Here is a 72089-nt window from a genome sequence, read left to right as displayed (position 1 = left end):
AGTGACTCAGTTTCAATAGGCTAGGTTGGCAGTCAACCCAATAAAATTTCTCCACATAGGCCTTTTCTTCCACTGTTGGAAAGTTATACTAGACCCACTGGCACTCCTAGACACATGTCACACTCTCGCTATGTCGCTATGCATAAACATTGAGCAACTCCTCATAGCAACATAGCAACTATCATTGACGAAAACTTGATTGGATGATGAACATCTCATAGTTAATTCATTATAACTGTGGAAGGACCCTCTTATTTTCCTTTGGATGCCACGTCACGTGCACTAAAGATCAAGCAAGTTTTTGTATTGACATGGCACCCACTATTGATCTAGGAGATATCTGACGGCACTAATCAACTGATATTTTTCTCTAAGTGTGAATCCATGGTGGAACATGACATCACACCATCCTGACATGTTGGCAGGGCTCTTTATGACAAGTAATCTTTATGAAAACACTTTTTGAAACCAGGTCCCACTGCCTTCTCTTTTCACAGGAGGTCACCATGTCACGACTGATGAAAATCTTATAAGTTATGATGGTGACATAGTGACCACTGTATATTTCAAAGAAATTTGGCATCGTGAAGACAACAAATTCTTGTTATGACATATATTTATTTTTCCTGGCACTTCTAACATTCCATCATGCTAACGAGGCTTATTTTTTGGTTTGGTCTCGTTGTGTTTCTCTTTTGTAGGAGGTTACCATGTCGCAACCAATAAAGACATTATGATTTCTGGTGGCAACATAGCAACCACTATTGATGATAAAAAAAATTGACAGCGTGAGCAATGCACTTTAAAACCATGCTCATATTAACTGGGTCCATGTGTAGTAATGCTTTGTCACCATGTTGCATCAATAAAATGAACACAAGTTTCTATAATAAAAAGGCAACCACCATAGATCTTAAAAAGATCTGACGATGAAGATTATTTGAGGAGATTATAGAATAAAATAGAAGTCTCATTAAAAGGTTCTCGAAAAAGGTATTTATTATTTCAAAATGATTTTCCCACTCAATTTATAAGGTGAAAAAATATGACCTAAAGGGCTTTCTTAGGGCACAATTTTCTTTTAATTAGGGTTTTGCATAGGCTTAACTAATTTTAAAAGAAACCAAACACTAATTTGTAGATAAAGAACTAGGGACATTCATAGAAAGGCATACCTAGAAAGACATGAGGTAAAACATGTCCAACAATGGCTCTATCTAGGGATGTTGAATATGCAAAATTCATTCGAGTGCTCAAAATCCCTGGGAAAAGTAGAACACAAACTTGACCAAACTCTTTCTTGACAACTCAGAGAGAGCAACAACATAAGAAAATTAATATACAAGGGCTATAGAAAAGACACAAATAATTCATAGAATGTACAAAAAAACCCTAAACTACTATTCATGTAAGAAACAAGTATTTTAGAAAAAAATCCTCTTCAAGAATTGTCCATGAATTGGCAATTCAAGAATATTGCATGATAGATCCTTTAGAATATAAGAGTCTTCTCCCCAAGTGGCCTCTATGAGATAGGGACCTAACCATATAGGATCAAATTTTCCATGCTTTCCCTTATCCTCAATCATGGAATTCCACATAAGGACTAAATCTTCAATTTCAAATTTCTTTCTCACTATTCTTCTATCATAAAGTGTTTTGACTTTTAATTGTAACTTCACATTTCTAAGAGGGGCCTCCTTTCTATCTTTAGTTAACCCGGCCAACTCATCCATCCTCTCTTGCATATCATTAATGAAATGTTCATTATACATCTAGATATAATTGTACAAGTTTGCCTGATTGTTCTGAGACATTCTTTCCTAGATCCCATATATAATATCAAAGCGTGCTACACCTATAGCTTTCTTCTTAGTCACCCTATCAACCTAGATTGCTAACTTCAATTTGGAATTCCAGGCCTTCTTATTATCATCCAAAGTCCTTTTAATGACTTTTAACAAGCTTTTGTTTTTGGATTTAGCTTGTCCATTTCCTTATGGATGACAAGGGGAAGATGTTGACCTTATTATACCATATTTATGATAGAACTTTATGAATTCATCTGACCTAAAATATAGTACATTATCATTCAAAATTTTCTATGGGCATCCAAATCTTGAAATGATGTTGTTTAGAAGAAAACTATTCAAAGCTTTACTGGTGGCATTCCTTGTAGGAATAGCCTCTACCCATTTTGTAAAATATTCAGTAGCTACTAGAATCCATGAATAAATAGTGTTAGACTTAGGGGAAATTTCACCTATAAAATCCATCCCCCATTGCTAGAAAGGTGCTTGGACCTCAACTGATTTTAATGGAGTTTCCCTAAAATTTCAATTTACCTATAAATCTTTGAGACACTTCACACTTTCTAACCATTACCTAAGCATCTTTGAAAAGAGAAGGCCACTAGAATCTAGATCTCATTATTTTGTGGGTAGTAGTTTTGGCCATATAGTGTACTCCATAGACTCTAGCATGCATTTCTTTCAATATTTCTTTGGATTTATCTTGATCAATATATTTAAGTAAAACACCTTCAAAATTTGTCCATCACAAAGTGTTCTTTACAATTATATACCTGATGGCCTGTAATTTTGTACTTCTTTTCTCATTTTCTATCAAATGGGAAGGAGTTTCTCATTTTCTATCATTAGCATCCAAGTTGGACTGATCCATAAGCTTTGCTAGCCCTTGACCTCTTACTAATTTTGTGAGGTAGATATCAATGTCAAATTCTTGGATCATGTTGATACATCTGCATCTTCTACCTAGCACTTCTTGCTAAGAAAATATATCCTTGACAGTTACACTAGGTACAAATGCAATGACAATGGTACCTACTAGATAACATCTAATGTCTTTGATAGCTTTTACCAAGGCATAAGCCTATTTTTCAAATATTTCATATTTCAACTTAGTAGGTTGAAGGAATTTTCTAAAAAGTGTAATAGGTTGTTCATACCCTTCTTCATTTTTTTGTAATAAGACTGCTGCCACAGTATGGAAAGATGCAAAAGAAAATATGTGCATAGGCTTTGCATAGTCAGGGATTCTAAGTTTTGGAGTATTTTTTTATAGTTTTTTGATTTCTTGAAAGGCTTGGAAAGGTTCACCATCCCAACTAATAGTAGCTCCCTTTTTGAGCATTTTAGATATGGGTCTACTAATTTCAGCAAAAATTGTAACAAATCTCCTCAAAAATTTTACTTTCCCAAAGAATGATTGTATTCCTTCTACATTCTTTTGTTTAGGAAACTTATCAATGGTAGCTACTCTTTCAAGATCTATTTTGACTGCATCCTTCAACACTATATGTCCCAACAATCTTCCTTTTGTCAACCCAAATATACACTTATTTGGGTTTAAGGACACTTCATATTCTAAGGCTTTAATAAAAATCTTCTTTAGATGTCTATAATGGTCCTCAACCTTCTTGGAATATCTTGTGCAGTCATCTTGGTATACTACCAGAAACTTTTTAATGTAATCATGGAAAGCTACATCCATAACCCTCTAAAAAGTTGCCCCAACATTAATTAAGCCAAATGACATTCTCACATACACATAAGTATCCCATGGAGTTGTACATGTTGTCTTAAGTTGTTTATTTTCTTTCACAAGAACCTATTTATATCTTGATAATCCATCCATCATAGACATAAATTCAGAACTAGTCACTTGTTACAGCTTGGCTTCCATGTTTGGTATCCCATAGTTGTCTTTCAAGGAAGCAATATTCAAGTTCCTGAAGTCTACACATAGCTTTGTGTCTCTATTCTTCATTTTGATAGGCACCAATTTTGAAACCCAAGTGGAATGCCTAATTGGTTTAATTATTCCTCCATCCCTCAATTTCATTAACTCTTCTCACATTTTAAGGGCTAAGGTAGGATTCACTGGTATGACATGTTGGAATAAATCTTCTCTATAGGCCTTAAGGTCATCATAAGACTATGAAAAAACATGCCTATACTTTCTTAGCAAATCAATCAAAAGCTTCCTAATTTCATTAGATAAGTTTTGACTAATGTAAAATTTCTTTGGGACTTTAGAAATACCAAGATTTATCTTTTCTAGCTCTTGGGGCTTATGATCTCTAACTCTAGACTTCACCCTATCTTGGTTGTCAAACATGTTCTCTAAAACCACTAAGCCTTTGGGTACCTTGTTGGTTTTTAGTTGTATAATATCCCCACCAAAAATTGTCTCCTTACCATTTTTGGTTTCAATTAAGGCATTAAAATCTAATTCTTGGCCATGGTATTTATCTTCATTTGACAAAAAATTTAAAATATCTGTATCATCCTCAAAGACTTTCCAATGTTCTATGTTGTTAAGTATTGAAGGCCAATTTTGTACCTCTATTTGGGAAATTCAAACAAATGACACCTCCTTAGGCTTGATAGCTACATTTTTCCAATAGATCAACCATCTTATTCTAACTCCTTTCCATCCAAGAGATACCAAATGAATCAAATAAATCAATCTGATCCCATACGAAATTTCTATATTGTTTCAATCTTTTGTTCTTGGAAGCATAAGTTTCCCTAACTTGAGAATCCACTAATTTAGAATCATGTATGACATGCAATTTGTTGATTCCATGATGGATTGCTACTCTTTATCCGAATAAGAGTGCTTCATATTTTTCTATGTTATTCGTGCATGGAAGGTTCAGGGTGAAAGAATATCTAAAAGTGTTCTTCTTAGGAGAAATAAAAACTACTCCTTCCCTTGAACCTTCTACATTGGTGAATCCATACAAAATCCAACCTCATGTGCAATAATAGTAGGGAGTTTTTCAACTTCTTGAACAATTAGTTCAGCCCTGAATGCATTTAAACTAGTGTCTAGGAAATAAGTGGAATCTTTATCAATGTCATCTCCCAAAATATGATTTACCCTTGGCTTCATGTCTACCCTAACAACCTTGTCACCTATGTGAAAATCTTCATAGGACAAGTTACATTGTAGGCTACCTCCCATAGAAGCACTCCACTTTATAGAGAGAAACATTCCATAATGTGAAGGAAAATCAACTATGAGGACTAACATAGTCAATCCCACATTAGGGCATGTAGCTAGCTTGAATAGTAATGCATTAATAGTACCTTGATAGGTACTTCCCTAGTATCCATACCTCTATATCTTCCTTGCCTAGTATCCACTTTTAGACCTAAGGCTTCCATGATTTTGAAAGGCATAATGGTGTTAGAGGCTCCTGAGTCTATCATGCAATTCTTAAGAGTTTTTCCCTTTATAATCAAACTAAGAAAACATGGGTCAATATCTTATAAATATGCCATAGATGAATCATTTAAGCACATTTGGGGAATTTGAGAGATAATGTCATTATCTTCAGTCACCACTAAGGTTTATTGTGTGATACTTTGTCCTATAGTATCTCTACCATTACCTATTGCACCTAACCATGACAAGGCATTACTATTATGTTCATCAATTCTAAACAATTTAGACAAAGGCACTTTGATATTTATTTGGGACAACATGGATATCATATCAATGGGTTTAGACATAGTAGGTTTTACAAGTATACCCAGAGGTGTGGCCTTTTGAATTGTAGGCACTATTATTTGCTTAGGAAAATCAGATCCTAACTTCTTCTCTTGCACCATTTCTCTAGGTGTCTCATTTGTTTGAAATTGTACCTTCTTTTTGGGTTCCCATTTCTTGACCTTGCTATCTTTGACCTTTTCTATATCCACATTATTTTTCTTATTTTCATCCTTCATCTTATGAGTAATGTCCTTTATGAATATACCAAAAGGCTTACCAATTTCATTACCAACTATCCTACTTCTCAAATTATAATTACTATAAACTTGAGAAATCATTTCTCTAGTGATTCTGAAAAATCTCCTCTTTAGAAGGCATCCTCAGATTTATATGATCAACAACTAAGGATGTAACACATACCTTGTTTTCATCATAGTTCTCATCCTCTCAAAATACTTGTTGGTGATGTAAATGGTAGACAATTCTCTAACTAGCAATATCATTTTCATGTTCTTATAAGTAAGAATCTACATATTCATCACACATACTAACCATGTTATGAATTATGTCATCATGGCTTCATTCCTCTTCTTCCTCCTCATTATATTCATTTTGATCTACAACACATGACTAAGCAACTGCATACTAGTCTAATGAGTAAGGTGATTGACATATGATGCACCATCGAACATCATCATTCATGTTAATAGAAATCCTTTGTAGAGGGTCAGGGGTACCCTTCTCTTTCACATTTTGGGTCCGATTTGAAATTGGTTTACCATCTATCCATTGAGTAGTATAGGGGTAATTCTGCATTCTTGGTTGTCTATTGAAATGGTTGTTGTTTATTGGGGCCTTCTCACCAACAATAGGTTTGTGTGTGTTGAAATTTGGTGGGTTCATCTTCTTCAATAAGTCCAACATTTGACATATCGTGGCTTCCTCGAGCTTCTTATTTATAGGAGATTTATCATTTTTCCTTCTATTGCTCTTAGGATTGAACAATGTTGGATCATCTCTCCTACCTAGATTACTGGATGCTTTTCTATTGTTTTCAATATTTATTACAGCCTTGTAAGCCTCCCTCAAAGTTTTGGGTTCTTTATCTCTCAATTGATAAGACATTTTACTATCAAAAGCATTGAAATATGTGGTAAGGAACACAACCTAAAATAATTCTTACATCCCCTTTTGAAACCTTATATTGAAATCAAATGCAGATTCATTTGGACTCTTTTTAATATTATTGAAATCATTCAACATAAAATTGAGATTAGTATTATCTCCATACTATTCTTTGAAAAAAAATTCCAAATCACTCTAGGAACTAATGCTATCATCTGGTAGTCTCCTAAACCAATCCCTTGCATCTTCAATTAATGAATGCACAAATAGTTTCATCACTACATCCTCATGCTCAACTTCAAAATCATTCAACATATCGATAAAAATCCTCAGGTGTTCCTCACTAGTAACAACATTATTTCCAAAAAACTTGACAACTCTGCCTCTTAAATCAAATGATATTGGATGTGGGAAATTGTGAATTCCTACAAATGATATCTATCTATATTTTTCCATGTATATAGGCCTTCTCTAAAAACCAGCAACATTGGATGTGCTTGCTATATTGGCCTGATTAAAACTAACATTTTGAGACTGTTGTATTTGGGAAATAGGGATCTGAATACTAGTGGTAGATAATGAATCAAGCATAGATTGAGATATGTTTTGGTTAGAGACTACTAGTTGACAAGAAAGTACAAAAGTTGTAGCTTGGGTGGAAAAATCAGGCCATGAGGCTAAGGTAGAATTGGACTTGATAAATTAATTTTTTCTCCTAGTTTCTGCTACTTGAGCTTCATTCTCAATCATCTCAAGTTCTTTTGCAAGATCCTCCTTCTCTTTTCTAGCCTTGTCTAGATCCAGATCTAATTTAGACATGGGAGGGTTCAAAAATTTACTTTGTATTACTTGAGGATAATTTATTTGGATTCCTATTGCCTTGCCTTTTCATTTATCTATGGGTTTCTAAATATGCTCTATGTGGTTTATATAGACAAGCTTGTAGGGTTGAACTTGAGAAATGACAGGTTCTTGCCTTTGGCTTATGAGATTTTCTTTTTCTAGAACCATCAATCTAAAACTATCTATATCCCCAAAAAAATCAACATGAAGGATTGAAATTCTTTCCTCCAATTTCTTATTTTGATCTTTTAGGGCAACCATTCTTCTGAGAAAATTATCTCTCTCAATGAGAGCATTCATTGTGGCTTCTCCTTTTTTTTTCCAAATGGGCATGTTTGGCTTCTTCTTTTGCAACCCATTTTTTCAAGAGTCCTATTTTTTAGTACACTTCCTTTGGATCTATAGAAGTTTCTTCTAAATCAGCAGGATCATCAAGATCTATAACATTTGTCTCCTCATATGGAACTATTCTAGGATTATAAGGATCTTTGATGATATTCCCATATCCTAGCCTATGATTCAATTCACATATCACATCTAGTCTATGTAGTGCTTCTCCCATTGAGGAAAAATTCTTGTCATGGCAAGCTTAATCTTCTTGTAATGGAGTACTAAACATCCCTCCTAAGAGCCTTGTCCTCTCTAATTCAAAATTGGATGATGAGGACTCCCTACCCACCATTGGTTGGTATTTAGAATTTACTAATGTACTACCCCTTAGTTTCGAAGTAGGATTTATATCTGCTTTCTTTTTGTTTTGGTTCTTCCTACAACCCCAGGGTAAATTAGTATACAATGGTATATCAAGATTGGCTCTTGGATAGGCTCATGTACTTTTCCTCTTATTAGCCATTTGTGGGGAATATTTGTCAGTAAGAACTAGCTTCAACACCTTGATTGAGTCGCCACCCTATTCTAGTGAAAATATACAATGCAATAACTTGTTGACTTAAGGAAAATATCATGAGACAATATGAATGAATTTGACATATTAAAAGACCAATCATAATAAATCTGGGACTGCAACTCTTGCTTGATAGATAAGACACTTTGTAAGGACTCTATACATTAGTGTATATCTATGGTACTTAGAGTTTTTTCTCTCTTCTTTGAATTTCTCAAGGTTTGTCACTAGAAAAGTCCAATATAACCATAGGTAGTTGCTAAGGAATCTGAAAAAAATGTATACTGACACAACCAAAGAAAGTGTGTTAAATTTCACACATAAACATGTGTTGTACAACTCCCCAACAAAGTCACCATTTTGTTGGTGATTTTCACACTATTAAGCAAAAAAATACTTAATACCAAGATAATAAAGATCACAACAACCTAAGGATTAGCTAATTCCCATAAATAGTCATATGTGCTTTAGATCTAGACACAACTTCAAGACAATCTGGAAAGATTTTCTACTCTTTTGGCTTTGCAAAATGAAGATGGGAGCACCTAAGCGATAAATGATTCACAACCTGATATCACATTCATAATTCATTCATTGCATAACATTTACAATAATAATCACCCCTCTATAGAAGATTGGTTACAACTCTTCTTAGATCTACAAATAATTATGGGCAATAACAACAAACTAAGACTCAGAGATCAAATGTAAACAAGTGTTGACCAACATTGACACTCTTCAAACAATAAAATAAATTAAATTAAATTCGAAGCTTGATGCTTATTCATTGTTTCTCCATATGTAGACTAAAATATTTGATCAGTGCCTCATCCATTGGGATTTAGAATACATCCAAATTCTTGACCTACTTGACTACATTAAAATTAGTTCTATCAGTAAGTCTTACTGAAACTCATTCTTACACATATCCTCCCTATTACCATGGAAATCCTATTATGTTCACTAAAGCATTTACCTAATTAATTTAATTAAAAGAAATATAGAAAATGAGATACAACTTAGCCTATTTTTATTCAATTGAACAAGCTTTGCTCATGCAATCTCAAGATAACTAGATAATAAGAATGGAGATAAGATTCAGGAAGAAAAGATATGGGGATAGTTCATCTTTGAATTAAATTATATAACAACTAGAATAGAACTCAAAATGACTCAAGATAAGACATTAAAATCATATAACATCATTGTATTCTCAGATACTTGTAGAGAAAATACTTCATAAGGTTTGCATTAAGGACTGGACTGAACAAAGCTTAGTAAGACTAAAATTGTACAATGACTCATACCCTTTTTCTAGCCTTGGAATCTAACTTATATAGAGTGAGATGCAAAAAACTTTAGGCATAGAGAAATTGATAGTTTTCCTTAAGACAAAAAAGATTTTTACATTGTTACTATCATAAAAGACAAAAATTTTGTGCAACAAAATGTTTTTCATCATGAATATTCTTTGGTGGGACCATTTTCTGCTATGTCCTTTGTTGCTAGGAAGATTTCATGATTGGCGTTGTTGTTATGGCTCCTTGAAAGATGTAGCTAATGGAATGTATTGTGACATATTTGGTTTTACTTGTTGGGCCTTACTTTGACTTGAGGCTCTCCATTTATATCATCATGAATTGATAAGACAACAATTATATCTAATTCTTCTTTTGCAAAGTCACTAGTTTTGATTTCTGTGCTTGCAACTACAATTGGTTGCTCACCTTTTTCCTCTTCTTCTCTTACTGATGTATCAATAACTTGTACTTCATCCTATTACATATCTTATTCATCAATTTTAGCACATTCCAACTACTTTGCATGAACATATTCTGCCATCCACTTTTCAAAAAGTGTGTCATCTAGCCAATTAAAATTTAGAAGATCATGTTGTTTCTTCATCACAAATTCTCCTAATTTATCAATCTCAATAAAGTTTGACCTCAAAGAATCAAAGAATAACTAAACTTTTACAACTTCCTTACTTGTAGCTTCCCACCATGCATTTCCCTTTTCACTCACTACCTTATTCATTAAAAGGCACAATAAATCATTTAGTTCTTAGGCCCAGTCACGTTTATTCTTCAACTTATCCTTTTTGTCTATGGCATGTGGAAATAGTTCAAAACTGACACTCTTATACTTGTCAAGATAACTTATGATTCTTCTTTGCAATATAACTCTATTATCATCAAGTTTTGATATATCATTGGTTAGATCATAAGTTTTCTCAATATACTCATAACATATATTAATAACAAAAAAGCACAAAAGAGTAACATCCTTATTTCTTCTAGTCCATTTTACTGTCAAAAGCATTGAAATACATGGTAAGACATACATCCTAAATCAATCTCATATGCTGAAATAATTTGTACATCCCCTTCTGAAAGCTTACATTGAAATCAAATGTAGATTCATTTGGGCTCTTTTTAATATTGTTGAAATCATTCAACATAAAACCAGCATTAGTATTATCTCCATACTTTTTTTTAAAACAATTTTTCCAAATCACTCTAGGAATTAATGCTATCATCTAGGAGTCTCCTAAACCAATCCCTTCCATCTTCAAGTAATGAATGCACAAACAGTTTCATCACTACATCCTCATGCTCAACTTCAAAATCATTTAGCATTATATAAAATTCCTCAAGCATTCCTCACCAGTGATAGCACTATTTCCAAAAAACTTGACAAACTTGTCTCTTAAATCAAATGATATTGGATGTGGAAAATCATGAATTCCTACAAATGATATATGTCTAATTGTTTTCCATGTGTATAGGCCTTTTTTAAAAACTAGTAGCATTGGATGTGCTTGCTATATTGGCCTGATTAGGAATAACATTTGGAGACTGTTACATTTGGACAATAGGGATCTAAGAACTAGTGGTAGATGATGAAGTAGGGGTAGATTGAGATTTTTTTGGGTAGAGACCACTGGTCCACAAGTAGGTATAGAAGTTGTAGCTTGGGTGGACAAATTAGGCCATGAGGCTAAGGCAAAGTTGGACTTGATAAATTGAATTTTTCTCCTAGTTTCTGCTACCTGAGATTCATTCTCAATATTTTCAAGTTCTTTTGCAAGATCCTCCTTCTCTTTTATGGCCTTTTCTAGATCCAGATCTAGATCTAATTTAGACATGGGAGAGTTCACAAATTTACTTGGTATTACTTGAGGTTCATTTATTTAGATTTCTACAGCCTTACCTTTTCCTTTATCTGTGGATTTTACAATAAGTTCTATGTGGTCTATTTTGAGAGGCTTGTAGGGTTGAACTTGAGAAATGATAGGTTCTTGCCTCTAGCTTATGATCTTTTCTTGTTCTAAAACATTGGATCTCAAACTATCTATATCCCCAAAAACATTAACATGAAGGATTTAAGTTATTTCCTCCAATTTCTTATTCTGATCTTTTAGGGCAGCCATTCTTCTGAGAAAATTAAGTCTCTCAAAGAGAGCATTCATTGTGGCTTGTTCTCTTTCTTTTTCCAAATAGGCATGTTTGGCTTCTTCTTCTGCAACCCATTTTTTCAAGAGTCCTATTTATGAGTACACTTCATTTGGATCTATAGAAGTTGCTTCTAAATCAACAGGATCATCAAGATCTATGAGGTTTTTCTCATCATATGGAATTTTTCTAGGACTAAAATGATCTTTCATGACATTCCCATATCCTATCCTATGATTCATTTCATATATCACATCTGGTCTATGTAGTGCTTCTCCCATTGAGGAAAAATTATTGTCATGGTAAGCTTGATCTTCTTGTAATATAGTACTAATCATCCCTCCTAATAACCTTGTGGTCTCTGATTCAGAACTTAATCATGAGGATTCTCTACCCACCACCGATTGGTATTGAGAATTTATTGATGTACTACCCCTTGGTTTCCAAGTAGGATTTATATCTGCTTTCTTTTTGTTTTGGTTCTTCCTACCACCCTGGGGTAAATCAATATACAATTGTATATTAGGATTGGCTCTTGCATAGGCTCATATACCTTTCCTCTTATCATCCATTTATGGGGAATATTTGTCAGTAACCACTAGCTTCAAAACCTTTATTGAGTCGCCACCCTATTCTATGGAAAATATACAATGAAATAACTTGTTGGCTTAAGGAAAATATCATGAGATTATATGAATGAATTTTACATATAAAAAGACTAGTCATAATAAATCTAGGATTGTAACTCTTGCTTGATAGATAAGACACATTGTAAGGACTACATATGTTAGTGTACACCTATGGTACTTAGGCTTTTTCTCTCTTATTTTAAATTCTCAAGGTTTGTCACTAGAAAATTCCAACATAACCATGGGTAGTTGCTAAGAAATCTAACAAAAATGTATACTATCATGATCAAAGAAAGTGTAGTAAATTTCACACATAAGCATGTGTTCTACAACTCCCCAGTAGAGTTGCCATTTTGTTTGTGTTTTTACACTATTAAGCAAACAAATACTTAATACCAAGATAATAAAGATCACAACAACCTAAGGATTAGGTACTTCCCATAAATAGTCAGATGTGCTTCAGATGAGGACCCAACTTCAACAAAATCTATAAAAAATTTCTACTCCATTGGCTTTGCAAAACCAAGGTGGGTGAACCTAAGAGATAAAGGATTAACAACCTAATATCACATTCATAATTCATTCATTCCATAACATTTACAATAATAATCACCCCTCTATAGCAGATTGGTCACAAGTCTTCTTATATCTACAAATAATTTTGGGCAATAGCAACTAACTAAGACTTAGAGATCAAATGTAAACAAGTGTTGACTAGCATTGAAACTCTTCAAACAATAAAGTAAAATTGATTGAATTTGAAGCTTGATGCTTATTCATGGTTTCTCCATATGTAGACTAAAATAGTTGATCAGTGCCTCATCCATTGGGATTTAGAGTACATCCAATTTCTTGACCTACTTGACTGCATTACAATCAATTCTATCAACAAGTCTTACTAAAACTCATTCTTACACATTTCCTCCCTATTACCATCAAAATCCTATCATTTTCACTAAAGAATTTGCCTAATTCATTGAATTAAAAGAAATAGTGAAAATGATATACAACTTAGCCTAATTGCATTCTATTGAACAAGCTTTGCTCATGTAATCTCAAGGTAACCAGATAATAAGAATGGAGACAAGATTTAGGAAGAAAAGATATGGAGATAGTTTATCTTTGCATCAAGGACTGGACTGAACAAAGCTTAGTAAGACTAAAAGTGTACAATGACTCAGACCCTTTTCCTAAACTTGGAATCTCACTTATATAGAGTAAGATGCAAAAAGCTTTAGGCATAGAAAAATTGATAGCCTTCCTTTAGATAGAAAATATTTTTACATTGTTACTATCAAGAAAGATAAAAAATTTCTACAACTAAATGTCTTTCATCATTAATATTCTTTGGTTAGACCACTTTTTGCTACATCCTTTGTTCATAGGAAATTTTCATGAATGGCTTTGTTGTTGTTGCTCCTTAGAAGATGTAGCCAATGGAATTGATTGTGATGTATCTAGTTTTACTCATTGCAGGTTGACTTTGACTCGAAGCTCTCCATTTATATTAGCATGAACTAATAAGAAAACAATTATATCTGATTCTTTTTCTACCATGTCACCAATTTGAATTTCTATGCTTGCAACTTCAATTCATTGCTCACATTTGTCCTCTTCTTATCTAATTGATGTTTCAATAACTTGTACTTCATCTTGTTACATATCTTCATCGTTAGTTTCAGCACATTCCAACTACTTTGCATGAATGAATTCTGTCGTCCACTTGTCAAACAATGTGTCATCTAGCCAATGAAAATTTAGAAGATGATGTTGTTTCTTCATCACAAATTCTCCTAATTTATAATCTCAATAAATTCTTGCCTCAAAGAATGAAATAATAACTAAACTATTACAACTTCCTAATTTGTGGTTTTCCACTATGCATTTTTCTTTTCATTTATTACCTTATTCATTCAAAGGTAGAATAAATCATTTAGTTCGTAGGACCATTAATTTTTATTCTTCAACTTATCCTTTTTGTCTATAGCATGCGGAAACAATTCAAAATCGACACTCTTATACTTGTTCAACCCATGCTATATTATGTGCATTCTTCTCATTCACTTGCAAGAAAAAAATGACAAAAACAAGAAAGCTCACTAGTCCATATAGTCCAAGTGTTAGAACCCAATCTCATAAATTAATTTCATTTAGCTAACCCACTAATTTTTTCACAATCATATCTTGAAAGTACATTCTTCTTTTCAACTAGGCAGAAGAAATATCTGATTATAGAGTCCTAACTTGATCCTGTGTATAAATATTTGTTATACTATTCCACAATCTCATGTGAATTTTTGAATTTCTCTTTTTCCTCAAATTATAATTGCTCTCTACAAAGGGCTTTCTTTACACATGCACCAACACCATCATGTTCTCCTTTACCATGTCCAGCCTCAAAAAAACTCCACATAAGTTGGATATTAGTTTTCCTATGTGTCCTACTCAACTAATAGAATATTCTAGATTTCGTGAATTGTCATGTACAATTATTTGACCATATCCAATATTATGTCATTTGAATTTATCTCTCTCTTAAATTATCATTAAAGACCTTGAAGCAATATTCGATAAATGCAGATGATTGAAGTTTATTATCACTCATATAGAAATGGTACTCTCTCAATACTTTTTGATCCCCCTCTACACTATCAAGTGCATGTTTATAAACTATACAAAAAAAAATTGCTACTTGCATTGAATTGTAATATTTTGCTTGTACCTCATTTTGGGGTGCATGTGTGTAGTTCTCTACAATGTCAACAACATAGAGTATAGTATCAATTGGAAACATATTCCTACATATGTGAAATTGTCCATCAATCCATCTAGCATATTCAAAGTGTTTAACATATTTTGGTATGATCACACTCTTAAACTCATCCATAAATTCATGAAAACTAACTTTATATGTAACTAGATCATGCCTTCTTCTAATCTTCCCATCCTTTAATGCATATTCAATAGTTTTGAATCTTTTTATATCAACTAATTGTTATCCAAAAGTAGTCAAAGAAAATATTGGTCATTAGGTGGTTTACAAAACATACCTGACATGAAATCCTTTATAGTTTGAGGTGTTAATTTTATACCACATTCTTTAAAAAATTCTCTACTATGCATGGTATTGCATATAAATCAAAATATATCATAATGGTAACAAAATTGAACATGAGTTTTAAAACATGTGATGCTTTCCTTGTTAATCCTTACATCCCATGGTTTACACTTTTCAAAAGATCTTTAACTAATGGTAATAGTTAACACCTTATCATCTAAATTTTTCTAAAAAATTTAGTTTGAGTCATGTCCAAAAGGTTTTTAGGATGTGGATCACATATTTTTGAGCCAACTCTCAATTTAAGAACATCTCTTCAATTAGGTGATACTCTTGTATTATCATGCCAAAAAAATTCAACCAAACTTTTGACTTCACTAGTAAGCTTCATATCAGATCTCAAGAGTCTACCACTAGAAGTCCACAAACTATATGTTGGATCACATTCAAAGTTAACACTTCTCTTTACAACTCTTTCTAAATTTTTACAACTCGCATTAAGATATCCACTTATGTTATTAATCAATCTTTTTCTAGTACTTGATTTGTTAGCTAAAGTTATTGTTATTGCTCATCGTGCTACATTCTTATCTTTAGAGAAACTTGTCTTTTTGATTACATTAAAGGCACTAGCAACATTTTATACAACTTGTTTTAAAGACGTATTTTATTTTTGGGTTTTTCATACATTCCTAACCTTTTCATCACTTTTTTCATTTTAGGCATTTTAATTAGTTGCAACATCAACTGGCATTGATACCCAAATTTCTTATTATAAAAAAAGTCTATAGAATCTATTAGCATGTGTCCTAATTGATCTCCATGAAACCAATCCATAAAGATTATCTAGCTCATCATTAGAAAAATTAAAATTATGTTCATGCCCTTCAATATCATTCAAACATGTTTGTTCAATACTTGGTGTTTCCATGTCTACATTCATATAATTGTTATTTTCAATTGGCATTTCATTTTCAATTTTATTTGGAATTTGAATCTCATTTTCATGTTTTCTTGGTAATTCATTTAGGGCTTGCATTTCCATTGGATTTTTTTGTGCATGATATTTTGACAATATATTCTCATGAAGAAAACCTAAATCATTTAATTTGTAACCTTCTTCTACAAAATCGCCAATTTCATCATGAGAAAAGACTTGAGGGTTTTGAGATGTGCCTATATTGAATGTTTGATTAGAATGTGTACCAAAATCTCCTTGCATTTGGTTCTCTTCTTCAGCCTATTCATCTATTGTGATATCCTCAATGTCTTTCCCTAATGAAACAATATTTGAAATTGAAGACCCAACATTGCTCAACTCTCTAATTCTTTGTCTTCTCTCTTGTTGGTGTTGTGCTTCCTTCTCTTTGTTTGTTGCAATCTCCTCATTTGTTAGAACTTTTATTATTGACAATTGGCTAATGAAGATATGTAATTGTTGTCATTTATGGCAACACGTGATGTACATTCTTACAGGAAACCTCAGCAATCAAGATACTTAGCTTTTGGTACTTAAAAAATTGTCTAAGTATGAATTTGGTATACAGTATATTATTTGTATGTAACTTCTTACTAATGTCATATTATGACTAGAAAAGTTAGATGAAGATTGTATACCTATTGATGATGACATTTATAACCTCAAAAGTTAGTATAGACTATATAGGAAAGATATATTCATGTTTTAGCCATAAAATATGACTACATAATTGAAGGAAAGGAATTATATTATTTACGAAATAATTACTTGACCAATTCGGGTTGACATCCTAGATGTTTACTCTAAGTTGGAAAAGTGTATTATGGTCTTAGCCAACATAGCAGCAATTTGTGAAAAGGCATGGTATTTGCACAAAATACATCTTGCTATGAGAAGAGTAACTTTTGTGAAAGTGGTATGTGTGAAACTTTGTAAAGCTATTTTGTGATTTGAGATCAAGCTAAAGATCAAAGATCAAACATGAAAGAAGTTTCAAAATCTATATTCTAGAAGTTTGATTGCTTGTTTGGGCAGTGAACTCTTCTTGTAATTGGAAGTGCATGTTTGGGAGGTGGGCTCATCTTGCATCTATTATATTAGAACTCCTAACATGTTTGGGACAACTCCTCACAGTGATTCAAATTCTCCTAATAGGGGCTCTCTATATTGACCTTTCTCATTTACTCCTAATAGGGTCCATCCTCTAACAAGGAACTTATATATCAATATTATCTAGTGGGAATTATCCCCACTAGGGTTTTCCTTGGCTAGGGTTTCCTTAATTAACAAACTATGGTGTCATGAGTTATTTTTGTGCATGGTTTTTGTTATTGTTCAGCATTACTTTATTACTTTTTAATGTATGGTTTAAAGTAACAAATAATATCTAGTTGGTGACTAAAGTTTGTAGATTACTGATTCAACCCCCCTTTGATTAATTCCTATTTCTAACAATTGGTATCAAAGAATAATTAATCTAAAGAGGATTAATAACCTGAGCAAGATCCATATGGATATGAAATAGTTGATGAAGAACCTTGAAGAGGAACTTGAACAAATTGATCTCCTTACTAAAGAAAGAGATAAGCTGAAGGATAGATATGAAGACTCTGGTTTGTCTCAAAATAGGTGTGTGATAATCATGCCCAAAGCCTTACTTAGGAATAGTTTCTTCAATATAAGGATTGCTTCTCCCAACATGAAGTGCATTTAATTTGTCAATCTAGGGATGTATACTTGAAATTTTCGGCATGGTATGTGTACTAGCTTCCTTGAAGAGTCATTATACTTATGCTGTAGGAAAGTAATTTGCATATAAAGAATCTACATTAGTGTTGTAGGAAAGTAACACACTTAACTCCTTACGAAAATGAATGCTAGAAATACAACTCTATGCTAACATATATTTCAACCAAGACCATCCACTACAACTATTCTTGCAAATGTTGCAGGAACATTCACAAAGTACAATGCTGTAGGAAAAAAATGTAACTTCTATATGAAATATTAGAAATATTGGAAGTAAATCTACACTACTCTAATCTAATCGATCTCCCATTTGGGCCCCCTTGGTTGGCTTCTTCCAATCTACTAACATAGAGTGTAAACCAATAATTACTTCATTACATTTCAAAAACTCCTTATTGCATAAAATTTTAGATAACTTGCTACAAGAGTCAATAATATTTCTTTTCCATAAAATTTTCCCAATCTTTTGCAAAACTATTGATCCAATCCCTATAAATACAAGATCAATACTTATTCTAAAATAGAAAGGAAAACAAATTGACTAAAGATCCACTAGAGAAGAAGAGGGAAATATAATAGCTCACGACATAAGCAATAAAGTTTGGGCAACCAATTCAACACAATAGTAAATGTAGAGGGAATATAGAAACACTTCATCCCTACATTCCTATAATAATAGCTCCTCCTTTGTAGTAGCCATGTCTTCTAGTGCCATAATGATTTCTCCACCATAGCTGGACCTTAATGCTCCTTGAATGTTTTCAACCACTCTCTAGCTTTTTCCTTTCCTAGCAAGTTAGTTGCAATGCAAAAATATTTATACAAATAAGCATAATCAAATTAAATATAAATATTAGAACACACATTCTGATGGTTATATGAAATACTACATTATATGTATAATATTGGCAAAATATGACATAACTTTCTAAAAAATGGTTTAACAGCTCTATCTAGACTTTATCATAAGTTCAACAAGTTATGAGTTCAAAAATGTCCTGGTAATATTAAAAATAGAGTATTAAAATTAACATAAAATAGAGGTAATAATTGGCCTCATCATCTAACCCCTAGTAAATTTAATGCTTGTCCTCAAGCATTGCATCTTTTGACAATTGATTGAAAGTCTGAAACTTCAGTCTTCCCTCACATGTTACTCTTGAAAGTGTAGTAGAATCCTCTTGTTCTTTCCCAGAATTCCCTTCTGTGATCCTCTTGCAACTTGTCAAGTTATTTAGAGTTGATGTCATACAGGGGCCAAAGGAGCATGGGTGATTGCATCATTAATGGACACCAAAATTCTAGTCTAATTTTCCTTCCCAGTTGCATGTATTTTGGTGCACAATGAAGGGTTGCCTCTAGGTTGATAGGGATGTGTGGTTCTGACCTTCTGACTCCCTCGGGTAATCTACTCCATTTTCTTTTGACACTACCCATGGCTCTTTGAAAGAAAAATTAAGGTATGCTATCATTCTCTACATAAACTTTTGTTCTAGCCTTGAAGATTTATTTTATTATTTCCTTGTGAAGGTCTTCATAGGTTAGCCTGAACCAATACCTAAGGATTTCTGTTAGTGTATTACTCTCTACTCTTAATGGTAGGGGTTATATTCTCTCCTATTCTCTATAATTTTTCAGTTGTATATCACAATTGGCCTCATTATATATCCAAGACTTTAAAGCCCTAAGGTACATATGCCCTATATAAAGTAGAGGGTTCCAGAGTTTATGTAAGGATAGTGAAATTATGCACATATAATTCATAGAGTAAATTTTTCTACCATGATGGAAGGGTCTGGTACAAACCATAAAATTCTTAAGCTGACTTGAATTTTGTATCTATATCTTTGAGGGTCATCATCATCTGAAATAAGAGGAATTTTTCTTTTAAATAGATGTCATAGATCCTAGGTGGCAGCCTACAAGTAATTGTTTAGTCAACCAACTTAAGGGTATGATCCATCTTTTGCTTCTATCTCACCAATTGCTCTTTTAATTCTACAATTTCTTCACCTTGGTCTATTATTACCTTCTTCATTTTATTTTTCTCTGTTTCCCATAGGGTTGTTGTTAACACATGTTTATTAAATAGATGAAAAAGAAGCATTTGTAAGGTAACTAGGAAAATTTCTTCATCCTGGTTATTCTTCTTCCTCTATTCCCTCCATCACCCTTCCAAGAAGCTTCTAAACCATGTTTCTTATAGGAAACTAGGGTAGTTTCTGAACAAGCTAGATGGTGTGTTATTGGGTCTTCTTCTTCTTCATGGCTTGGGGTATCCTATTGGCTTACTTCGGAATCATTTTGGCATTGATTCATATCAGCTTTACATTTCTCATCAGGATTCTAAGGAATGTCTAGAATTTTAGGTTGATTAGGGGAATCATCTAGGATAACTTGTACTAGGTTCTTCATTAGATTGTTTAGGTAAAGTGGACTAGGTTTTTGAGGGCACTTTAGGAATTTGTCCTCTCATTCCAAGGCTTTTTTCATAGGGGTTTCTTCAAGAACCAAAGCCTTTTTCTTGTTAACTCTCTTCAGTGTCTCTATTGTAGGAGTAGCTACTATAGGAATCAACTTTATTTTCTTCCATTTTGAGATTGTATGGTTTCATTTTTCTGCTACCAGAATCAAAGTTTCTTCTTGTAACTTATGTTTTCTGTTTTCTCGAGTAGAAGTAGGTACATTTCTCATTTGAGTGGGTAAAGGCACATTTTCTTTCACATTTTTAGTTTTCGCACCTTGGGTGCCTTGCTCAATAGCTATGTCAGTGGAGATTGCATTATCTTGGCTATGCTACACATTAGGGGCAATCTGAGGCTACATATTTTTATGCTGGACAAATTTTTCCAATGACATAAGAGAGAAATCCATAAGAGATCTTTCTATGATCAATTTAATTAGGGCATGGTGAGTGATAGAATTATCCTTTCCTTTTTGGGTTTCCTCAACACTAATGCATAACATATTGAACAAGAAATTAGGGATATTTACTAGAAAATTATGCCTTACATAACTGAGTAACTTAAAATGATGTGCATGAAAATTAGAAAATCTTCCTTCATAGGTAAAATACTTGATAATATGCATGGCCAACTCATTGTATGGCAGAGGAACAGACACTCTTTTGCACCCCTGCTTCATAATCTCTAATAGAGGGTCACTTGGTAGGGAAAACTGGGCCCTAGCTAATCAAGTATCATGCTTATTGTGGTAATGTTCCCTTGTTTCTGGTGGCCTAGTTGCTTCCACTATTTATTCCTCTATGGAAATGACTATAAATCCCCATACTATTGCTCCACCTTCCGCAAATGTATTTGTAAATTCAATAGCTGCTTCTTTATCAAACTCCATTAATTTCAAGAAATATCATAGCCAACCACATGCATTGAATCTTCTTACTACTTCTACATCAGAAGCTAAAGCACTGTGATCTATTGGTTCATGTCATTGCAATTGACCTCCCATTTGTACTTACTAATCTCAACCTTTGCTCTACTTTCAACAATTACCCTCTTCCCTTCTATGAATTTTAGACTTCTTCTTTATAAAACTATGGACCCTTTTCACATTCTTTTCTATGAATTTCTATCATGAACAATAATAATTTGGTTTTAACAAAATAAATCATAAAAATGTGAGAATTTCTTCAAAATTTAATTTAGATCACATCTAATATCATTCAAGCCATATCTTAGTCTAATAATGAGGGATTACCTAGGAATAAAGGTATGCCACTTGACACTTGCATACTATGGCAAATGAATGTTAATCAAACAAAGAGAGAGTACAAATTTGAGGATCTTTAATGCGTAAATTGAAATCTCTTTAGGAATTAGTAACCTTTGCTAACCCCTATGAAACATGGAGAAGAATCCTCACTTGTCATATTTGGCATGAGATATAGAACTGGCATAATGATGCAATGATATATTTAATGTAGTAGTAGATATAACCAACTAAATCTATGTGTTAAAAATGAAAAAAAATTGTAAAGCTTATACCTATCAATTTGATCATTGCACATGCCAGATAAAGGTGGTGATAGTGGAAGAATAGTAGCAACAACATACATAAGTAGACTTGTCATATTATTGAAAAATGATTACGTGGAAGGTCGGTGGGTGGTAGAGAAAGAAATGAGATGAGTTGAAAAAGAAGAATTTAGAAAGTGAATGGAGAATTGTACTTTATGTAAACATAAACTTTTTATTATGGGCATGCTTGAAGGAATTCTTATTGAAGAGCTATAGGAAGAAGGTTGGCACCTTCTACCATAGGAAGTGTTACCTATTGTGCATTTGAAATTGGCTATTGAAATTGTTGTAGGAAGTCTTCTTTCATTTGGGGCTGGTGATACAACTTTAGCCAATGTCCATTGACTAATAACTTAAAGTGTACTATATCAATTGTAGTTAACTAGATTGCTCCATTTGCAAATAAATAGCTTATTTCATAGTGACCCAACCATCATGTCTGTAGCTTGCCTGGCATGTCTTTGAATATGGAATCATAAAGTAATGCCCAATCTCCAATTTCAAATTACTTACTCTTAATGTGGGAGTCATGTCATTGCTTCCTTTTCTTCTATATGATTTTTGTACATTCCAGGGAGGACTTGCACATTTCATCCAAAGAATTAAGATGCAATAAGTGCTCTCTCTATGTTGTAGGAAGATCAATGTTTAACTCTAGTGTTGTTCTTAAATTTTTGTGTTCAAATTCAATAGGTAGTATTGATGCTTTTCCATACAACAATTCAAATGGTGTAAACCGTATGGTCGTCTTCCATGTTGTTTGATATGCCCAGACAACTTCTAGTAGTCTATTGTTCCAATCTTTGTGGTGCAAATGAACTATCTTTGTCAAGATGGCTTCTATCTCTTGATTTATAACTTCTACTTGTCCATTAGTTTGAGGATGATAGGGGCTTCATTTCTAATGTCTAGTATTATATTCCTTCATGAGTTTTTTTATCAAATTGGAAGTCAGCTGAGCACCCTAGTCAGTAAAAAGTTTTATGGGTATGCGATATTGAGTAAATATTTCTTCATACAAAAATTTGGCAACTTTATGGTCATAGGCATGCTTCATGGCTTTGACTTCAACCCATTTTGTTAAGTAGTCAGTGCATATGAGGATGTAGGATTTCCCATTGGATGGAGGATCTATTGGACCAATGAAGTCCATGCCCCATTTGTAAAATTATGTTAGCACCACCTATGGATTGAGAGACATTTCTTCTATTCTTGTTGGTCGGCCCATCCTCTAACATTTATTTCACTTTCATGTATAACTGGTTGCATCTTTATGAGGTATAGGCCAATAGTAACCAGTTGTTAAAATCTTCAATGTTGTTCTTTTTATTGCAAAGTTCCCCCCACATGGTTCATTATGACATGCACATAGAATGTCATATGTCTCATCTACTTCTACACATCTCCTCATAACTTGATAGGTCTAGTGTAAACTAATGTGTTAGTACTCCAAGAGAAATAAAAGATTTTTCTCTACAAGAAGCCTCTTATCATTGTAAAAGACATGTACAGGCATTTTGTTAGTCGTAATGTAATTAGCTATGTCTACATAGCATGGGGTTTGGGTAGCAATGTGAAATAAATTTTCATCTAGAAATGTATCATCTATCAAACTAGTATCTTCTTCATCACGATGGATTCTAGATAGATAATTAGGTACCAGATTTTCTTTCCCAGGTTTGTTAATGATTGTGATATCAAATTCCTGTAAAAGAAGTAGGCATCTTGCTAACCTCCCTATGATGGTAGGTTTGTTCATGAGATATTTAATTGCTACATGGTCAATATGAACAAATATTGGATAGCCAGTTACATGATGCTAGAATTTTTTCAGAGAATAAACTACTGCTAATAGTTCTTTTTCAGTCATTGTATAGTTTAACTCTAGTCCATGAAGGCTCTTTTTGATATACTAGATTGGATTTTCAAGGTTTTGAGATTTTTTCCCTAGGACTGCACCTATGACATAGTCAGAAGCATCTATATATATTTGAAAAGGAAAAGTCCAATTAGGACCCCTAAGTATTGGTATAGTTGTGAACAGTGACTTGAGCTACCAGAAGGAGTCATCACATTCCTTTGTCCAAGAAAATTCAACCTCTTTGGTAAGAAAAGTATATAGAGGACTAGCTATCTAACTAATATTTTTTATAAATATCCTATAATAGCCCACTTGTCCTAGGAAAGATTTGGCTTCTTTTTTCTTTGTGGGAATAGGGAGTGTGAGATTGACCTCTATTTTTGTAGGTTCTACCTAGATTCTAGCTTCAAAGATAAAATTTCCAAAGACCATGCCTTCATGTATCATCAAAAAGAATTTCTCACTATTGAGATATAGGATGTGCCCAAGTTCTTCAGGGCTTCCTCAAATGTGACACCAAATGTAATGAAGTCATACATGTATATTTCTATTCAATCATGTGATATGTCAGCAAAGATTTTGATTATAGCTCTCTAAAAAGTAGTAGGTGCATTGCATAAGCCAAATTGTAATAATAAATTAACATAGGTACCCCAAGGACATGTAAATGTGGTCTTCTCTCGATCTTTTGGAGCAATACTTATCTGATTGTAACCACTATATCCATCTAGAAATTATAAGTATTTCTTTCCAACTAAAGTATCTATAACATGGTTAATAAAGGGAAAAGGAAAGTGATCCTTCTTTGTGGTATTATTTAACTCTCTATAATCTACACATATCTACCACTTACCTCCTTTCTTAGGTACGATAAGTAATTCTGATACCCATTTTCTATTAGAGATTGGATAGATGGATCCAACATCCAACAAACTCTACAACTTGGTCTTAACTATCTTGTGCAATATTGGATTTATTCTCCTTTGAGGCTGACAAAGTGGAAAGCTTCCATCACTGATGTAGATCCTATGGGTGTAGAGTTTAGGGTTTAGTCCTACCATACCCCATAATCCCAAGAAAAGGCTTTTTTATACTAATTGAGGAGCTTGGTTAACAATCCCAATTATGATTGGGACAACTTGTTGTTTACATGGAGATTATGACTAGGAGAAAGTTCCACAGTAGTTTTTGACTCTACCATTGATACTTCTAGTACTAGACTTGTGGCTACTTCACTTGGCAGTAATTGATCAATTATCTCAGGGTTTTTTGGGTAGACACAATCTTCATAGGTACATAGCTTTAAGATAGAACTCTCAACAATATCTCTAGATACTATACATTCATTGGTAAGAATGTTCTATATTAGATCATCTTCCTCTTGGATTTTCAAAAAAGAGTGCTTATGTAGTATCATGAGTTGGGCTAAAAAATTCAGCTCTTCCTCTTTGTCCCCTAAATCTAGCCAAATAGGTTCTCCCAATTTTGGTTGGGGTTAAGTAGGTGGATATTGCGCTAGCTTCCTTATGGTTTGACCTTTTGAAATTGTCATACTACTTAATCTCCAACTAATTTTAGCATCAATGGTGGCCAGCTAGGGTCTCCCTAATATGATAGGATAGCCAGAAAGTTTTACTTTAGGTGATAGGATAAGAAAATTAGTAGGGTATTCCCATGAATCTAAAGTCACTATCACATCTTCTATAAGACCATCTCGAGTGATAATTGAACCATCAGCAAGTCATAACATTATGGGTGTTTTCCTTAAGCTTTTTATGTGTAACCTATGTATCGCATCTTTACTCATTATATTTATTATTTCTCCCAAATCAAATAATGCATTTTTGGCAGCCTATCCATTTATGATCAGATTAACAACTGGACTACTAGGATCTGACCACTTTGGTATCACTACCTTCCTTAATATGATAACTGCTAATTGCCCAAAAACATGGAGTATTTGAGGATCTTTCTTCTTCCACCCTGTCTTCTTAAGGCATGCTTCCTTAATAGCCTTTCCAGAAAGAGGGACATCCTTGATATCTTGGAATAGAGGGATTTGGATGTGCATAATTTTTAGCTGCTAAACAATATCAAATGTCTCTTCCTCTTGGGATATATATTTCTCATTATTTAGCCTATGTGGAAAGGGAGGATTCACTAAGGTGTGATTAGTAGTCATGGTGGGTACATTAGTTGGCGGGTTGGTATTTGGCAATTTAGCTTCTAGAAGTTTACTGTAGGAGTGTCTACAACATCCATGATAATAAGTTATTCTAGTGTAGGTAGAGTTGTACTAGATCTCAAATGGATATTAGATATCTCTAGTGAATAAGTAGGCCACTGCTAAGTATCAATAGTGTAAATTGGTTGTTGTTGTTTCTTGTTGTTTGGATTTGGCTAAGATTGAGTAGGTAATTGGGTTAGCTTAGGATTAGCATTATTTACTAGAGGAAATGGCATTATTGTATGTTGTTGGACTGGAGGTGGTAGTTGTGGGTTACTAGGATTTTGGTTAGGCCACTGTGGAGGCCCCCTCCATTGGTTATTTCATTGCCAATTTCCTTGCAATGGTTTCCATTCACATTGGTCTTAGAATGGTCTAGACATTTGAGTGTCAACACACTCAACCAATTCCAGCATATATGTCAAGTACACTATGTATGCTGAGTGAGTTATAGTAGCTACTGAGTCAAAATCTTAATAGTTTCTGAGTGACTTCATGTGTTGAGTAGTATTCAGGTGTTGAGCAAAGATAGAGTGTAGTATGTGCTGAGAAATTTAGGAATATTCATGTGCTAAGCAACATAGAGTGTAATAGGTGTCAAGCAATCCAAAAATGTAACATGTGTTGAGAAATTCAAGATAGTATGTGACAATCATTAGTAATATAGTATGTGTCAAGTAACATAGAATTAGCATATGAGTTTGTACTCTCACAAACTTAGATGTAAATAGTTTTTGGAGCTGACATAGAGAGATTTCAAAAAAGAAAAAAGAAAAGGATGAATCATTTACATTTCCTATGTGATCTGCATGCAACCAATCAGAAAAATGGAAATGGCATGTAACCAATAAGAAAATGCAAGGAATGAGTGAGAAAATGAGATTCAATATGGATTGTAGATCCATACCTAACCCTAAGTCTTCACATTCTTTAAAAGGAGGTCAAAAGCCCATTGCATGTGTGGATGAGAATAGTGTATGAGACAAGGGACAAGGGACAAGATTAGATCTTAGATCTTAGAGGATCAAGATTAGAAGAGAACAGATCAAGTGCCTGAATCCATCGGTTAGAGATTGCATACTATCAAGTCAAATGTTCTAATACTTTCTTACCATTGTATTAGATATTCAAATCCTATATTGATAGGTTAGCTTAATATCTAGGTGGGAAAACATTTGGAGAAGGTGATTGAAAATCCTATGAATTAGGTGCCTTTAACAACCTATTGTAAATCTTTTAATAGGGTGACACTTCATGTAAGTGTTTGTAAATCCTCTAACTAGTTCACTATTGACATAGTGTAAAGCCTTTAATAGGGTAGACCATCAGAAGTGGTTGAACATATTGTTGTAGTAATTTTTGTTGGTGTCATCCCACCCCTAGTTTTACCTTCTTATTCCTAGAGGGTTTCTGGGTTATCGAATCTCTTGTGTCATTTGTTGATCCATGCTTTCATTTCATGTTTTCTTGTATGTTTACATGCATGTACTTTACTTTCAGTTATGTATTAATAAGGGTTTAAAAGCATAAAACTAGTTACTTCTGATTCAAACCCCCCCCACCCCCCCCTAGAAGTACTCCACCCATTTGAAAATTTCAAAAATTGGTATTAGAGCACTGATTCTTACAAGGAGAAGCCTAATACCTTGGAGAAAAATGTTAGAGGATGGAAGTCTTCAAACTTGGGAAGATTATTGACAATCAAGTGATTGATGTGCATCTCACTCTACACAAGGTAGAGGAAGCCAAAGAGGAACTGAGAAAATCCTTGAAAAGAAGAAAGGAGTTAACTATAGCTGAAAATGACATACATTACAAGGAGATTGACATGACACAAGTGTTTGCCAATGGAGATTCCAAGGAGTTTGATGTAGCAATAGTAGAATTTATGGAGAAAAATAGAAAACAAGCTAAAGAAATCAAATTACTCAAGCTTGAACAAGAATCACAAGCCATACTGCTTTGTGAAGTGATTGAACAAAAGAAAAGAGTTATTGAAGACAAGGCCATGATAGAATATGACAAGAGAAATCTCACCAATAGACTAGACGAGAAGATAATTGAGATTGAAAAGATCTCAAACATGCAACTAGACACGTTAAGCCAAACGATGAATGCTCATCATGAGCTAAACATGAAGGACATTGAGATCTCCACCTTGAACATGCAGAATGAACAATTGTAGAATGAATTGAAGAGAGAAAAGAAGATGGTAGAAAGCTACAACAAACCCAATGAGGCTATCAAATACTTTGAACAATTACTAAAATCACCAAGGGCTAGTAATGATACTTCAGGACTTGGCTACAATAGCATTGAACAAGGGGAATCATTCAAGACTGTAGAAGAAAGAATCAACAAAGGTAAGAACACTAAACCTACTTGTCATTTCTATAATAAAAAGGGGCACACTACTAATGTTTATAGAAGGAAAAAGACCAATCAGTAGGACACATCCAAAAAAAAAAAAAGGTTATTGCCACAAGTGTAACATGCAAGGACACTCAACACAAGACTACAGAACCAAGACCACAAGGACACCAAGATTTGATGGTCATTTCTAAAATTGAAAAAAGTATGGACATAGAGCTTTTGAGTGCAGATCAAAGCCTATGTTGACACCTAATCAGCTTGCAAGGAGAAAAAACTATGCACACCACTACAATTGGGATTACAACACCAGGAAAAGTTGTCACTATTGTAGGAATATGGTCATGTTCCTTAGAACTACAGAAACACACATTTCAAGGGAAATTATAGAAGGTGGTTAAGCCAAACCACATGTTTTAGTTGCTTGAAGATAGGAAATGTGAGTAGGAATTTTCCAACAAAGGCCAAGGTACCCAAGTCAAAACATCAAGGCAGAAATTAAAAATACATGGCAAAGAAAAGATGGATCAAGTACGTCCAATGGAGAGATCACTTCACCTAAGAGGTCAAGTGATCACACTTCATCCAACTAAGAAAAGGAAAATGTATGGGACTAATATACTAAGTCAAATCATACATCAGTTCCAAAAGAACAAAGAAGTGATGCCAAGAAGAAATCTGCATGAGAAAAGATGTCAAGTTAAAAATTGAAAATTTTGTAGAAGATGCCAAGCTACCCTTGGATGTCGAGTGAAACTCTAGAATATGGTGAGCTAAAAAGACTAGTTGATGCCAAATGAGATATGTTAGCAAAAGCCCAGTACATGAATTATAATGGGATTCAAGATACAATGAATCCTTCAAGTGCTGAGTGTACAACTGTAAGCACTATGTAATAAATGCTAGGTTTTGATCCTAATAAAGCTGAAAATCACTCATTTTCAAGCCATTCAAACACAAAGAGAAAATGAGAAGAGCGAAGAGGTGATCAAACAGAAATTTAGTAGTGACTTGCACCGATCCCAACAAGAATTCAACTCGAATTCCTCAATTCAAAGGTATTTCATCAAGTACTGAGCTACACAGTATTTGAAAGTTCATTTAAATATTAAAACTTAGTTTGGTCAAGATGGCATCTGGGTCTAAAACCACAAAGAGAAAGGATGATCATGAGTTTTGACTTATTAGTAATGAAGTTAATTAGCCCAAGTTTAGGCCAATACCCCAAAGTTGCCTATAAAAACAACCCAGCTAGTGCTCTCTTAGTTATTCCAGAAAAAGTAGTAATGGTCCAATATTTCAAGAAATGCTATAACTATAAGATTGGAGCCATAGGTGACCTAAAAAATTTCAATGCCTTTGACAAGCTATGCAACAAGGGTATATTGAAGGATGAGTTTTAAATTGTCAAGAAGAAGGGTTTAACTAAAGCCCTAGTTTTCCCCATTGTATTTAAGATTGAATGGATTCATATAGTGTTGAGCCGAATTCATGATGGATCATTTGGGTTAGAAACAGAGCTAGTAAAGATCACAAAGAAAATTATTCAAAGGGTCACTGGATTCCCAACCCTAGATTGGCCTAAGACCTTGAGAAGTGACAAAAAGGAGGCCATAGAGAAAAACACTAGTGCCAAATGGAAATATAGGGGAATGACCATTGATACCATCACTGAACCCAAACTTGATTTCACTATCTGAGTCATACCTCATAAATTTTATCAATCAAGAAGATTGAATAGTGTGCCATGTATAGTAGTAGATGTTGCATAAAAAATTGTGAAGAAGGACCACACATATGATCTAGTAGAGCTCATGCTATAAAAGATTAATGAAAATTTGGGAGTCGTAAGGAAATCTAAAGGAGCTCAATGAAAATTTGGATTAGTGTTGGTTTGCATATTTTTCTATGTCATGAAAGAATTTCCTTTAGTTAGAAAGGTAAAATGGGATCCTAAAAAGGCAATTGTTACACAAGTCAATGAGCTTATTGAGAAAATGGGAGAAAATTTTGATGCTCAGATGACAAGGTACTTTGAGGACTTCAAGAAGTCCATGAAACAAAGAATGAGGATACAAGTATCATTGGTTGAGCAGCATATAATGATATTTGTTTCTTGGTTGACATAGTGTAGGACCAGAAAATGAGTTAAATGCATAACATACTATGAGAAAATCACAAAACTCAATAATCATACATTAGAACCCACTAGTCTACCATGAAAGCCGAAATAATAAAGAAAGAAAACATAATTAAAAACTCCTTTTTCCATTTGTAGCTCCCATGTTCTTCTTTCTTCTCCAAATGATTGTAGCTCCAATTTTCCTATAGTGCACACAAGATTGAAGCAAAAGCCTATGATAGGGATAAAGCCATGAGAATACTTGAAGTTGTGATTTAATGTGAGAGATGGAATGAGAAATCTAAAAGAAATTAGGACCTAAAGGCCTCCAAGACTTCAAGAAGACTTCCAGAAGACCCCAAATGAGAGCAAGAGTGTCCATTTTATAATCAACACTCAAAGTGAGGGCATTGGATTTGTCACCCATAGATGTGAAATGTGGCAAGAGATTCCTTTGAGAATCCATAATGCATATGAAAAAATATGCCAATTGTGAGATTCTATGACACATGCAAGTCAAACTTGGCTAAATGTGGAAGAGAATCTATGACGTGTCATAAGACACCTCAACCCACTTAAAGCCAAGAATCTATGACAAAGACACCAAATAGAGACATGTGTAAGAGGTAATAATATTTGATTATGACAAATCTCAGCCAAGTGTCAAAGGAGAATCCACGAGGTGTCACATCCAAGTGTCATGATGATGCAATATTTTATGGAATATTCAAATTAAAAATCCTCTTATTCCACAAAATAAGAATTAGTAGAAAATGGAATTAATGGTGGAAAATGGAACTTAGGAAATAAAGAATTTCCATGCTTTGCAAATGATGAACCAATTAATTAATAAAATTAATTAATTGAGGATGATAATTAAGAAGAATGATTAGAAAGAATAGGATTAAATTATGGGTTATTTAATCCTATAGAGAAAATTAGCAAATGATTGGCCAAATTGATTAACTGAATGCGACAGTATCCTTTGTTGAAAATGTAATGATGATGGATATGGAATAAGATGATGATAGATAGACCAAAGCCATGGTCAAATTGATTGATAGATAAAAATTGATAACATGCCAAGGACACATGACATGAATTGGTTGATATGTAACATTTAACCAACATTGTAAATGCTACAAGATTAAAATTGATTGATAAGGTTTGATCATAATAACATTGACGAACATTGTAAATGTTATTAAAATGGTTGATGATGCCATTATCTAACATTGAAAGCCTCAACAATGTCAAATATTTAATGACATGAATGATAGTTTGACCTAGCACTGAGAGCCACAACAATACTAAGGTCAGATTGATAAGATTGATAGGTTAATAGATTTCCAAGGCACTAAAAGCCACAAAAATACCTAGGATAAGATAAGTGATGATTGATTTGGGATGTTTGATATGTTTTGAGTTGATTAGGATTGATTCTAGGTGATTTTGAGCTGATTTGGGGTGATTCCGAGTTGATTTTATATGATTTTGAGTTGATATGAAATTGATGTGAAAGGGGATACAAATGAAAAAATATGGTCAATCTGGCCAAAAGATCAAAGTTAGTAGAATGAGAAAATGGGACAAATTAGTATCAAGAAGTAATGAAACCATAGATGCAAACCATTTCTGAGCATCTACATTTTTCCCCTCTTTGATACAATGTGATTTAGAGCATTGTATCAAAGAATAACTGATGAGAAAGCCACAACATGCCCCAATAGGGATGATATATGTGTGCCCCATCAAGAAATTGAAAAAGATAAGGATATGATAAATCAATTTATTGACAACAAGAAGACAAAACCATAGCAATTGATGTATCACAAATCAAAGCTAAGATGTCAAAGTTATGAGGTCTAGAGTGCAAAATAGGGTCACTCCGGAGCCCGAGAATGATTGCATGGGTTACCACTTAAGAAAAAAAAAAAATGATGAAAATGATATTTCATGTTTTCCACAATGAATATAGGAATCCAATGCAACTGATGGATTGCAATTCTGAGTTAAAATGCAAAAGTTATGGGCTCCAGAGTGCAACATAGGGGCTCCGGAGGCAGTTATGGGTATCCTAGGTCCCCAACTGCGCCCAAAACTCAACCAAGTGCATCATTGATGCACTTGGTAAGCCCAAGTGCACCATGAAAGTACCAAGTGCTTCAATGATGCACTTGGGAAGCCCAAGTGGTCTCAAAAAGTGCAAAATGTGTCTGAGAAGGCTCTTGGGGCCAAAATCAACATGACGGGGGGTAACTAGGAGCCCACGAGTAATTGAAAGGATTAACACTCCATATAGTTCCAAAATAATGAAAATTATAGCTCATTTTTCTCATAAGAAATATATGAGTCCAACGCAACTGACGGTTCATAAATTGAAGTTGAAATGCAAAAGTTATGCCCTTTGGAGTGCAACCTAAGGGTTCTGAGAGCAGTTCGGGATTACCTATGTTCCCAAGTGCGCCCAAACTCTACCAAGTGCATCAATGACACAATTGGCATGAACAAGTGTGTCAATGACATAGTTGGGAACCCCAATTGTGCCCTAAAAATGCAAATTGCACCCTAAAAGGCTCCAGGGCCCAGAATCAACCCGATTGGACTCGGAATGACTCAAAACTGTGCGTGCATGCCCAAAATGATGGAAAGATGTCATAACATGAGGGAAATCATAAAAAATGGTCGTATTTGGTCAAATATGATGAAACAAATGTCAGACTGAGGTTGAACTAGGTGGAAATCCACAAAAAGTTGATTGACGGTGCAGGATGATGCAAGAATGCATGAATGTGAGATGAAGATGATTTGGTGAATTGGAAGACATGATTATGGTGATGAAAAATGAGATGAAGAAGAAAAATGAGATGAGGAGATGTTAGTATGATGGAAAGAATTTTTCTTCTAGAAAGTACACTATATGTCAAATGGAGCATTATTTTGATATGGCAAATGGAATGCAACGCATCATGGCATAAAGGCCTAGAGCGCAAATGCAAGCCTTTTGTGTAAACAAGCATGATGCAAATAGAGAATGACCTTGTCCTTCCTAAGGCATATGTACATGCCCCAGACTCTCAAAGGTACATTGGAATAGATAGAAATAGAAAAAGATGACCATGAAGCATCCCGGCCACTCTTATAGATCAATTTATATCATCAAGTAGCATAGGGACATGATCAAAGAAAAAGCAAAGCAAAATTAAATCACTCAGTAAACAGTGTGAGCCAACAACTATTCTTGTCCATTATTGCATACTTGTTAATGTTTTTAGGTGTGTAGATAGTGTTTGACATGTTGATAATGTGATAGTTCTGGTTGTGGATTTAGTTGATAGGTTCATAGTGCTATGTTGGATTGATCGTTTGTTCACGTTGGTCAGATAATGTGATTGTCTTGAAAGTGTAGTGCTTTAATTTTCAGTCTGCAAAGTGCAAGTGTTTACACAAAATGGGTGGTTATCCACAGTGAGTATGTACAAGATTTATTGCAAATTTTTGATGGATTTTGTGATTTTTAGGGTTTTTTTGGATATTTGATATTTTTTGCGTGACTAGTTTCTTCAGGACATTTTATGATTTTTAGGGTTTTTTTCAAGACATGTTATGATTTTTAGTGATTTTTTCAAGATCGTATGTGAATGTTTAGGATTTTTTCAGGACATTATGTGATTTTTAGTGATTTTCTTAGGACATTTTATGATTTTTAGGGATTTTTCAGGACATTTTATGTTTTTTAGTGATTTTTCAAGATCGTATAAGCATAAACAAGTGTTAGCTCCAATATGTTATGTGATAGGTCTAATGGATAAAAAGAACTTAGGGATATGCCCCTAGTTCAAATTCAAACTCATGCACCATGTAGGTAATATGCCCCTAGACAAGACGCAAACTATGTACAAAGGCCAATGACAGAGTGTGTGTGCAGACTGGTGATGCTTAGGCAAGGTAGAAAAGGACATTAACCAGTTCATGAGCCATGATAAGGGACCAAGGATGTCTTGCAATATGAAGGATATGATCGAGGAATGATTTAGGGGGGAAAGACCAGATGGAATCCTGATAGATGGAGGAGCAACATTGATTACACATGGCACCTGTTTGCTAGGTTTTCACCATGGTACTTGCCCAAAGCGCCTGTTTGCCAAGTTTTCACTTTTGGATAGAATTTTTCTCTTGAATCAAATTTTTGTGCCAAGACACCTATTTGCCAGGTTTTCATCAAGGCATCCATTTTTTCATGACTTTTTTTCACTTTTTTCTTTGCTTTTTTCATGACTTTTTCACTTTTTTTTGTGCTTTTTTAAATGACTTTTTGCAATTTCTTTGATATTTTTTCAGGACTTTTCGATGAAATCAAGAATTTCACTGACAAATGCTGAGAAGATATCTATTGTTGGTGCTACTAGCTGATGAGCTCTAAATCCATGACTGACCATAACTACATAGGATTTGCTCCGAGTCTGTAGCTAAAATCAAACCACTAGAAAGGTCTTGAGATATACCATCATGTACCATATGTAAGAAAATGTTTGTCTCTTGCGAATCAAGACATCTAAGGATAATTGGGTGAATAGAAATGTTATGTGGGATGTAACTAATAATGACATATGCAAAGGCTTGTTGGATAAAGGACTGCTTTTGGTTGTTGGACAAATTAGGTAGCTAGAATTGGGGATAAACAAATGGATATAAGGGAGGGTTGGGAGGGTTGAGACCAATGACCTTCCATATGAATGTTGATCAAAAGAGCTCCAAAAGACTTTGCGGCATGTTGAACACTAGAAAACTGATATTCATGGCATCATCTTTTTAATTTTGTATCCTTGGGAGCTTCTTAGCTTTTCATTTTTTATGGTCTAATGGTGTCTTTCGATTTTCACCAAGAGACCTATGCTTGTTATTTCTTTCTCTTTCTGCTTTGTAACTATAAGGTGGAGTAGGCTCCCCAAAGTATTCCAATGTGTTCTCTTTAGAAGAAATTTCTTCTTTATGATCTTCAGTCACAATGCCTTCAAAGTCTATTATGAGAGTGTCATAATTGTCGAATTGATCAAAAATTGGTGGTCCATATTGGTCCCAATCCAAAGGTTCAGGATAACTTGAGGAGATGTCATCATCAGTGCTGAATGGACTTTGGTTAAAGCTATGGATATGGGCATTAGATTTAGTTGTATCATTGTTGGTTTTAGGTGGGATATCCTTAGATGCCTTTTCATCATTCAAAACATCCATAGTCTTACATGTAGGTACCATGGTACTGGGAGGACCTATTCGTAATAGTTTAAATCCAAGCTCCAAACTAGGAGGTTGTCCTTTTGTAGTGATGGGTTCAATTATACCTTGTTTTTGCATGATAGTAAACCCAAGTCCATACTTGTTAGGAGATATCAAAGTGAGTTCTCATTCTACTTTTTCTTTCTCAATACATACAGATGTATTCTCAGTGATAGAAGTATCATTCCTTGTACTGATCTCTAAATGTTGTGCTTGAAGTAGTTGTGATTTACCATGAGATTGGGGAGAAACTAATGACTCCCTAATGTGAGAGACTTGAGACTTAAAGTATTCTCCACACCCATTGTCTTCAATCTTCATCTTTTCCTTGGCTTTATTGAGCAATATATCAGCATCCACATAATTAGAGTAATTTGTGGGTCGTGCTTCATTTTTTGTTGGGATTTGGAATGCAGTAGCATCTCTTAGAGTAGCACAAAATTGAAAAGGATCTGGATCGCTAGGGATGGTAACCTCTATGTTGTGATAGGAAAACTTCAAACATTGATGATATGTAGAAGGGACTGCTTTCATAGCATGAAGCCAAGGGCGTCCTAGTATCATGTTGCAATTCATTTTGATGTCTAGGACATGGAACAATGTGTCTTTAGTAGTTGGACCAACTCTGACAGGTAATGTGATGATGCCCCTAGAGAAGCATTCACCATCATCATAAGCTTTTATTGTGATTCTTTGAGATGGATCCACATCATCTTCAGAATAACCCAAATTGTTGACAACCTTAAGAGTTAAGATGTTTAGTCCTGCTCCTCCATCTATTAAGATACATCTGACTTTGGCATTATGGATGAAGACTTCAAGATAAAGGGGATCATTATGGTTAGGTTTGTCCTTAGGATTATCTCGGGGTGAAAAAGTGATATGTTGTGACCCAGATAGGTTCCCAACCATGGCTTGGAATTGGGCAACATCAATATTATCTGGGACTACTAACTCTTTAAGGGCTTGATCCAAGATCTTTTGATGTTGGGGAGATGCACGCAGTAGGTCCAAAATGGATATTTGTGCAGGGGTTTTTCTGAGTTTTTCAACAAGGCTATAATCAAATGAAGTAGGAGTAGTAGGTCTACTTGGAGGTGTAGGTCTAGTAGAAGTAGTAGGTCTAGATGGGGCTCCAGGTAGGGTGATCTTGTGACGGCATGTAGTGACAGCACAACGAGGGTCTTCAGCCTTCAATTTGAATGTGGATATGCGAAAGTTAGACTCATTAAAGCAATTGATGGTGTAGTCATAGCTGGTGCGTGTGTAATTCATATTACCTTATGAGTTTGAGTTTGAAATTGAGGGTTTCTCTTTGTCATGATTACCCAAAGGATCTTTGAAAATAGTATGATCAGAGTTGGATGCTAAAAGTGATGGATCGACTATGATTACACCATCATCAATAAGGTCTTGTATTGCATTTTTCTATTGGAAGCATGATGAATTCTTGTGTCCTTTGGTGTGATGGTAATCACAATACTTTTTGTCATCCCACCAATCTACTTTAGTTAATGGTTCCTCTTTAATTGGGGGTAGCTGTAGGAAGTTATTACTCAGTAACTATTGTAATGCAGTCTCAAGTGGTATTCCCAATGGTGTGAATTTCCTGTCTTTTGTTCTAGGATGTCTTTGAGGTTTTTCTTACGTGGAAGTCTCAGTTTTCTATTGTTGAGGTGTTGTTTGATTAGGAGTTTGTGAATTTGTAGGGTTTACACCTTTCAAAGTTAGTTGAGGTTGCGTTGTGCTAATCATGTGGGCATCTACAATGCCATCATTAGTCACATTCTTGTTTTTGGAGAAAATTTTTTCCTTGTCATTAGATGAGTTGGTATTTGTGTTATATTTGTTTATCTTGAGGATTCCCTTACAGATAAGAGCATCTTCAATACTAGCCCCTTTTTTATCAGTTTAGAGATGGTGCTTGGACTCTTGATTTTGAGTTCATACATTAAGTCTGGGACTAAGTTTTCAATGCACATGTTTACTTGTTGTTCTTCAGGAATGTCTAGTGAGCATTGACTAACTAGGCTTCTCCAACGTAGTAAGTATGTGATGAATGATTCTCCAGTCTTCTGTTTAGTTGAGCACAAATCAAAAAGTGTCACCTCATTTGTAATTTTAAAGGCAAAATGGGAGATAAACTTGTCTGCTAGTTTTGACCAAGATTTGATATTACCAGGAAGTTTGGAGTACCATTCAAGTGCAGGCCCACCTAAAGAATGAGGGAACAATATCATAAGGTAAGTGGGCTCATCACTAAGTTCGGTACATGAAGCACAAAGTTCTCGGATGTGATCAATAGGGTTTCCTTTTCCTCGGTATTTTTCAAACCTTGGAGCCTCAAAGTGTCTTGGGAATGGAGGCATATACAAACTTTTATTGAATGGGTTAGGATGTAGGTCCCTTTCTATATATAGAGCCTATTTCTTTTGGACTCCCAATGCCTTGACTTGTTTGAAAAGTTGTTTGAATTGTTGTAATAGGTTTTCATTGGGGTTTTGCATGATGGTCTTTCCTTCAAGTCTTTTGTGGCTATGAGTAGACTATTTGCTATAGTGAGAACTATGTCTAATTGGTTCTAACATTTTTGTGTCTGATGAGTTTGATGAAGTGTCACTAGGTGGTGGAGGTATGTTGGCACCTTGAAGATAGAAAGGTGCTTGTTGTTGGGGTACTTGTTGTAGTATTTGATGTGGCACTTGTTGTGTGATTGACTGCGATTATTGTACCATGTGTTGTTGTTGTGCCATGTGTTGTGGTTTTTGTTGGGATACCTCAGTTGGTTGTATGTGAGACCATGTGTGTGCTTGTTTTTGTAGAGGTATTTGTTGAGGTTGTTGTGGCACATGTTGTTGTTGTAACAAATGTTGCTGGTATGCAATTTGTTGCTCAAGGCATCTTCGGTATTCCAACTGTTGCTTGAGTTGCTCTTATTGTTTACCAAACATCATTTGTTGTTGTTGTAATTGTTGCTGAATTTTTTGTTGATAAATTGTCTGTAAGTCAAGTGGGTTCACATGGGACTGCGTATTAGGAACGTTGGATGTTTGTCCCACTTGAGGTTTTTGTTGTTGTGGTTGATGTTGTTGTTTATATGTGGGATGTGTGTCAAGTGGATTTAGACTTGATTATGCATTGGAAATGTTGAGTCCTTGTAATACTATAGGTTTTTGTTGTCGTGGGGGTTGACTAAGTCCTTGAGAATTGAATGTCATGTTTGTATTGTTGTTTTGGTACCTTTGTGTTTTAGATGTTCCTGCTTGCGACATCATATTGTCTTTACTATGATATACATTTCTATTGGGAATGGGTGTAATGTCAATAAGACTTTTCCTTTGTGTTTCCATAGGGATGGTTGTGCTTGCTGTTTCACATGTTGTACTTATGAGAGGTTCTATAGTGTTTGATGTCGTAGCACTTGGTAAAGTTAGGAGCAAAGGTGTACTTTATTGATTTGCCTCCAAAGAAGGTATGTTTGGCATTCCTAGAGCACAAGTCCCTTTAGGTGCATCTTGTTGTTGCATCATGTGACTAAAGTCAAGTCTTACTATCCTTTTGGGGTGTAGGGATTGGTGGTATTTCATCAAACAAGGGATTAACATTGATGTGTTCAAATGTTCTTTGGAGGATTTTGATAGTTGACTCTTGATGGGACCTTATAGGTGCCATTATTGTGTTTGAAAATTCCAAATGTTGTTTCCCCTTGTCTAAGTCCAAATTTATCATGGGTTGTATGTTTTCAATAGTTGTGTTGGTTTGATGTTTTGACTTAGGACCTTCCAAGTTTGGGTTAAATTTGACAATTTCTTGGGCTGCCAAACATTTGAAGTTCTTGCGAAAACTTTTGTCTTGACATGCCCTAGCCATTTCTTCATAAGTGATGCCATAATCAGTGTTAGATTCATCACTTAGGTGTATAGTACCTTTTTGTATGTTTGATGTGTTAGTTTGGCTGAATTCAAAGGAATGTGATTGTTCATCTTCAGGTGAGGTTGGTACACTTTCTCCTCCTAGTGGCATTGGCACAAATATAGGTTCAAAGTCAAGACTCCATTGAACCATCCCATGTGTGGGGAAAGTGTTTGGAGGAAATCTCATGGTAGGTACATTGTTCAAGGTTTTTTGTGCCACAGCTTGACTATGAGGATCTTGCAGATACATCTTCAAGGGGTCTGCTAGTAATGGTTGTGATGCCTCAATTTAGTCTTTGTCAATTGTTTGTTGGGTTTTCTTGCTCTTTTTCTATCTTGGGAAAGATTTTGGTTGTGCTTGTGCCTCAAAAAACAAAGGTTGATAGAGTTCCTTGGGTCTTTGAGTTGATTGTGTCCTAGTAAGTGCTGGCATGATACCTAAGAGTGCAAATGCAATGGAGTTTTTGAGTGTTTTGAGTGATTTAGAGTGGTGGGTATGCAAGATATGAGTGTTTTTGGGATTTTTAATTTTTTAGGAATGTTATGGAATGTGAGGAAATGCAACATGAATTATGGTTTTGATGTAAAAAGTGCAAATGTCTTCGGGATGTTATGCAAATGCAAATGTAAGGTGATGTTTTGAAGTTTGACTAGAAGGGATGAAAATGACTCTAAGGTATGCAAAATGACAATTAGGGTTATGTTTTGGACCTGGTAATGATACTAAAGGTAGGTGTATGCAAGGTAGACTATGCAAAGGATGGTTTTCTAGGGTTCGTAATGACGTTCGGGACATGCAAAATGAGGGTAAATGCTCAAGAAGGCAATTTGGTTGATGGACAATTTGTCAGGGTTTGGTAGTGAAAATGATGCTAAGGATTTTGATCAATGCAATATGAAGGGGATATACCACTAGGGTAATTAAAAATGATGTTTTGGGGATGCTAGGGATATGATTATTCTATGACAAGGGTATATGGAAATTTTTGAACCTAGGTAAAGCCTTTTAGAAAGTATTTTGTCTAGGAGTTTAACCTTGTGATAAAGGACTTTGGATCTTGACCAAAAAATTGATAAAACACGAAAAGATCAAATTGATAAAAGATGAAAAGGTCAAATATATCAAGACATAGACAAATTTTGACCAAAGAAAATGATAAGAAAAGAGAAAAAGACTAGTCAAGATCCATTATCCGTCAACACTAGGAGATACTCTAAGACTCATACTTTGTTTAGATTTTTGACTAAATTCAAAGGTTTTGGGGGTTCAAAATGACGTATAGAGGACTCAAAATGGTGGTGATTCTGAGTGGATATGTGATATGGAAAATTCCTATCATGCAAAAGGGGATTTTGGGTGCAAGATACGGTTTTGGGTCAAGTGTAGAAAAGGGAGGTCTAGAGGCTCCTAGATGCAGTTTTGGGGTCCTAAAGTGTAGTTCAGAGGCCCAGAATGGTCATGTAGGTACCCAAGTGTTCCCTAATGGTGAAAATTGAACCCTAATAGTACCAAATATGTCATTGATCCACTTGGAGCTAGTTTAGGCACAGTTCATAGTTTCTGTGCACAGTTGGTAAGCTAGGAAAAATGTTTGCTGATTCTGAAGGGTATAGTTACCAAATTGACATTCAAGGAAGCTACGATGTAGGGGTTGATGTTAGGATGGGTTGGGAGATGAAAAATGAAGGTTATAACATATATAATCATGTCTTAAGTGAAGGTGATGAAGACTAGGTGTTGTAGAATGCAAATCTGGGCAAGCTAGTGCAATGGGAGCTAACCAAGTACCTAAGGACACTGTTGAAGCCCCAAAATGTTATCTGTGACCCAAAACTAGATCTCAAGACCACCAAGTGCACCCAAAAAATGAAAAATATGTCAATGACATAGTTTGCGCCCAGTTGGGTGCGGTTGGTAGTTTCTAGGTGCAGTTGGTAAACTAGGCTGAAACTGAGGCAATTTTGGAAGCTATGATTTCAGGATTGATGTCACAGAGAGGTAAATAGTAGGGGACAGTGTTAGGGCCAGTATGAATACTCAAAATTATTGTTAGGACACTCAAAATTATGGATAAAGTGGTCAATATGATGAATAGTTATGCAAAGATGCAAGGTGGTGAATGCAAAGTGCTGATTTTGAGATGGGAATGCAAAAACTAAGGAAAGTAAACTAAACCTAAATGGATGCAATATGAAAGTTAATAGATACTAAATGAGAACTAAAAGGTGCAATATGAAGTCTATATGATGCATGAATGAGGCCTATACTAGGGTGAATGCAAGTGAAGTCTATGAAAGTGTGAGATCTAGGTTTTGCCAAGCACATTTAAGAGCACAAGTTGCCATGTTTTCCAAGGTTTGAGTGTGTTGAACCAATGTTTGCAAAGTTTGATAAAGGTTGAAATATTTTGGCAATGTGTGGTATTTTGACAAGTTCAAATGATATCCAAGGTGTAAATTTAAAAGTTTGGCTTTTATCTTGATTATGTTTTACACACACGCAAGACACATTAAGACAAGAATAGCTATTGTAAAAAGTTAACAAACACACCACAACCTAGGCTTTTAGGACTGTATCCACTGAATTCCTACTTGAATCAAAGTTCACCTACGCTTATCTAGAGTAGACAACCTAGTATCTTGGCACCACAGGCTCCCCCTTACAGTGCACTCACTTCTTGGGGCTACCAAGATCCACTTCCCAAGGGGCTGTTGCCTCTACTAAGGACCGCGAGAATGTAGGATGTCTTCACGGGCATGGGTGACCCCTTGAGCCAGTGGATAGAAAGGATTTTGGCCACTAAAACACAATTTTTAGTAGGGATATTCCATTCAGAAAATGAATGATAAACTTCCACAGAAGTTCTCCCAGCCTCGAGAACTGGGGTTTGACGCACCACAAGGGTACTGTAGGAGACCTATCACGCAGTAATACCGTCGATACAGATTTCACCGTAATCAAATTTTATATAGCGACTGGAATATTGACCTGGATTTGGCCCGTTACCACTCTGAGGTCATCCCCTAGCATACCCAATATTGAGTATCTTGGTCCAAGGCAGAACTCCTATAGAAGTTACACAGATTTCTCTTACACCCAAGATCCACGAATGGCAAGGGGAGAGAATATGTCCAATGCAACTCCTAGGGATATAACACTATAGACAGACCAAACAGAAAAGAAAAAGGTTCATTTTAAGCACCAAACAAAATGTTATCTAATCTAGGAAATCCACACACATAGTCTGGAAAGGCACACAAAGTCTTCGACAACGTCCTACAAAGCACACATTAGTAGTTTCTTATGATCACATCTTCACCCAATCATCACCACATGCTACAAATAGACCATTAGTAACACAAAATCACCTAATCTATTTCCTAGAGAGTGATAGGAACCTTAGATGCAAATTTTGATTGATGCATGTGCGTACTGTGAACCTAGGTGTACTTTGACAGTGCAGATTGCTCCCCAGAAGGCCAAAATGGCTCTAAACATCCCCAAGTGTGCCTAGATAGTGCAGACTATGTCAATGATGTAGTTGGGGCCCAATTGGGTGCAATTGGTAGTTTTAGGGCATAGTTGGGAAGTCAGGTGCAGAGTGTGGGTAAATGGTGCCTAAACAAGACCCAAAAATTGAAATTTTCAAAACTACACTCCCAAGTGCGCCCAAACAGTGCAGACTGCATCAATGACATAGTTGGAGCATAGTTGGAGCATAGTTGGGCATAGTTGGTAAGTCAAAAACAACAGAAGCAGGTTGTGGTTGCTTCTGGACTCCTAAAACTGCTCCTAGGGGTCCCAAGTGTGCCCTGACAGAGCAGAGTGCGCCCTAGGACAGAAAGCTAATAGAATGCATGAAACAAGAGCATATAAGCATTTTACTAGACCCCCTAATTAATCTAGGTGTGAAAAGGAAGAGCAGATAGTCGTTATACCCTTCCAAGTGAGCTCCTTCCTTGCACCTACAAGCACAAAACAAGAAAACCCAAGTTAGATATGCATGTTCACGTTGGGTTCACCAAATGTAGGACCAAAAAATGGGTTAAATGCATAACATACTATGAGCAAATCACAAAACTCAAAAATCATACATTAGCACCCAGTAGTCTACCATGAAAGAAAAACTAATAAAGAAAGCAAACATAACTAAAAACTCCTTTTTCCATTTGTAGCTCCCAAATCCTTCTTTCTTCTTCAAATGATTGTAGCTCCAATTTTCCTATAGTGCACACAAGATTGAAGCAAAAGCCTATGATAGGGACAAAGCCATGAGAATACTTGATGTTGTGATTTAATGTGAGAGATGGAATGAGAAATCTAAAAGAAATTAGGACCTAAAGGCTTCCAAGACTTCAAGAAGACTTCCAAAAGACCCCAAATGAGAGAAAGAGTGTCCATTTTATAATCAACACTCAAAGTGAGGGCATTGGATTTGTCACCCATAGATGTGCAATGTGGAAAGAGATTCCTTTGAGAATCCATGACGCATATGAAAAAATATGCCAATTGTGAGATTCTATGACACATGTAAGTCAAACTTGGCTAAATGTGGAAGAGAATCTATGACGCGTCATAAGACACCTCAACCCACTTAAAGCCAAGAATCTATGACAAAGAAGCCAAATAGAGACATGTGCAAGAGGTAATAATATTTGATTATGACAAATCATAGCCAAGTGTCAAAGGAGAATCCATGAGGTGTCACATCCAAACGTCATGATGATGCAATATTTTATGGAATATTCAAATTAAAAATCCTCTTATTCCACAAAATAAGAATTAGTAGAAAATGGAATTAATGGTGGAAAATGGAACTTAGGAAATTAAGAATTTCCATGCTTTGCAGATGATGAACCAATTAAGTAATAAAATTAATTAATTGAGGGTGATAATTAGGAAGAATGATTAGAAAGAATAGGATTAAATTATGGGTTATTTAATCTTATAGAGAAAATTAGCAGATGATTGGCCAAATTGATTAAATGAATGCGACAGTATCCTTTGGTGAAAATGTAATGATGATGGATATGGAATAAGATGATGATAGATAGACCAAAGCCATGGTCAAATTGATTAATAGATTGAAATTGATAACATGCCAAGGACACATGACATGAATTGGGTTATATGTAACATTTAATCGACATTGTAAATGCTATAAGATTGAAATTGATTGATAAGGTTTGATCATAATAACATCGACGAACATTGTCAATGTTATTAAAATGGTTGATGATGCCATGATCTAACATTGAAAGCCTCAACAATGTCAAATATTGAATGACATGAATGATAGTTTTACCTAGCACTGAGAGCCACGACAGTACTAAGGTCAAATCGATAAGATTGATAGGTTGATAGATTTCCAAGGAACTTAAAGCCACAACAATACCTAGGATAAGATAAATGATGATTGATTTGGGATGTTTGATATGTTTCAAGTTGATTAGGATTGATTTTGGGTGATTTTGAGTTGATTGGGGTGATTCTGAGTTGATTTTATATGATTTTGAGTTGATATGAAATTGATGTGAAAGGGGATACAAATGACAAAATATGGTCAATCTGGCCAAAAGATCGAAGTTAGTGGAATGAGAAAATGGGAAAAATTAGTATGAAGAAGTAATGAAACTATAGATCTAAACCATTTTTGAGCATCTACACATAGATTACACCTACATCCAAGCAATGACACCAAGAGTAAGATGGCTCAGGCCACTTGGATATGAGCTTGATGTAGACCAAGCTTTAGCTGCAATCACTTCTTTACTTGCAAAAGAGGTTAACAAGGATGCTCCTCATTTTGGTACTTATGATATTGTAAAATCTAGCGTGGTAATAGATTTGAAGACAACCTCTATAGTGAAGAAGAAGGAAAAAATGATAAGAAAGCTCAAGAAAACATTTGGAGCTGATATAGAAGAAGAAGGCACTACAGTAGAAGTAGAAGAAGTAGAAGGAGGTTGTGAGGAAGAAGGTGAGCAAGGGCAACAGCCAATGGAATTGACACAAGGCCTAGGAGAGGACAATGAAGAAGGTGTTGAGGAAGAAGAAGCCAAGGAAGCACCCACTAAAGCCAAAGCCACCAAAAGGAAAGCTAAAACATAGCCTGCATCCCAACCCAAGGAAAAGAAGGGGACAAAGCCCATTGTAGTCAAAGCAAAGAAGCCTACTACAAGGGCTACCACCAGAGCTGCAACTCAAAAGGAAAAAGATGAAGCCAAAAGGAAGAAGAAGGCCACAAATTAGACTAATGAAGAACCAAGGAAGAGAAGGAGATATGTTACCCAACCTGACTCAAATGAAGAAAGAATAGAGTCAGATGATATCAGCCAGTTTAAAGTGGTAAGTCATCCCACAAAGTCTGCCATTAACAAGTTATGTGTAAATATTAGAAAAGAAAACTTAAATGGTTTAAAGACTATAGACTTTAATAAGCTCAATAAAGAAGAGCAACATAAAATAGAGGAATCAATGTATGCAATGATGCTCAAGTACAAACACACACCTCTAGAGTTAGATAGTACAATGCCTAAGGAGCTATACAAGATAGTTGCAAATAAGTGGCATTTTAGTTTGCAAACTGAAAAAGAAATAGTAGAATCAACCCTAGCTAGAGTACTAACATACTTGACTAAAGGTCAAATAGCTAAGGAAATTAAAAGGCATAATAGAAAATTTTCTCCTTAAAATAGAGCATATTGCATCCTCCAAAATAAGATAGAGGATGTTATAAATAAATCCAAAAATTTGTGGAAGTCAATATACAAGTTAATTGATGATGTATTTGATGAGGAATATATTGGAGAGGCTAGCTCAAAGAGAAAAGAAGTAAAAGAAATAGGAAAGAAAGAGGAGGAGAGAAGTGAGGAAGAGAAGAAAAGTGAAGAGGAGAAGAAATGTGAGGAAGGAAGAGTATAAGAGGAAGTAAATAAGGAGGAAGAAGAAAATATAGCGAAAGGAGAGGAAGAGGCATTAGATAAATAGGAAGAACAAAGTGTACAAGACACAAAAATGCCACTTCCTAGCCCTCCTCATGCCACCATCACACCTGTAGAGACCATAAAAATAAAGGATGTTATTGACACTTCATGTCAAAACATCAATTCTTTAACTACAAAGGATCTCTCAAAGATCATTCACCAATCCACTCTATAGGTAGAGTTGCATACAAGCCCTATATTGGTGAGTGTAGATGAACTACAAAGAGCAGTAGTAGCACCTCAAAGAGAAAAGGTGAAGCCAAAAGAACAACCTTTTACATACACTGCAACAAAATTCCTACTACTTCCACCAACATATCCACCAAAAGCAGTAGGTGATGTACTTCAGATGCTGAGTGTAGTAACAAGAGAAGAAATAGGAAAACAAGAATAGTCAATAGGTTCATCCCTAGCAATTGATAGTGATAAAGTTAAATCAGAAGAAAAGGAGGAAACAAGAGATGAGGAGCAAGCTGCAATGCAGACATTGGTTGAATTACCAAAATCTAGTACTCCCACTTAGAATCTTCAGAAGCCAAGCATTGAAATGATATCAATGCAAGTTCAAACACTAGGCTCGAGCTCTAAAAAAGTGCTAGGATACTTCACTATGGAGATCCTAAACTTTTTGAAGAGATCATCAATCCCTCCTATGAATCCAACACCCTCACCATAGAAAAGATAAATGATATACAGGGTGCATCGGATAGGAGAAAAAGACAAGAAGTATTGAGAAGAGAATACAAGTATAGGAAAGCATTGAATGAGATAAAGGACATCTTCATGGATGCCTTCAACTTGTAGTCATAGATGAAACAAGGCCTATCATAGAACAACTATCAAATATAGTTGATTAGGTGACTAATGCAGACCATGATACAAATGAAAAATTAATGGAATGGTTAGAACAAAAATTCTAGGACAAAGTAAATGAGAAAATATCAAATGATGTAGCATCAACCCAAGTTGAATTAGCTAAGAAACTGGAAAGACTAAAAATTGTACTTGGGAACAGTTTCTCATTGTACAACAAATTGTGTGATTTTTTCCAACTTCACACAAGAGACTAGCCAAAGAATAATGGGCTTGGAAAGAAATCTCAAGATTTCTAGCATGCAACTTTCAATGAATCCAACTCAAAGTGAGAAACATTTTTCACATACACTTCACACACAAAAGGAATTAGTTGTATTAATAGTAGAGGAGGCAAATATAGTCCTCCATAACCCCACACTTAGAGGTCCTCCACAAGGAGCAAGCATATGTAGAAATAGTCCTAAAGAAAGATCAAAATATTTCTACCCTAGATGGACTTGTACACCTTTCTACAGGGACTACCATCTAGTACAAGTCACTAGACGTTGCATTAGAAAATTGGGATGCAGCTTTAAAGATAATTCTAGAGGTAAATAGTACATTTTTGGCTAAGTATGGTACTACACCTTATAACCCTTTGACATCAGTGTCAAAAAGGGGGAGATATATACATTAGGGGGAGATATGTATATATGGGGAGATATATGAAGATATATGGAGCATACAAAAATCTTTGATAGTTTTGATTACATTCTTTCATTCATTTTGAGAATAAAGTGGAAATTTTGTATATAGCCAAAAAGGGGGAGACAAGAGATAAAATAAAGTGAGGGGGAGATGCAAAATGATGCAAAATTTTGACAAGCATGTGGAAATAGATCTGAAATACGGAATTCATACAAATCAGATACAATATATAGGCACAAGGAATAGGAATAGGAAAAAGGCCAGAGTGAAGCAAGCACATCAGCACATAATTTTAGTCTCAAGAATGGACTATGCATAATCAACTCAGGGGGAGTCATAAGGCATATTGTTGCTCACAAAATTTTGAACAATTTTTGAAATTTTGAATGTATATTGAGCAAGAGTAAAGATTGTACTCAATCAGATCAGTTCATTAATGCATAATTAAGTGCTTTTGACATTCATGTTAAAGGGGGAGACTGTTGGTCTTAGAATGGTCTTGACATTAAAGTGTCAACACACTTGACCAATTCCACCATATATGTTGAGTACACTATGTATCCTGAGTGAGTTATAGTAGCTACCGAGTCAAAATCTTAATAGGTGTCGAGTGACTTCATGTGCCAAGTAGTATTTAGGTGTTGAGAAAGATAGACCATAGTATGTGCCAAGAAATTTAGGAATATTCATGTGATGAGAAACATAGAGTGTAATAGGTGCTGAGCAATTCAAAAATGTAACATGTGCTGACCAATTTAGGATTGTATGTGACGAGCATCAGTAATATAGTATGTGGTGAGTAACACAAAATTAGCATATGAGTTTGTACTATCACAAACTCAGATGTAAACCATTTTTGGAGCTAACATAGAGAGATTTTGAAAAGAAAAAAGGATAAGGACGAATCATTTACATTTCCTATGTGATCTGCATGCAGCCAATCAGAAAAATGGAAATGGCATTCAACCAATAAGAAAAATGCAAGGAATGAATGGGAATTTGAGATTCAATATGGATTGTAGGTCCATACCTAACCCTAAGTCTTCACATTCTTTAAAAGGAGGTCAAAAATCAATTGCATGTGTTGATGAGAACAGTCTATGGGGAGATTATAGAAAAATTTCAGTGTGAAGAGGGAAGGACTTAGAGAAATAAAGCAACATTTTCATATCCAATTGATCAAAATAGCACAAGGGACAAGGGATAAGATCATATATTAGATCTCAGAGGATCAAGATTAGAAGAGAGTAGATCAAGTGCCTGAATCTAGTAGTTAGAGACTGCATACTATCAGGTCAAATGTTCTAATACTTTCTTACCATTGTATTAAATGCTGAAATCCTATATTGATAGGTTAGCTTAATAGCTAGGTGGGAAAACCTTTGGAGAAGGTGATTGAAAATCCTTTGTATTAGGTGGGTTTAACAACCTATTGTAAATCCTTTAACAGGGTGACACTTCATATAAGTGTTTGTAAATCCTCTAACTAGGTCACTATTAACACAGTGTAAAGCCTTTGACAGGGCAAGCCTTTAACAAGGCTAACCATCAGAAGTGGTTGAACATATTGCTGTAGTAATTTTTGTGGGTGTCATCACCACCCTAGTTTTACCTTCTTATTCCTGGAGGGTTTCTAGGTTACCAAATCTCTTGTGTCATGTGTTGATGCATACTTTCATTTCATGTTTGCTTGTATGTTTACATGCATGTACTTTACTTCTAGTTATGTGTTAATAAGGGTTTAAAATCATAAAACTAGTTACTTTTGACTCATCCCTCCCCCCCCCCCCCCCCCACCTCTCAGAAGTACTCTTCCCATTTGAACATTTCAACAATTGATACTATTGATTTTGTCACTGGTTATTTTGCTGATTAGACCACTATTTGTTTTGCTAGTTTTTCCATTGGTTATTTTACTAATAAGACCACTAGTTCTTTTGTTGGTTTTGCCAAGGAGGTTGGGAGTACTGATAAGGATTATAATAACTTTGGTTGTGCCACTGATTATTGTAAGGATTTGAAAATTATAGAGGATCTTGAGGCATAACTTGTCTTGAAGCCAATGGTCGACATTGAGAAATGAAGAACACTTGATTGTTGTCCCCATCTATCTTCATGTACTCAATTTGAAAATGTTGATTCTCAAGGTTGGCTAATAGCTTACATGTGCAATTTTTCTTTTATTTGCAGTAGTGAGGATACTACTCCACCAATTTTGATTCAACCTCTACATGATTCTTCTTGGTAGTCATGGTGTCGAGATGTGTACCGACATCATTTATGATATCCTGCTTAAAATCTAAGAGTAAATTAGATATCTCAAGCTTTGAAATGCCCGGACTGATTCCTTTAGTGGTTGTGGACTGATACCATCTACCTTTCTTCATAGTTGACCTTGAGTAGTTAAGATATATTTTATTTTAGTTTTGTTAGAAACAACTTGAGCTTGTGGGTATCGGTGTTATAGTCAAAGCTACAAAAGACTGGAGCTTGTGGGTATTGGTGTTATAGTCAAAGCTACAAAAGACTATGTCAAACTCAAATAAGAAAGTATAAAGATCCTTAGTTACAAGGCCATAAAACTTTGAAAGAGTAGTTATAGGTATATTTTTTAGATTAGCATTATTTCTGAGGCTCGGGAGAGGAAATGGAAAAGTAGGGTGTGCCATTACTAGAGGTATTTTACTATGGGGTTGCTTCTGAAAAGGAGCATTAGCTATGAGATTGTTAACAACAACTGGATTTGGACTAGAACTATCAAGAAAGCTAGCCAAGATTCCAGCAAAAAATTGAAGATCACTTATATCCAAAGATTCTTCTCTAGAGGAAGATGTTGAATGAAATTCAGGACTTGCATCCTCAAAGGGCAACTCAACTTCTTCAATTTCATCATTCAAATTAATAGACCCTTGTGGAATAAATCTTCCATATTCATCTTGTTGTCTTCCTATTTGATGCATGCAATCAAATTCTTTACACTTACGAAGCAATTTTTAGGACTTTAAATCTCTTTAAAATAATTGGCTATATAAAAATTGACTCAAAAAGATGTTCCTAGCTTGACACTTTCCCCAGCAATGGCACCAAAAATGGTCTGCCTCATAATCCTGCCCAAAGCCTTACTTAGGAATAGTTTATTCAATCTAAGGATTACTTCTCCCACCATAAGGTGTATTTAATTTGTCAACCCATGGATGTATACTTGAAATGGTCAGCATGGTATGTGCACTAGGTTCCTTGAAAAGTCATTATGCGTATGCTACAAGAAAGTAAAATGAATATAAAGAACCTACTCTAGTGCTATAGGAAAGTAACACATTTAACTCCTTACTTAGATGAATGCTAAAAATACAACTCTACGCTAACCTATATTTCAACCGAGACCATCCACTATAACTACTCTTGTAGATGTTGGAGGAACATTCACAAAGTATGATGTCGTAGGAAGAAACTATAACTTCTATATGAAATACTGGAATACTAGAAGTAAATATACACTACTCTAATCTAATCCACCTCCCAAGTGGGCCCCCTTGGTTGGCTTCTACTAATCTACTAACATAGAATGTAAACCAAGAATTACTTCATTATATTTTTATTTTTATTTTTAATTTTATTGAACTACTTCATTATATTTCAAATGGTCATTACATAAGAACAATACCTAAACTGTAGATAACTTGCTACAATAGTTAACAATATTTTTCCATAAACTTTTTCGAACCTTTTTCAAACTATCAATCTAATCCCTATAAATAGAGGATCAACACTTATTCTAAAATAGAAAAGAAAACAAACTAACTAAAGATGCACTAGAGAAGAAGAGGGAAATATAATAGCTCACAGTATAAGCAATAAATTTTGGGCGACCAATTCAGCACAATAGTAAATGCAAAGGGAATATAGCAACACTTCATCCCTACATTCCTAGAATAACAGCTCCTCCTTTGTAGTAGTCATGTCTTCTGGTGCCATAATGATTCCTCTACTACAAATGGGCCTTGATGCTCCTTCTTGAATGTTGTTGACCACTCTATAGCATCTTCCTTTCCTAGCAAGTTAGTTGTGTTCCAATAATATTTATGCAAATAAGAATAATCAAATTAAAACCAAATATTAGAACACACATACCAATGGTTATATGAAATACTACATCATGTGTATAATATTGGAAAAATATGACATAACTATCTACCCATGGTTTAATAGTTCTATCTGGACTTTCTCATAAGTTCAACTAGTTATGAGTTCACAAATTTCTTGGTAGTGTTAAAAATAGAGTATTAAAATTAATATAAAATAGATGCAATAATTGGCCTCATCAAACTCCATAGTATACATTGGATAATTTAAGGATAAGATTGAACATCTTAAATCCATGCCTGAATCTACTAAATCTAAAACTAGTGATGATGATTATTCAAAGCTAAAGATAGAGTACAAGATCTTGAAACATGAATTAAATATTATGAATCTAAAGTTGAGATTGAGTAGTGATCCTAGCAAAGTTGAATTTGATTTGAAGACTACGAATACAGATCTTAGAGCAAGTTTGGTGAAGAAGGCATCTAAATTTGAAATATTGAAAGAAGATCATGAAGAACTTCATAAGTACAATACTATTGTGAAAGGTGAATTAACTCAATGCAAGCAACAACTTGAGAAGCTTTATTCTAGCATAGAAAAGCTTGATGATTTAATGTCAATACAAAGACCTACTTATGATAAGACTAGTCTTGGTTATCTATTTGACATGTCTACAAAGAAACTTGAGATTAGATTAGATCCGAAAGGAAAAGATAAATTTGATGAATTGAATCTAGATAATCTTTTGATAAACCTAAAGAAGTTGGACAAGCCAAGGAAGTTGAGATTTTGGATGAACCAAAGCAAGTGGAATCTCCTAAAGAAACTGAGTATGAATTTAAAGGTAAGTGTTTTTCATGAAATGAAATAGGACACGTGAAAAGAGATTATACAAATAAGTCATTTAATCATGTTAAGGAATTTTATTATCATAATTGTAATGGTATGGGTCATAAAGCAATTGATTGTAGAAAACCTAAATATGATAATGATACAATGAAAAGTAGAATGTTTAGAAATACTAACCCTATAGATAGAATAAGATCTAATGAAATGACATTGAAATAAGGAAGACCTTATGAAGAAAGAAGATGGATTGTGTGTTATAAGTGTAATAAATTTGGACACATAGGTCAGAATTACCATGCACTTGATGATCAGCAAAATCCTAGAAGAAGAACTCTAGTATGTCAACTATGAAACAAATTTAGACATACAAAAAGTATTGTAGAATGGAGAGACACTTCAAAGATAGAAGGAACAATGGAAGAAACTTTGGAAATAGAAGGAATGGTGGAATAAACGTAGGAAATAATAGAAGGAACTATGAGAGAAACTCTAGAACTAAGAAAGACAATGAGGAACAAAGAAATGTAGTCAGTGAAGTTCGAGAAGAACTCAATGATGCATTTGTAAAAGGATTAGACATCTCAAAAGAAAAGATAGACGATGACGAGACGGGAAGATAAAAGTAATTTATTGATTTTGATTCAATTAAGTTGAATTGAGCTTGTTCATAGGACCAAAATTTGAAACTTCATCTAGAGATCAAACTAGAGGTAGCAAAGTTGGGAGAAGGTGTATCAAGATAAATTTAGATTGTATCCAAGGTCTCCTTTAATTTGGAGCTTATCTAAAATAGTTTCAAAGGAATTAAGAGTTATTGTTATTACAAAGAAAGTCAATTCTATAGAAGAAGATGAAAAATATGTTTTTACGTAGAATTTTGTGGAGCATTGCCATGATGGAAGGAAGCTATGGTAAACTTCAGATAGTATCTAAAGATCAGATAGAAGATCTTGAGCATATATTTGATTTCAAATATAATTGACATATTTTTCATGTTTGCAAAGTACATAATTAATGCATGTTCAAGTTGAAGGAATAAAATGGAATATAGACTTGATTACCACTTCATTGTGATTACATCCAAAGCATAGAGAACTTAGAAGCAACTTGATAAGGCAATTTCAAAGCAAACCCTCTTTTTGAAAAAGCTATTTTATCATTTATCCAAAAAAATTATCTAATAAAATTTTATATTTGATAGAAGCATAGAAATGTCAATAGTTTGTAATGTTGAAAATAGAAGAGATCAAGAATAAATTTCTTGAAGATGAGATGAAAAGAAAAGTAGAGGAAGAAAAGAAAAGATTAGTTGAAGAAGAAAAGAAGAGGAAGTTAGAGGAAGATAAGAAGAAGAGATTAGAAGAGGAAGAAAAGAGAGAAAAAGAAAGAAAAGAAAGAAGAGAAAGAGGAAGAAGAGTCAAATAGGCAACTGAGAAGAAGGAAAGGGAAGATGATGCTAAACCTTCTTAATCATCTACTCCAATTTCACTTGCTAGACTGACAACTGATGATGATTATCAAACTAATTTAATCTCATCTTTGCAAAAATTATTTAGAAGAACAAGATAGTAAAAATCCTACAGAGAACCTTGATGGAAGTAACTAATAGATTACATAGTACTCTAATAGTAGAACATATAGAGGCAAATCCTAAATAGAAGGCACAAATCTTTTAATAAAGATTTCAGATTATTTTTGAATGTTGCAGAAACAAAAGCATCAACCTCACATGATGCTAACTTATTTAGCCCTATTTGTCAAAATATTAAGAATGATTTGATAAGTCTTCATACTTGTATCAAGAAACTTTGGAAATTTCAACAAGATGGTAAGATATTTTACCTCAAGTGTACTCTATCTCACAAGTTGACTAAGGATATTGATAGTCAGAATGGAGGAAAGATGAGTGAGCAAGAGGCTATATCTAGCCAGTTACAAACATCTTATGAGTAAAATTGATGATTTTGAAAGACAAGTGGCTAGTATTCATAATGATATCAGGAAACTAGAACTTTGAAAGGAATTTTTTTTGAAGAGAGTATTAGATTTTAGAGAGTCTATTGCTCTGAGAATATCTGTTGTTTAGAAACAGTTGGAGGAATGTGTCAAGGCCAAGGACACTTATCCAAAAAATTTATACTCTGACCTTAATGTAGTTGAGATTGCATTATATACCTTATGTGCAATTGTCACCTTTGCTAAATCAACCAAAGATACATAGACAAAAGGTATGAACAATCTTAAGGTGATTGCATGAAGATACTATCAGCTTAAAGGAAGAAGAAAGATAATTTTGACAATAGTTTTTGAGAAAATGCATAAGAAAATTGTAAATTAGGTAAAGAGAAGATAAAATTGTAATTTATGAAATCATATTGTAAGGGGGAGCATATGTAGGATGGACACGTTATAATAGATGTAATGTTACTATATTATTTTTAAGTTTTTGATACTTAGCTAATTTTCCCTATATTGTAGCCATCAATGCCAAAGGGAAAGATTGTTGATAATTGGCTAATGGAGATATGTAATTTTTTTCATTTATGGCAACACATGATGTACATGCTTATAGGAAACTTTAGAAATAAAGATACTTAGCTTTTGGTACTCAGAAAATTGTCTAAGTATGAATTTGGTATACACCAATATATTTTTTGTGTGTAACTTGTTACTGACATCATATTATGACTAGAGAAGTTAAATGGAGATTACATACATGTTGATGATGATATGCATAACCTCAAAAGTTAGTATGGACTGTACAAAAAAGATATATTCATGTTTTAGCAATAAAATAGAACAAAGAAATTAAAGGAAATGAATTATTTTGTTTAAAAAATAATTACTTGACCAATTAGTGCCAACATCCTAGATGTTTACTCTATGTTGGAAAAGTGTATAATGGTCTTAGTTGACCTAGAATTTTTTTTTGAAAGGCATGGTATTTATCCAAAAGACATCTTGCGATGAGAAGTGTCACTTTTGTAATATATTGTGATATGTGAATTTTTGTGAAAGTATGTAAAGTTTTGTAAAGCCATTTTGTGATTCAAGATCGAGCTAGAGATTAGAGATCAAACAAGAAAGAAGCTACATAATCTATATTCTAGAAGTGTAATTACTTGTTTTGGTAGTGAACTCTTCTTGTAACTAGAAGTGCATGTTTGGGAAGTGGGCTCATCTTGCATCAACTATACTACTGTTGGGATTAAAGATAGAGTAACTGAGAGGGGGGATGAATCAGTTACTAACAAAAATTAATCCACAGATCCCTTAGATGTCTTAAAGATCTAGTTACTACTGATACTTGATAAAAAAATGTTGTAACTTGGTATTTTAAACTATTACTTATCTTCAAGCATTCATGCATGTAACTGAAAACAAAATGAGCACAAGAGACACCCGAGTTAATGTGGAAACCCAATATGGGAAAAAACACCAAGTAACTAGTCTCCAATTTTTCACTCTTCTAAAGTGAGCCCTATTAGGAGCCAACCCTAAATAATATGCAACTAAATTTGCTGACTATAGGTCTTTGTTTAGCTTCATTAGATCCTCCTTGATCAAATATGGCTCTGCTACTCCTCAATGATCTTTGATCATCCTTCAAATTTGCTTCCACAATAATGAGTCCTCATATCTCATTAATTCCACACTTCCACCTTACACACTCTTAGAATTTGCAACTTGACCTCTTAATTATACTGTTCAGATTGTCAAGTTAGCTCATTCACATGTTACATTTACCAATAAACCATACATCAGTCAGCTACAAATATTACTCTAAACAAATAAAATTTATTTCATAAAATAATGAAATCCTTTACTGGCCAACCCTACTCGGTAAATACCACTTCCAAAAATTTCCTAAGCTAAACTTCTTGACTTGGTTAACATTGCAATATCCTTAAAATCCTTAGTTGTCGAGTTTACTCGGTAAGAACTAAATTCCTTCATGAGAGCTTAGTAAGAATTGCTTCTGCCACATTTCCTTTAATGACCGAGTGAGCTTGGTAAGAACTACTTCAATCACATTTCCTTTGATGACCGAGTGAGCTTGGTAAGAACTGTTTACTCGATAGATACTGCAAGTTTTCTTTACTAACCTTCTAAGCTCGGTAGATTCTATTCTTTTCCCTTGCTAACCATCTGAGCTTGGTAGAATTTGTCCTTTGCCTTGCTGACCTTCTGAGCTAGGTAGACATTGTCCTTTGCCTTGCTGACCTTTTGAGCTCGGTAGACATTGTCCCTTGCCTTGTTGGCCTTCTAAGCTTGGTAGACACTGTTCTTTCCCTTGCTGACGTTTTGAGCTCGGTAGACACTATCCTTTGCCTTACTAACCTTCTGAGCTTGGTAGACTCTATCTGATGACTTATATGATATTTGTGTGACATCAAAGACAACACACAATTGAAAAATTGTATCCAAAAATCTCCCTCTTTGGCATTGATGGCAACACAACATTTCATTGTAGAATGAAATTTGAAAACAAGTCTTTTAATGATAGAATACTTCACTTTCTTTTTTTTCAAATACAACAAGCTCCCTCTTTCATAATAATCTCTCCCTCTTACATAAGCTCTTATTATTTTGCAAATTTTAGAAAGATATGATAGTATACTCTCCCTCTTTGACAACACATGCCAAAGAAAACTCAAAACAACTGAATAGCATTGTACTTGATGTACTGATTCATATGCAATGTCTTCATTGGTTTGCTACATCAACTGATAGATCTTCAATTATGTTTCTATTGATGCATCACTAGAATTGTATTTTAGTGAACTTTAGATAGGGGAATGACCCCTAACTTACCTCTTAGATACAAGAATGCATCCTTAGGTAAATGCTTTGTGAATATTTCAGCAATTTGTTCCTTGGTATGGACATATTCCAATCTTATTTCCTTTTCTTGCACCAATTCTCTAACAAAGTGATACTTTATAGCAATATGTTTGGTTTTTGAATGCATCACTAGATTCTTGGAGATGTTAATTGTACTTGTGTTATCACAAAACATAACAATAGGTTCTTTGATTTCTTGCTTCATACCTTTCAATAATTGTTTAATACATACAATGTTTGAGCAATTTACTACTGCTGCAACATATCCAGCCTCTGCTGTGGATTGAGATGTACAATTCTACTTTTTGCTTGTCCAAGAAACCAACCTTTTTTCAAGAAAGAAAGCTCCTCCACTTGTGCTCTTTTTGTCATCAATATTTCTTACCTAATCTGCATCAGTGAACACCTTTAAATGCAATTTTCTTCCAAGTTTATACCATAATCCATATTCTTTAGTTTCTTTTAAGTATCTCATGATCATTTTGATTTCCATCATGTGATTTTCTTTTGATTTTGTTGAGAATCTTGTTACAATTCCTACTACAAGGGCAATGTTTGGTCTTGTGTGCACTAAATATTACAACTTTCCAATCATGGATCTATACAATGTCTAATCCACTTCCTTTGATGCATCATCCTTCGAAAGTTTTAATCTAGTACACTTAGGAGTCCCAACTTGTTTGCAGTCTTCCATACAAAAAAAATTCAGTATCTCCTTGATGTATTTAGATTGAGTAATGTAGATGCCATTCTTATTCTGTTGAATTTGAAGACCAAAAAAGAATTTGATTTCACCAAACATTGACATTTCAAATTCCTTGTTCATTTGTTCTGAAAATTCTTCGTAAAGATCATCATTTCATGTGGACGAACTATCATCTACAAATATTTCTACCAAAACAATCTTATTATCTAGTCCTTCCTTTATGTACAAACTTATGTTGTCATTAGTTTGTTGAAAACCAATCTGAATAAAATAGTTATGCAATCTTTCATACCATGCTCTAGGAGATTGTTTCAGACCATATAATGCTTTATGCAATTTGTAGACAATGTCCTTCTTGTCTGGATCAACAAAACCTTTAGGTTGTTCAATGTAAACCTCTTCATCCAATATGCCATTGAAAAATTCTGACTTGACATCCATCTAATAAAATTTGAATCCTTTGAATGCAACATATGCAAGTAAGGTTCTAACACCTTCCAATCTCACAACAGGAGCAGAAGTTTCTCCATAGTCTACACCTTCTTCTTGAGAGTACCCTTTGCATACTAGTCTAGCTTTGTTCCTTGATACCTTACCATCTTCATTTAGTTTGTTTCTAAATACCCACTTTGTTCCAATCACATTTTTGTCTTTGGGTCTAGGTACAAGAGTCCATGTTATGTTTTTCTCTATCTATTCTATCTCTTCATTCATAGCTTCAATCCAACTTTCATTGTCTAGTGCATCTTTGACATTTCTAGGTTCAAAATCAGCAAGTAAACAAGTGCCTTTCAACTTACTTTTTGTCATTGTTCCTTCTAATTTATCTCCAATGATCTGATCTAGTGCATGATGCTTTTTGACATACTTGGCCAACACGGGCTCCTTGCCTTTTGAATGACTTGCATTGTTACCCTTCTGTGTCTCAACTTCTAGTTCTAATTTTTGTTTCTCTGGCTTGGTAGATGCTAACTCAATAGCTTCTATTTTCATCTCAGGTTCTTGCAGCTCGGTAGGTACTGACTCGGTTTGAACTTCTTGTGACTTGGTTAATGAAGACTTTGGAGTTGAGGATTCCTGATTAATAGGTATACTTGGCATTGTATCAGGTTCAATGTAAACAAATCTTTTGTAGTCTTTAGGTTCCTTTTTTCTTTCTTCTTCTTTTCTTTCTGCAAACTCATCAACTTTCACATGTGCACTTTCTATAACTTTTTGAGTAGATAAGTTCAAACATCCATATGCTTTTCTTTTGCAAGAGTATCCCAAAAATATTCCTTCATCACTTTTTACATCAAATTTACCTTTTCTAAATTCTTTCAAAATGTAACATTTGCTTCCAAATACTTTTAGATAACTTACATTGAGTTTGTAGCCATACCACAACTCATAGGGTGTTTTCAATGAGTCTTTTTTTAGCTGTACTTGGTTCAAAGTATGAACTGCAATGCTGATAGCTTCCTTCCAGTATTTGATAGCAATGCCTTTCTCAATCATTAAGGTTCTTGCACAATCCATGATAGATCTATTCCTTCTTTCTACTATTCCATTTTTTTCAAGAGTTCTAGGTGTTGAAACCTATCTTTTGATTCTCCTTTCAATGCAAAAGTTATTGAACTCATGTGAAATGAATTCACCACCTCTATCAAACCTTAAGCATTTTAGTCTTTTACATGTTTCCTTTTCTACTTTGGCCAAATACTATTTGAAATTTTCAAATGCTTCTAATTTCTCTCTTAGGTACATGATAGTCATCATTGTTAAATAATCATCAACAAACAAAATGAAATTTTTTTCATTAGTATAACTTTCAATGCCGATAGGTCCACACAAATCAGTATGCACAATTTCTAGAACTTCCTTAATCTGATAGTTCTTGTTTTTAAAACTACTCTTTCCCTTTTTACCAATTTGAGAATTCTTCCATAGACCAACCTCAAGTTTATTTATGTTAGGAATACCTCTTACTTTCTTAAATTTACTTATCTTTATTAAGTTGTCAAAGTTTGCATGACACAACCTCCTATGCCATAACCAACTTTCTTCAATTTGAGCAATGAAACATGAACATTCACCAAGTTCAAGATAAAATAAGTTACCTTTTGCTTGAGTGCCTAATCCAATCATTTTTCCTTTTCCATCCAGCAATCTTTCTTTTCCATGCATAAATTCTACTTTGAATCCATTATTGAGTACTTGTGCCACACTCAACAAATTATGCTTTAGTCCTTCTACCCAATATCCATTATCACACACAAGTTCCTTGGTTAGTGAGATTCTTCCTTTTCCTCTTATACAACAAGGTTCATTGTTACCAAATATTACAATGCCACCATCATAATCTTCAAAGTTTTCAAACTTAGTTTTATCACCAGTCATGTCATGAGAACAATCACTATTTATGATCCATGTATCATTTCTACTCATATGACAAATAAGTGTCATTTTTTCATCATTATCAAACTCATCTTTCACAATAATGTAGACAATTTCATCTTCTTCTTCATCATCAGAATCATTAGAATCTTTAGCCATGACACATGTTTTCTTACCTTTATCCTTGAATGATTTGAAGTCTTTCTTGCCATTGTACTTTTGACCTTTCTTCTCATCCTTGTCCTGCTTATTTGGGCACCTAGCAGCAATATGTCCAATTTCTTCACAAGAAAAGTAGATTAGAGGAACCTTACCTTTGTATTTTCCTTTGCCTCTTGAATATTTTCTTGCTACTAGAGCTTCAACCACTTCAAGATCACTGTCTGAACTTTGTTCTAATTTTTCTTCACTATCTGATTATGGATCTTTCATCTTTTTCCCTTTTTCTTTGAGTGAGAGCTTGGCTTCAAATTTTGATTCAATGTTCTTGACAACTAGAACATAATTGTCATAGTTGTCTAGCTCAAATGTAGTCAATCTTCCAACTATGGCCTCTAAATTTATTTTATGATTTGCCTCACATCTTCTTTCTTGAATTGTAGAGACTCTGATTACAGAAGTGGGAAGTAGAGTTCTAAGAACTTTACTTATAACTATCTCCTCATTGATGTCTCCTCCAAATGCTTTGATTGCACTAACACATGCTTTAAATCTTTCAACATACTTTGCAATGTTTTCATCATCTCTCATCCTCATTTGATCAAATTGTCCTCTCAAACTTTTTGCTTTGGCTCTTCTCACATTATCATCTTCATAACATAGAGTAGATGTTATATCTATCATCATGTTATTGTGAGTCTTATTTTCAGCAATATCATTGACAGATAATGTACCAGAAGGTTCTTCATATTTTTCATCAAGGTACTTCAGCCTTGTATCACCAATAGAAGCTAGATGAAGCCTCATCAATCCTTGCCATGCTGAGAAGTTGTCCCTATTAAGAATTGGAATTTCCCTCTTGTAAGACATCCTGACCTTTAGCTTAGATCCTTGAAATATTTTCCTATAAGTACCAAAAAGCTCTGATACCAATTATTGCGATCAAAGATAGAGCAACTGAGAGAGGGGGTTAATCAGTTACTAACAAAAATTAATCCACAGGTCTGTTAGATGTCTTAAAGATCTAGTTACTGCTGATACTCGGTAAACAAATGTTGTAACTGAGTAAATTAAACTATTACTTATCTTCAAGCATTCATGCATGTAACTGAAAACAAAATGAGCACAAGAGACACCAGATTTAATGTGGAAACCCAATATGGGAAAAACCACCAAGTAACTAGTCACCAATTTTTCACTCTTCTGAAGTGAGCCCTATTAGGATCCAACCCTAAAAAGGATGCAATTGACTTTGCTGACTACAGCTCTCTGTTCAGCTTCATCAGATCCTCCTTGATCAAATATGGCTCTGCTGCTCCTCAATGATCTCTGATCATCCTTCAAATTTGCTTCCACAATAATTAGTCATCATATCTCATTAATTCCACACTTCCACCTTACACACTCTTAGAATTCACAACTTGACCTTTTAATTATAAGATTCAATTTGTCAATTCGGCTCATTCACATGTTACATTTACCAGTAAACCATACATCAGTCAGCTACAAATATTACTCTAAACAAATAAATGTTATTTCATGAAATAATGAAATCCTTTATTGGCCGACCCTACTCGGTAAATACTGCTTCCAAAAATTTCCTAAGTTAACCTTCTTGACTCGATTAACATTGGAATATCCTTAAAATCCTTTGGCTACCAAGTTTACTCAGTAATAACCGAATTCCTTCATGAGAGCTCGGTAAGAACTGCTTCTGCTACATTTCCTTTGATGATCGAGTGAGCTTGGTAAGAACTACTTCAGTCACATTTTTTTTGATGACCGAGTGAGCTTGGTAAGAACTACTTACTCTATAGATACTATAAGTTTTCTTTACTAAACTTATGAGCTCGATAGATTTTGTTCTTTTACCTTGCTGACCATCTAAGCTCGATAGACTCTGTCCTTTTCCTTGCTGACCTTCTGAGATTAGTAGACACTGTCCTTTGCCTTGCTAACCTTTTGAGCTCGGTAGACACTGTCCTTTGCCTTGCTGACTTTTTCAGCTCGGTAGACACTATCCTTTTCCTTGCTGACCTTTTGAGTTTGGTAGACACTGTCCTTTGCCTTGTTGATCTTCTAAGCTCAGTAGACTCTATCTGATGACTGATATGACATTTGTGTGACATCAAAGACAACACACAATTGAATAATTGTATCCAATAACTACAAATCCTAACAAGGTTAGAATCTCCTAATAGGGATTCAAAGTCTCCTAATAGGGACTCTCTATACTTAATTTTCTCATTGACTCCTAACAAGTTCCATCCTCTCACAAAGAACTTATATATTAGTATATTATCTAGTGGGTATCATCCTCATCGGGGTTTTACCTTGGCTAGGGTTTTCCTAGTTAATAAAATATGGTGTTATGAGTTATCTTTGTGCATGGTTAATGTTACTATTCAACATTACTTTTTTACTTTTTTATATATGGTTGAAAGTAAAAAATAATATCCATTTGGAACTAAATTTTTTAGATTATTAATTCACCCCCCCTAGTAATTCCTATTTCTAACATTTATTTTCTTCTTTCTTCATTGTTTTCATCCCATGTTTGCAGCGGTTTTGAATTCAAATAAATAGCTTGCAAACTGTATAAGATGACAAGAAAATGAAATAATTATGATAGAAATTTGTTGTTGCAACTCTAAATTGTTAAGCAATCATTGCAATGATTGTAAAGTGCTTTGTGGGTCATATTTTGGGGCCCAATGGGTGGTTAACAATCGGGTGCCCAATTTTTAAATAATCGAGTACTCAATTCTAAATTGGGCACCCAATTCTGAAATAAGTAGGCACCTAATTTTTAAATCATCAAGTACCCAATTTTTAAATCATCGGGTACTCAATTTTTAGAGTCGGGTACCCGATTATTTAAAAATTGGGCGTCTGATTTGTACAACAGCTAAATTAGAATTGGGCACCCAATTTTTGAATTGAGATCCTATGCTTGATTCTAAAGCCATGGGCGGTAATTTCCCTTTAGCATCTAATTTTTCCTTGGAGAAAGGGATGGGATAGACTTCATGGGACCAAGATTGTGCCTTTATGTATCAAATTTTCACTACGGCAATTATTTGACAATTTCAAGGATTGTCATAATTTTCATATGATATTACCCATTGAATTTCTTGACAAAATGAAACCCCATTATAGGTCTTACTATTATGGCTTCAAAAATGTAAATTTTATAGTGTTATGAGTTCATTTTCTATTTTAGCATTATTTGTTAATCAAAAGTGTCTCTTAAACATAAAATAGTGAGATTCACTAAAACTTTAATAACATTTTAAAATTTTCATAATTTTTAAATTAATTTACGTCATCAATATGCAAACAATTCTTTTGAGGTTAAAACAAAAATTAAAAATAGTTAAATTTTGATTGAATTATGGTGTCCGTACATGAGAGGTTTTAGAAATTAGCTTATTCATCAATTAAAATTTAAAAAAATAATAATCATTAAATAATTAAAGAAAATATTTATCATCAATCTTTGGTGTGTCAGGTAACTTATTTTAAAAGGATACACAAAAAATCATTTAGTTGTGGAGAATTATGGTGTCAGTACATGAGTGTGGTATGGTCCTAAAACAAGCATTTTGAAAGAGTGGTTTTTAAAAATAAATACCAAAAAAATAATCTAACATATGGGTATACAAATAAATTACATATTCAAAAAGGAGATTCCAAGTATTGCAATTTTAATTTTTGAAGGTTTTTTATATTTAATCTCTAAATCTCAAATTTTGGCATGAATTGACAATATATTTCAAAAACAAGAAAAACACTTCCACTTTTTGGCCAAAAGTGAGACCCAACTTCTTGCATTGATCCACACACACACACATTATTACTTTTTATAAATAATATTAAATGTATTACTATTTACTATTAGTATACTATAATATAGTTTAATATATATTATAATAATGTTTAATTATATATTATATATTAGTAATATTCACTTAGTCACATGATAATATGTGTTCCTAGGGTTCTTAGGACCCCTAGGGACATATATGTTTTCTTCTTATGGGTTGAAAGGGGTTGTAGGTTACCCTATGACCCCTATCAACCATTCACATGACAACATGTGTTCCTAGGGACATGTATGTTGTGTTTAGATGGGTCAAAAGTGGTCATAGGCTACCCTATGACCCCTTTCAACCATTCACATGATAAGATGTCTACCCTTAGTGACATACACATTGTGTTCCCATGGGATGAAAAGGGTCATATGCAAACCCATGACCCCTATTGACCATTCATATGACAATATGTGTTCCTAGGGACATATATGTTGTGTTTAGATGGGTCAAAAGGGGTTGTAGGTTACCCTATGACCCCTTTCAACCATTCACATGATAAGATGTCTACCCCTAGGGACATACACATTTTGTTCCCATGGAACTGAAAAGGGTCATATGCAAACCCATGACCCCTTTTGACCTTTGACATGACAACATGTATTCCTATGGGTCCTAGGACTCCTACGGTCATACATTTTATGTTCTCATGATCATAAGGGGTTGTAGGTTATCATATGACACCTTCAAACCATTCACATGACAACATGTGTTCCTATGTGTTGAAATGGATCATAGGTTACCCAATGTCCCATTTTGGCCATTCCTATGACAACATTTATTCCTGGGGGTCCTAGGAACCTTAAGGACATATGTGTTGTGTTCATATGGGTCGAAAGGGGTCATAGGTTATCCAATGACCCATTTTGGCCATTCACATGACAACATAGTGACATACATGTTGTGCTTATATGGGTCATAAGGGGACAAAGGCTACCCTATGACCCCTTTCAACCATTCACATAACAACGTGTGTTCCTAAGAGTCCTAAGACCCTTAGGAACATACATGTTGTGTTCTTATGGGTTGAAAGGGGTCATAGATTACCCTATGAGATCTTTCAACTATACACATAACAACATATATTCCTAGGGGTCTTAGAAGACCTAGGGATATACACATTATGTTCTTATGTATCAAAAAGGGTCATAGGATATCTTATGAAGCCTTTCAACCACTCAAATGATAACATGTGTTTCTAGGGCTCCTAGGACCCCTAGGGAAATACAAATTCTATACATATTGCTCAAAAGGGGTTGTAGGCTACCCTATGACCCCTTTCAACCATTCACATGACAACATGTATTTCTAGGGTTCCTAAGACTTCCAAAGACATACTTTTTTTGTTATTATGAATCAAAAGGGGTTTTAGCTTGCCCTATCACCCATTTTGACCATTCACATGAAAACATGTGTTCCTATGGGTCTGAAGGGGTTGTAGGTTACCCTATGACCCCTTTCGACCATTCACATGACAACATGTGTTCCTAAGGGTCCTAGTAACCTTAGGGACATACATGTTACATTGTAATGAGTTGAAAGAGGTCATAGATTGCCCTAAGAACCCTTTCAACCATTCACATGACAATGTGTGTTCCTAGGGCTCCTAGGACCCCCCCCCCCCCCCTTAGACCCCCAAGGACATATGCATTGTGTTCCTATGGGTCAAAAGGGTCTTTATGTTATCCTATGACCAATTGCAACCATTCACATGACAACATGTGTCCCTACCCCTTAGAACCCTAAAGACATACACATTATGTTCCTATGCATCAAAAGGGGTTTTAAGTTACCCTATGACCCATTTCAACCATTCACATGACAACATGTGTTCCTAGTATTCCTAGGACCCCTAGGGACATAAACATTGTGTTCATATGGCTCAAAAGTGGTTATAGGTTACCCTATGACACCTTTCAACCATTCACATGATAATATATTCTCCTATGGGTCCTAGGGTGCCTATGGACATACATGTTGTGTTCCATTGGATTAAAAGGGGTCTTTGGTTACCCTATGACCCCTTTCCACTATTCACATTATAACATGTGTTCCTAGGCATCCTAAGACCCCTAGGTACATACATTTTGTATTCCTATGGGTCATGACAGCTCGTAGAATACCATATGACCCCTTTTGACCATTCAAATGTTAACATGTGTTCCTATGGGTCCTTGGACCCATAGGGACATACATGTTGTGTTACTATGGGTGGAAAGGGATTGTAGGATAACCTATGACCTCTTTCAACCATTCACATGACAACATGTGTTCCTAGCCTAGTCTTAGGAGCCTTAGAGACATGCATGTTGTGTTCATATAGGTCATAACGAGTTGTGAGTTACCCTAGGACCCTTTTTGACCATTCACATAAGGATATATGTGAAGTGTTCCTATGGGTTGAAAGGGGTCATAGGTTAACTTATGACCCCTTTCAATCCATAGGAACACATCACATATATCCTTATGTGAATGGTCAAAAAGGATCCTAGGACCATTCAACCATTCACATGACAACATGTGTTCCTAAGGGTCCTAGGACCCCTAGGAAGATACACATTGTGTTCATATGGGTAAAAAGTGGTTGTAGGTTAACCTATGACCCATTTTGACCATTCACATGAGAACATGTGTTTCTAGGTGTCTTAGAACCCCTAGGGACATACACATTGTGTTGCTATGGGTCAAGAGGGCTCGTAGGTTACCCTATGACCCTTTTTAACAATTTACATGATAACATGTGTTCCTAGGGGTCCTAGGACCCCTATCAACATACATGTTGTGTTCTTATGGGTGGAAAGGGGTTTTAGGTCACTCTAGGATCCCTTTTGACTTTTCACATGACAACATGTGTTCCTAGGAGTCTTGGGACCCCTAGAGTCATACAAACTATGTCCCTATGGGTTGAATGTGGTTGTGGGTTATCCTATGACCCCTTTCAATAATTCACATGAAAACATGTATTCCTAGGTGTGCTACAACCCTTAGGAGCATACATGTTGTGTTCCTATGGGTCAAAAGGGATTGTAGGTTACCTAATGACACCTTTAAACCATTCACATGACAACATGTGATCCTAGGGATCCTAGGACCCCTAGGGACATACACATTGTGTTCCTATGGGTTGACAGGGGTTGTAGGTCACCCTAGGACCTATTTTGACCATTCACATATTAACATCTATTTCTAGGGGTCCTATGACCCTTGGGGACCTACACATTGTTTTCCTATCAGTTGAAATGGTTCATATCTTAGCTTATGAATCCTTTTAACCATTCACATGACAACATGTGTTCTTAGGGATCCTAAGACACCTAGGGACATGTATGTTGTAATCTGATGGGTCAAAAGGGGTCGTAGGTTACCCTATGACCCCTTTTAACCATTTACATGAGAACATGTGTTCCAAGAGCCCTAGGGACATAATTGTTGTGTTAATATGGGTCAAAGGAAGTTGATGATTTCCCTATGACATTTTTCAACCATTCACATGACAACATGTGTTACTAGGAGTCCTACAACCCCTAGGGACATGTATGGTGTCTTCTAATGGGTTGAACAAGGTTGTACGTTACCTTAGGACTCCTTTCTACCATTCACATGACAACACATATTCCTTGGGACATACACATTGTGTTTCTATGGGTTGAAAGGGGTTATAGGTTGACTTAGGATCACTTTTGACCATTTACATGATATCATTTTTCCTAGAGATCCTAGGACCCTTAGGGCCATATATGTTGTGTTCCTTTGGGTCATAAGGGTTGCTAGTTACCCTATGAACCCTTTCAACCATTCACATGACAACAAATGTTCATAGGGGTCCTAGATACATGTTTTGTTCTTATAGGTTGAAAGGGGTCATACGTTACCCTATGACCCCTTTCAAACATTCAAATGATAACATGTGTTCCTAGGTTTCCTATGGCATAGAGGGGGTTTTAGGTTACCTTGTAACCCTTTTTGACCATTCACACGCCAACATGTATTCCTAGGGGACCTGCGACCCCGTACTAGGGGTCGTAGGACCCCTAGGGTCATAAATTATTGTCTTCTTACGAGTTAAAAGGGGTTGTAGGTTATCCTATGACCCCTTTCAACAATTTACATGACAACATGTGCTCTTAGGGGTCCTAAGATCCCTAGGGACATTTGCATTGTGTTCTTATGGATTGAAAAAGATCATAGGTTACCTTGTGACCCATTTTGACCATTCGTGTGACAACATGTGTTTGTAGGGTCCTAGGAGCCCTAGGGACATAAATATTATGTTGTGATAGGTTTAAATGGGTTGTATATTATCATATGACCCTTTTCAACCATTCACATGACAATATATTGTGTTTTTATGGTTTTAAGGGGTTGTAGGTTAACCTATGACCCCTTTCAACCATTCACATGACAACATGTGCTACATGTTGTTTTTTAATGGGTTAAAAGGGCTCATATGTTATTCTATGACCTCTTTTGAACATGCACATGACACCATGTGTTCCTAGTAGTCTTAGGACCCCTAAGGGCATACACGTTGTGTTCCTATCAGTCGAAACAGGTTGTAGGTTCCCTTAAAATTCCTTCCAACTATTTACATGACAACTTAGTTTGATCAAATACAATATAATATCCAATAAAACTATGTATGTTTTATAAAATATATAATAATTTTAAAAGCTATGTTAATATATATTATTTATAATGCTATAGATAATATAGAATACTATATAATAATATGTATAGTACTATGATTCTAATATAATTTTAAATTATATTTAGTGTACTATATATAATATTACAATAATAATAGTTATTATATAATATATAATAATAAAATATGAAATAATAATATTCATATATTATTATATCTTAAATACTAATATGAGCCCCATGTATATTTAAATATGTTTGTAAAAGTTTTGGTTTTAAATGTGGAATGTGGTCCCAAATATCTCAAATTTGAAATTTTGGATTTTGCCACTACTTTTTGAGTATACATAACATGATCAGGTACCTTATCATCTTTTAGGTACCAAATTAGTATTGGTAATTACCAAACCTATTTGGTCAACTCACAAAATGTGTTTATCATATTTATCTGACATACAAACTTCAACTAACCATCTAAAGACTCATTTTTTATCCAAATTCAATGAAACAAAAAAGGGTTTCTTGAGAACACTCTCAAGATTCCATTGGTATAATTGTTGTAAAATTATGAGTTCGATGAGTATTTATTAGTTAATTTCTAATGAAGATTCCTATAAAGTGTTGAATGACATAGTAATTGAAAATTAACTAACTTTCAAACGATATAACACTCTCTAAATCCAAAAGTTGTGTCACATTCTATGCTTCTCTTACTATAAGAAAAAAAATGAGAAATTATGATTTTGTAAAGTTTTCAAGTAGGTAACGTGGTTAGACATGGGAGTCTTTTAATTCTGAAAAGGTTATAGTAGGAAATTTATAATTAATTATTTATTTGGAATAAAAATACCCAAACTATGTACCACATCTAGGCATGAGTCTACTTCTTATATCTAGAATTATATTAAAAATTATTATCATTTTATTTTGATTTCAATGTTGTCAAACATACACCTACTTTTTATTTTCATCTTGAAATTTTTGAACTACTGCATTAAAATCCAAAATTTTGACCAATCAAAAAACATTTTTTTTTAGATAAGGCCTAGTAGTTTACAAACTACATTCAATTTCCTATAAATTATTTTCTTACAAAGTTTGATATAAATTTCATAAGTACTTTAAAATAATGTGTCAAGTTGACATAACCAAAATTTGCTAATTTTTCACTGCCACTTAAAGCCATAGTTTGGTTGGCCATGATCCTACACATACCCATTTTGATAATATTAAGATTTTTCCTCTAAGTTAAATTATATTAGATTGGATCTTTCTAATTTTGGAATTACTAAAGATGATAAATAATTGATATTATCTATTATTTCCAAGCTAGGTCCTGCACATTCAATCTTTGTTTCTACATTCTATACTACTATGGATTATCTTGGAAGTGCATTAAAATGTCTTCTCTTTATTAATTTATAGTTCAACTCTAAAGAAAATGATTAAATCTAGCACAAATTATTCAATTGAATCTTTCAAAGGATCAAGCATTAGTTGAACATGCAACCCCACTTTAAAGGACTCTAAGGGTAAAGGAAAGAAGCAACACAAGGATCCTAAGCAATATGAAAAAATGTGATGATTCTCATCCACAACATACTTATGAATCTGAGACCTCCTCAAGGGAGGTATGATCTTCAATAACGAGACATAAATTTTCATATTTTAAAAAGTTAGGACATGATGAAAACAAATGTTTCCACAAGAAGTTTAATGAGCTCACTCACATTATTTTAAAGAAAATTATTAAGATTCCCTAATTAGTGCCCACTTATTCTTCTACACATATGGTAGCTTCTACATCTACATCATCATCCAAAGATAAAGGGAATGTTCAAACACTTATTTTTAGACACACATCTTAAGAAAGATAAATTACCTATTGATTTAGGTGTTGAAAATAATTGGTTAATTGTATATTGTCTTTGATGTTATAAAAAATGACAAATATTTATCAATTAGTGAATGCCAAGCTCACTCAAGAAA

This window comes from Cupressus sempervirens, chromosome 5, assembly GCF_028749045.1.
Source record: "Cupressus sempervirens isolate cs-2001-9-10 chromosome 5, ASM2874904v1, whole genome shotgun sequence".
Classification (NCBI taxonomy): domain Eukaryota; kingdom Viridiplantae; phylum Streptophyta; class Pinopsida; order Cupressales; family Cupressaceae; genus Cupressus; species Cupressus sempervirens.
The sequence above is the reverse complement of the archived record's forward strand: the minus strand, read 5'-3'. Positions refer to the sequence as shown.